General features: G+C 42.4%; 1 protein-coding gene across 2 annotated transcripts; it reads left to right on the plus strand.

The window, feature by feature from the left end:
* The first annotated feature begins 4411 nt into the window (after positions 1 to 4411).
* TPM1 (tropomyosin 1) lies at positions 4412 to 58461 on the plus strand. 2 transcript variants are annotated; one of them, XM_082257075.1, is made up of 10 exons: positions 4412 to 4659; positions 6257 to 6382; positions 31124 to 31257; positions 33125 to 33242; positions 33407 to 33477; positions 35116 to 35191; positions 36163 to 36225; positions 36340 to 36409; positions 37114 to 37192; positions 46753 to 47004. In XM_082257075.1, the coding sequence occupies exons 1-10, from the start codon at positions 4546 to 4548 to the stop codon at positions 46754 to 46756; spliced, it is 855 nt and encodes a 284-aa protein (XP_082113201.1). In that variant the 5' UTR covers positions 4412 to 4545; the 3' UTR covers positions 46757 to 47004. The 2 variants fall into 2 exon arrangements, with proteins under 2 accessions (XP_082113201.1, XP_082113202.1); XM_082257076.1 differs by lacking the exons at positions 37114 to 37192; positions 46753 to 47004 and adding an exon at positions 58364 to 58461.
* The last annotated feature ends 13628 nt before the right edge of the window (positions 58462 to 72089 follow it).

Consider the following 72089-nt stretch of genomic DNA (forward strand, 5'->3'; position numbering starts at 1 on the left):
GGGGAATTGGCAGATCGATCCCCCGCTGAGAAAAACGGAGTCCGTCAGACGGGCTGTGTGAAAGAGCCCTAAGACTTAGGCTGTCGAGATCAGGTTCAGACCGGCATGAAGCCCACTCACACTCCTGTAGCATACTGTTGGACAGGTTAATTTGGTTTAAATCTCTAATAAAGTAAGGCGCTGTTATAACATAACTTACATTTACCAGTGTACATATATAACAAACAGGTGAGTATACATCAACTCCCCATAAATAACATGAAGTGCAAGTGAAAAACTGAATAATAAATGCAAAATGTTAGCACTTGATAACCAAAAATATATTCATAATGGTGACAGTCCACTATAAAATAAAGTGGCAATAATATGTAATGATCTCCAGTCACTGTGACAATAACCAGTAAATAAATGTGCTCTTCTTCCTTAAATAAAGTGCTCTACCTCGTGAAAGACATAATATATGCGCTCACCAGAGTCCCCCGGTCCCAGGGACCACTAAGCTTTATGGGGGTAGGAACACCAAAACATCCAGAAATCCTACCACAACGAACACTCTTAGCCTTGGTGCAAAACCTCCTCTCTACCGCGCTAGGTGCTCGGCGGGACCACATTCTGTCACTGGGAGTGAGGCGGCAGTGGTACACTGGACTGGTGGAATGGGCATAGGCTCAGCTGGGTCCCTCCTAAATGCAAACACTTGACAACAAAGCGTGTAGTGACACGGGATAGCATGTTTCACAGAGGAACTCTGTATATTTAACTACTGCACACTATATAGTATGGTGTTAGGCTGGCAATAGATTCTATGCCATGGCTGGAAAACCTTCTACTGTCAGAATACAATAGGGTAGTAGGAGGGATTTCCCCATCAACACTGACTGTATTGATGGGGGAATTGAGCAATTTTCTTTTCTTCAACCTGTGAGCGAAGGAATGAAAATTGCATAATAATTCCATATCCAGCACGGATCGCATGAAAAAAAAAAAAAAAAAACATACAGGCTGGTTGCACTGCAGTCAATCTGTAGATTAAGTATACAGTTAAATAAATTGAGATAGTACAACCAGCCTGCCTATAGATGGATCGAAATTGCTGAATCAGACACATTTCAATTTGTCTGTGGCAAGCTTTAGTTCACCTTTTCATTTTTTTTCTGACAAGGTGAACTAAAGCTTTAAAATCAAGATGGCCATACACTATTCCCTGTCAGCCCAACATTGAAAAATGTAAGGAGTCAGATGGAAAATTGTCGACTGAGCAGCGAATGCATCTGATTGGTTACCCAGACAATATATTAGCCGAAGCTGGAGATTTTCATCTGCGCTGTATAGCATGGATGGAGGAATCTGTTTGAATTTTTAACTGAATGAAAAAAATCGAACTGTGTATGGCTAGCTTTAAAAGTGATGGCTGGTTCTATAACGATGAAGCCAGACAGACAGCTGACGCAAAGCAACTGTACTGTGACCAGGGGCAGCTGGGTCTTGATATGTGGGCAGGTGTTCTTTTGATTGAATATTCTGTGCTATAAAAAAAAATATGTTTACTTTACCATAAGTTCTCATTCTAGTGCCTGTCAATAAGATGATGTCAGGATCAATAAATGATACAAACATAGAAAGGATCTGATATTCTGGAAGCCCCCCTCTCAGTTCTCATTCTAGTGCCTGTCAATAGGATGATGTCAGGGTCAATAAATGATACAAGCATAGAAAGGATCTGATATTCTGGAAGCCCCCCCCCCCCTCTCAGTTCTCATTCTAGTGCCTGTCAATAAGATGATGTCAGGGTCAGTAAATGATACAAACATAGAAAGGATCTTATATTCTGGAAGCCCCCCCCCCCCTCTCAGTTCTCATTCTAGTGCCTGTCAATAGGATAATGTCAGAATCAATAAATGATACAAGCATAGAAAGGATCTGATATTCTGGAAGACCCCTCTCATTTCTCATTCTAGTGCCTGTCAATAAGATGATGTCAGGATCAATAAATTATACAAGCATAAAAAGGATCTGATATTCTGGAAGCCCCCCCCCCCCTCTCAGTTTCCATTCTAGTGTCTGCCAATAGGATGATGTCAGGGTCAATAAATTATACAAACATAGAAAGGATCTGATATTCTGGAAGCTCCCCTCTCATTTCTTATTCTAGTGCCTGTCAATAGGATGATGTCAGGGTCAATAAATAATACAAACATAGAAAGGATCTGATATTCTGGAAGCCCCCTTCTCAGTTCTCATTCTAGTGCCTGTCAATAAGATGATGTCAGGATCAATAAATGATACAAGCATAGAAAGGATCCGATATTTTGGAAGCCCCCCTCTCAGTTCTCATTCTAGTGTCTGTCAATAGGATGATGTCAGGATCAATAAATGATACCAGCATAGAAAGGATCTGATATTCTGGAAGCCCCCCCCCCCCCCCCTCAGTTCTCATTCTAGTGCCTGTCAATAGGATGATGTCAGAATCAATAAATGATACAAGTATAGAAAGGATCTGATATTCTGGAAGACCCCTCTCAGTTGTCATTCTAGTACCTGTCAATAAGATGATGTCAGGATCAATAAATTATACAAGCATAGAAAGGATCCGATATTCTGGAAGCCCCCCCCCCCCTCTCAGTTCTCATTCTAGTGCATGTCAATAGGATGATGTCAGGATCAATAAATTATACAAGCATAGAAAGGATCTGATATTCTGGAAGCCCCCCTCTCCGTTCTCATTCTAGTGCATGTCAATAGGATGATGTTAGGGTCAATAAATGATACAAGCATAGAAAGGATCTGATATTCTGGAAGCCCCCCCCCCCCCCTCCCAGTTCTCATTCTAGTGCCTGTCAATAGGATGATGTCAGGATCAATAAATGATACAAGCATAGAAAGGATCCGATATTCTGGAAGCCCCCTCTCAGTTCTCATTCTAGTGTCTGTCAATAGGATGATGTCAGGATCAATAAATTATACAAGCATATGAAGGATCTGATATTCTGGAAGCCCCCCCCCCCCCTCTCAGTTCTCATTCTAGTGCCTGTCAATAAGATGATGTCAGGATCAATAAATTATACAAGCATAGAAAGGATCTGATATTCTGGAAGCCCCCCCCCCCCCTCAGTTCTCATTCTAGTGCCTGTCAATAGGATGATGTCAGAATCAATAAATGATACAAGTATAGAAAGGATCTGATATTCTGGAAGACCCCTCTCAGTTGTCATTCTAGTACCTGTCAATAAGATGATGTCAGGATCAATAAATTATACAAGCATAGAAAGGATCCGATATTCTGGAAGCCCCCCCCCCCCCCTCTCAGTTCTCATTCTAGTGCATGTCAATAGGATGATGTCAGGATCAATAAATTATACAAGCATAGAAAGGATCTGATATTCTGGAAGCCCCCCTCTCCGTTCTCATTCTAGTGCATGTCAATAGGATGATGTTAGGGTCAATAAATGATACAAGCATAGAAAGGATCTGATATTCTGGAAGCCCCCCCCCCCCTCCCAGTTCTCATTCTAGTGCCTGTCAATAGGATGATGTCAGGATCAATAAATGATACAAGCATAGAAAGGATCCGATATTCTGGAAGCCCCCTCTCAGTTCTCATTCTAGTGTCTGTCAATAGGATGATGTCAGGATCAATAAATTATACAAGCATATGAAGGATCTGATATTCTGGAAGCCCCCCCCCCCCCTCTCAGTTCTCATTCTAGTGCCTGTCAATAAGATGATGTCAGGATCAATAAATTATACAAGCATAGAAAGGATCTGATATTCTGGAAGCCCCCCCCCCCCCCTCTCAGTTCTCATTCTAGTGTCTGCCAATAGGATGATGTCAGGATCAATAAATGATACAAACATAGAAAGGATCTGATATTCTGGAAGCCCCCCTCTCAGTTCTCATTCTAGTGCCTGTCAATAAGATGATGTCAGGATCAATAAATGATACAAGCATAGAAAGGATCTGATATTCTGGAAGCCCCCCCTCTCAGTCTGTGTGTGATTATGTACAGACATTATACACATATATCATTCTGAGTGATTAGAAAGCAGTAGGAGCTCCATTAATCCTTGCAGGAAGATAATAGTTAGTTAAAGGAGTTATCCTGAGAAGTCCCATGTAGCAGAGAGCTCCTCTTGCAGCCTCATGTCTAGAGGTTTAGAAATAGGAACAGGCTGCTCCCCCCCCCCCCCATCCCATCCCAGCCTCCCCCTCCCATACAGCCATGTATGCCTCTGCCCATCACACCCCTTATATAGTCAAATGCAGTCAAATGGTCGGCTGCAGCGAATAGAAGGAGCCAGCCTTAAAAAAAGCCAGCAGTGGGACACAGAGGCAAGGCTCCCAAAAAAGTATTGGGTGTCCTAAGGAATTTGTGTAACCCCCCCTCACCCATCCCTGGTACATATTTCTGAGGCTGGAACAGCTGAGAGTTTGCACTCCAGCCCAGGGCTCAGTCTAAGAAGGAAGCTCTCTCTGCATCCTCCCAAGGTCCTGTCCTCTTGTCCCGGTTCTCTGTGTGTGACTAGCCCCAAACCCAACCAGCAGCCATGGACGCCATCAAGAAGAAGATGCAGATGCTCAAACTCGACAAGGAAAATGCCTTGGACAGAGCAGAACAGGCTGAAGCCGACAAGAAGGGAGCAGAGGACAAGAGCAAACAGGTCTGCTTGGACTTTCCCTACTCCACAAAAAGCCAAATGCCCCCCTAGAGCAGTGACAATAGGGGACATCAAGTGCCAGTCCTGTTTTTTATCCAAGAGGTTTCCTATGCCGTCCTATTAAGTTTACCTTTTTTTGGAAAAGTTAAAGCTGTATCAAACCCAAAAACAAACATGTAACACATTGCAGTTTACTAATCCTGAATGTGGTGGCTGCATTAGTTTTCTTTTTTTTAGGTCTGTTTTGTTTTATGTTCCCCTGATGATTGGCTAGTAACGTACTTCATGTCTTAGGGTGTCTCTAGTCCGAATGGAGGAGCAAAAGAGACACCTTTGGATAGCAGGGCTGTCAATCTGGGGAGAGGGAAGTGTTAGATGCACTAGCAGCTAGAAATGGACTTGACTAACAAGTTAAAGCAGAACTCCAGCTAATACTTTTTAAACAGTTACAGCAACAGTTTATTTTTTTTTTCCTTTTTTGCTAAATGTTTAACATAAATCAACAAAAGCTGGCTGTTGCAAGCACACCTGTCAGTGTTAAATGGCTTATTTTAACCCTCTAACTGCCATTTTTGCTGGACAGCCATTAAAGGAAGATAAAAAATATCAGACTTACTGTCCAGATAGCAGGTGAAAAGAAAAGGAAAAGCCCCCAAAAAAACGAAAGCCGCCACTCCATCTAAGAATTGGTAATCTGCAATATATTACATTTCTGTTTTGGGATTTAATACCACTTTAAAGCTTCATTCTATAAACTGTCACTGAATGGACTCAGGAATCCTAACAGTACATCTGATTGTTGCAAATTGATAGTCAGTATAAATATGTTGACAAATTTGAGAAATGGAACAAATGTTTTCTAAATGTTGGTTGCTGAAGCTGATTATTACATGTTATCTTTGTATTTGTTGAAATATGTGATGGTCACAGAGAGCTCAGCAATGGGTGCTGCTTATTCAAAGTGCAATAAGAGCCCCTTCCAAAATGTCATATCTTCCTGCTTTAGCGAAACGCTTATTCACCAAACTGACAATGGAAAATAAGTATAGTTCATTCTCTTATTACTTCTCTAAATGGAATATGTTGATTAGATTTCTGAGTTTGTGAATAAGCATTTCCCCATGAGCAGATTTCATGCCTATAGTTCCATTGGCTCCTTCTGTTTATTGCAATAATGTATCTACATATACATTATATCGAACAGATTGATTACTATAGTACATGAATACATTTATATCTCCTATTTTTCTTGTTCCCGATCAATATAACCCCACTTAGTTAGAGGATGAGATTGCCCAAATGGAAAAGCAGTTGCGGCAGACTGAGGATTTAAGGGATAAGATTTTGGATGACCTTCATCTGGCTGAAGAGAGCCTCCTAGCTGCTGAAGAGAAGGCCACTAAGGTATAAGACTGTACCAGTGACAACTGTCTAACTCTTTTCTCTCTTTTCTCTCTCTTCTCTCTCTCTCTCTCCTCATGGTTCCTGTCCTGTCCCCTCTGCACCTCTGTTGCCTGCTGTCACACCTTATTACCCCCTCGTCACTGCCCTCGTCCGTGCACCCACTGCCCCCCATGGCACCGGTCCTACCTGGACACAGCTGGAGGATGAACTTGTAGCGATGCAGAAGAAAATGAAGGGAACTGAGGATGAGTTGGACAAATATTCAGAAGCCCTTAAAGATGCCCAGGAGAAGTTGGAACTTGCTGAGAAGAAGGCCACTGATGTAAGTTAAGGTTCCAAAAGTCCCCAACCATTGCACATCCCCTTCATCTTCTTGCTAAGACACTAGCTTTGCACCTGTTCTATTCAGACATTCCTGGCCATATTGCACTGCATGTGTCACATAGGGGTGTGGACCATTCCTAAAATTTTTATAAATGATATATGCTTCTATTTACTTACATTAACAAATGCAACCCAATGAGGTGGTGAATGTTTTCAATAACTCACCCATTATCGTCTGACGGGCCTATTAAAATATTCTCTGGTGAAGATATCTCAGCACGGTATGGGTTAACTCACAACTGAAAAGTTTAATTGTGATAAAAGACTTTCATTTGACATGATTAACCGATTAATGAATGATTAATGAATGTAATGATATAACTAATAACTACATTACTCATGATTAGGTTTTACTAAAAACAGAACTAAATAATATATATATGCATGTAGACACACACACAATTGGAAAACTGCTTACCGCTGCCCGTCATGTGGTCTGCTGGGCCTTGTGGCTAAATGGACCTGAGTGTGCCTTGATCCGGTTGGGGGGTGTTAGGAAAAATGTTAAAAATTCAAGTTTTTAATTTTTTCAACTCTGCGATGGCCGGTCCCAAGCCCGTGCTGCGAAAAGAGGAGTAATAATGTGCTCATAATCATCATTATTGAGATATCAAGTCAACACAAATTGGGGTTTAGCCATCGCAACCAAGTAAAGAAAAAGGAGTGGTAAATTGGAGTTGTTGCCATTAGCAACTGAGCAGATGTCACCTTTATTTGGCTGCTATGGGCAACAGCTCCAAGTTTGTGTTTTAGTACAGTTATGATGAATCAGCCCTGTTTTCTGAATGCGAGTTATAGGGTTTCAGATAAGGGGAGGGGCTGGTGAATTTGTTTTACTAACTGCTTTGGAAAACCATAATCAATAGAATGGACTTAGAAAGGAAATGTACTGTTAAATGTGATATAATCATGAAACAATGGGGTTTACATACTAAAAAAGTAGGATGTTCCCTATAGCCCAGCAAAGCTCTTTTCACATCAATTACCCAATCAGGTTCAGTTTCTAACTTACCAGTCTATTTGTACATCATTGGGTAATTAAAGTGAACACAACTTTACTGTGCTGTGAACTGTCTATTAGTGAATCACACACATACGTGGTTCTTTTACTATAGGCCCAGGGCTAGTTCCAGTACCTTTTATATTGGTTTAATAGATTTGTAGGCCTTAAGCCTCCATTGTAACCAACTATATTATTAGTATATACTTTAACTATACTAGATTATAAAACTATACATCTGAGCTCTTTCTTAGGCTTGAATATGGCCTTAAAATCTATTTTTGTAATACGTTTTAGAGAACGAACAAAGTTTGCATTTTCAGTCTAGTGGTGCAAGCAACTCATTCATTTCCCCAGATCCTAAAACCCAATTTCGTAAATGTTCTGTAGAAAACGTTTCAGTTTTATAATTGTGAACTTACTTTGAGTGAATTGGAAAATGGCCTCTATTCTAAAGAGAACAATTATTAGAGAACAATTTTTAGTGTAGTTGTACAAGGTGTGTGACAGCATGGAAGAAAAATGGGAATGGGATTAGCAATCTGAAAGGCAAACTCTTTTTGATGCCCAGCCATTGTTAGCTGATGAGGTCAGAGACAAGAGTCTTTGTAGATGACAGGAGACATTTAAATTTTGCAGTGACCTCTTTCTTCCAATCTGTCATACATCTGCCAAGGAGAACTCTAGCCCTTACAGTAAGGGAAGGAGGAAGATGATACTTTGCTGTTCCTGCAGAGTGCAGAGATAGGCACACACTTGGTTTATATATAACTCAGAGCTTTATATGGTATACACTCAAGACTCTCAGCCTCAGCTGTCTGCTCCCTGTCAAAGGTTAAATAACTTGGTTCTGGGTGGACCCTTCAGTATACCATGCATGAGCTTCTCTATACATTATCAATCCCTTTCTAGAAAAATACTAGGAACGTGTTAAACGTTACGTATATACATTTTATTAGTATATCTTTTTAAATATTTTAGAGATAGAAAAATAATGACATGACGCGTATATGATATGTTATAAACTTATAATCACTAGGAATAATCCCAACATTTTTTTTTTTGGGGAGAAAACTGTTTTTTTTTTGGGGGGAGAAAAGTGATTTTGAAGCCTATTGTCAGTTCAGCTTAGTTCTGACGCTCAGTGTACATTATAATAGCAGCACAGGTCTGAAGCTTGCAGTCTATGATACAATGGAACATTCTGTATTGTGGAGTGAAAGCGGCTGCATATGGATTCCAGACAGATATTCCTTATAAGGAAAAGTATGTTGACTATTTAGAAATCGCTCTCCATGCAGAATCCAGACTCCGAGCAGATTTCATCTGGAGGTTTAAACTGAGAACAGTTATTGCTGTTTATTTAATGTTACAAGCGCGCAGAGGCTTGCCTTAATGAATTACTTTATTATAGGAAAGCCCAAGGCTAGGTAATTTAATGCAGTGAATCAAATATTCCATAGACGTAGGTTATTCTCTGGCATCTGCCAACCTATTACCTGAATGGGAAGTTTTGAATAATCTGTGCCTCGGTTTTGGCACTGAGACAACAAACATGATCACATATACTTACACTGTATACACAGATGAAAGATGCAGAATTAGAAATATCAGAGGTTTTATTCGTTTGGATTCAATAATAGATGCCTCAGTATAACTAATTATTGGTCATAATAAACATCTTTTATCATCAGCCTTTTATATACAATCATTACTTGTATAGACATTACTTTTTATATAAATATAGTACCTAAATTATACAAGCCATTGTTAAAAGGATTTTATTGCATTAATAACACATTTTAAATATACTATGTCTATATAAGTGATAGCACACTGTAAAAAAGAAAAAAAAGGAATTAAAAAAAAAAAAAATATATATATATATATATATATATATATATATATATATATATATAAATTAAACATATACACATATGTTATGTGAGTGTGTGTATATATATATATATATATATATATATATATATATATATTTATATATATATATATATATATACTGTATATAAATACATAACACATTTTAAATATACTATGTCTATATAAGTGATAGCACACAAAAAAAATATATATATATGTATATATATATATATATATATATATATATATATATATATATATATATATATGTATATATCTATATATACATATATATATTTTTTTTATTATATTTTTTACAGTGTATATATAGTATACAGTGTATATGTATATGTATGTATATATATATATATATATATATTTATATAATAAATATATACACATATGTTATGTGAGTGTATATATATATATATATATATATATATATATACACACACACATATATATATACATATATACATATATATATATATATATATATATATATATATATACATATATACACATATATATATATATTTATATATATATATATATATATATATATATATATTTATGTATGTATATATATATATATACATATATATATACTGAACAAAGCAAAGAGTAAGATAACCATAAAAAAACAACCGCAGACCCTTCCCAATTGATCTAATTACAGTAAAACTGAACTCATGTTACTATAGGTTATTGTATAAAGGATTACTGCTTGATTCCTTAACTAATCTAATAAGGTTGTACCACCTCTAAACGCATGTGATGCATTATAATGTACTTTGAGCTATTAAAAGCTGTCAGTCTTAAAATAGGTGAGTAAGTGAGGGTATTTAACATGTCTTTTATTAGGCTTATGTGTTTATTTATATACTTTTATATATTGTATCGGTATTAATAAACCTGATTATATAAGGATCAATTATATGAGGATCAATTATCATGGTGGATTACATTTGATCTGCTGGTAATTGCTTCCTGTATGCAGCAAAGAGCACAGCTCCAATCACAATTACACAGGATGGCACATAAGTCCACATAGGACAGTTAATATGACCATTGTACATATGTTCCCCGTGTCCCAATCTAGAAGTTTGCCATTGACTTTAAATACAGATCAATTTAAGCATAAGAAGATGTGTTCAAATTAAGGAAAGAATACAGGATTATACTGTTATTCCTAATATAAAAAAACACTGATTCTCAGGTTTGTGGTATCATACACTACAATATCTGTGTGGCTGATCATACACTATACAATCTCATTGTACAATCTCCTTTAGATCTACCATCAGCTATGTAATGCAGCAAACTGCCTTTATTGTTACTATTTGGATGGATTGTTTAGGTTTGTCCTCATATGACGTAGTTTGGTAAATCTAAAGGAGATTTTACAGAGATTGTATAGTGAATGACCAGCTTAAACATGTGTTGACCCACAATTTTTCCCATATCTTCAGTGATGACAAGCTCATAAACTTTATACATGTATCAGATGTTACCATCAATGTAAAATTGTAAGTATATTTCCCTGTTAGCTGTATAAGGTGAGGTTTCTATTCATGACTTTTTATCTTATACACATATTCTGATTGCTGAATTCCTTTCTCTACAGACCTGGCACTACATATCTAGTTATATTCAGAGTTCTTCCATTCACTGCCCAACTAACTCCTTATGTTTCAGTGAACATTTCATGTGTCACTTGGCCTAGTGAACAAGTGTAAATAGAACAAGGGTGGAGAACGCAGTAATGTACCCAGGCAGGGGTGCATGCTATCCCTGAAATAGGTTGCATTATTTATCCATCAATGAGGTTACTAACAGGTAGATAATTATATGTAGTGTAAAGTAAAGAGTACCTGTACTTACTTCAAATATCCAATCATGTACTGGGGATATTACAGAAACAAAGTCTCTCCCACCCATGAATGAATGTTAACCTAACCTCTTTTCACACTTTAGTAAATCAGGGCTTGCCTTAAACTGACAATACACAGCTCCACTGAAACTCGAGCTTTGGATGGCCCTGACAGCACCACCCGGCTTTTAAAATTGACTGATCCAGGTGGGAAATTACTGGCTGAACAGTAACTGCATCCAATCCAATACAGTCACTGTTCGGGTAATCAGGCGCCCACACCCAGGCCCACTGATAAGTCAGCATTGCTAGCCCTCCTGTTCAGAGCCGGAGTCCCATCAGTTCAAATGGGGGGCCTGGGCACCTGCTGAGCAGGAGAGCCGGCTGTACTGCCCTATTACTGACACTTGTGGATCTGGTGCAGCTGAGGCTGCAGGAAAAGGGACTGATAACTCTCTGTCCTCAGTCCCTTTCTCTCTTTCAAATGTGAGACATCAGGGGTCTGTTTAGACCCCTGATATTTTACCAAAGCCCCCTAAAAAAATGTAAAAAAATTCAAATAAATTAAAAAAAATTCTAAAAACATGTAAAAAAATTTAAAATTCTAACAACTCATTAAAAAAAAAAAAACAAAGGACTTGTTCAAATGTTATATATTGCCTCCTCACCGCCTGCTTTAACCCCAGACTAGCACACCACAACTGCATGCTTTGCACATGATTGTGGGGCACTTGCAGAGCAGTGCTATTCAATTGAATAGGTATTTATCGATGAGGTTATCATTCTGACATGGCTGCAAAGCATAGATTTGCATCGCAGCCATGACATTTTAGAAAAAATATAATTTGATATTTTTGAAAGTGGAGGGGGGGGGGGCATGTCAGGTAGGCTGTATGGGGCCCAGTTATTTCTAACAGAAGCCTTGCCCACAGCTCCTGAATACAACAACCAGCTGTGGAAAATCTTCCCTCTGTGCTGTTAAGCTTGGATGGGGAGTCAAGTGATTTTCTCTAGCTTAGCCCATGGCCTGAGCAAAAGAAATCTAAACGTGTATGGCTAGCCTTAGTCTACATCTACACTGCCTGATTACAGGCAGCAATGACACCACTTCAGACACCTGTAAAAAGGGTAGAAGTAACAGTAAGGGTTAAAAATGGGCACAAAAGCGTGCCTGTGGGTGATGCCAGTTTTCACTGTTGGTTTTCATCATACAGAAAAGGTTCACTGGCCAATTACCAATGATCTCCTATTAAGTGTAAATGACTATTCTATCACTGTGCATGCATTAATAACAACGCATGCTGGGGGGATTATTGTGGTGGCCATGTCTTAGCACCATCTGTTATGAGGAAGATCAGATCCTCTATCTTTGTCCAATTGGATGACAGATCTGCCCATGTATAGTCTGCATTCACATAGTCAGGCTGATAAGTCAGTGATCATTTCATATATGTGCATTTTATTATCAACTCCATTATAATTTACATCTAGTTTATAAAAGAGAAATGTATATATTCGTTTTTGTGAATGTGTAACGATTTGTATTGTTACATTGGGGGGGAATTTACTAAAACTGGAGCTCTCAGAATCTGGTGCAGCTCTACATGGCAACCAATCAGATTTTAGCTTCAACTTGTTCAATTAGCTTTGACAAAATAACACCTGGAAACGGACTGGTTTCTATGCAGAGCTGCGTCAGATTTTGCACTTGCAGTTTTAGTAAATCTCCCGCACTGTGATTTCCTAAACTGATAATATGAATAGTCAGTGATGTTTTCCTACTGTAGAACAGTCAATGGTTATACAGCAGTACCTAGTACCCTCTAATGGCAAGAAGGTATATTGCACCACTTAGTCTTCATTATCCTGCAGGGCATTCCACAAGTGTCACAAAATGACACTAGTACAGAGACATAGGGGTTGAGATACTAAAACTGTAGAGACTGTTTACTTTGAAATGTGAATGTTCACTTAACTCAGTAAAGGTGTGTTAAATTTCAATTCAGCAGTAATGTGCAAGTTAAAGTTATTCTGTTATTTTATTGCCCTTGCACATGATTGGATATTTAAAGTGAACCCAGCTTCACCTTTTTTACTGAATCAAGCGCACACCTATTTTGCTCTACTCCTTTAGCAAATGTATGCTCCTGTGCTGCAGAGCATTGCAAATGCTGCACAAACTATATAAATCCTATATGATGATTATAACAATAGCAATAGTAATATAGTGGCCAGTCTTGTAACTAGCTATGTTAAGCTGGCCACACATGGTACCATCTAAATCATTGATGGCGAACCTTGGCACCCTAGATGTTTTGGAACTACATTTCCCATGATACTCATGCACTCTGCAGTATAGTTGTGCATCATGGGAAATGTAGTTCCAAAAACATCTGGAGTTCCAAGGTTCGCCATCACTGATCTAAATCGTAAAATCTCTAATTAATTCATTCATTATTGCTACAATGATGCAATAATGCTAGATATGTTTTCCTTATTTGGGCAAAATTGGCTAATGATGATAGACATAACCTGAACCTTGCAGCCACTTGATACTTTAATAATACTTTACACATTTTTATTCAATCCATCATATAGTGTATGGCCACCCACATTTGTTTATTGTTGGTTGCTCTGAGTTAAGGCCTGTACACACGTAGCGATTGTCGGCCGTAAATATTCGGCCGCCGAACGATCGGCCGATTGTCGGCTTGTTAGTATGATGCTTCCAACAACCGACTGCGACTTTTCGGCCGAACAGAATCGTGTGTGCAGCCTTTAAAATTTTTGTTGGCCGTCACCAGAACGGCCGATTGTTCGCAAGTCAGTACAGATTTCGGCCGACAAACAGCAGATTAGCAAGACTGGGCATGCTCTGAGAAAAAAAAAAGACACGGAAAGTTAACCATCACATGACATCACTACTGCAGTCGGCTGTTGTTGGCCGACAAAATTTGTGTGCAGTCTTTAGCACTTTTCAGCCGACAGGACAGCACCGGACAAAAGACGGCCGATCGTTCGGCCGACATTCGGTACGTGTGTACGGGGCTTAACTCCCCTAGTAATTAATTTTGCTCTGTAAATAACCTCAGTACTTCTATTCTTCCTTCTAGCTTGTACTACCTATCCAGTTTTTCCTCTTTTCCCACCTGATCTACTTAAATAGACACAACACAGTTTGCCTAGGAGACAAATCCTATGAGATGCAACTGCAAGTGTTCAGTTTTTCAGGTTGCAAAGTGTGGGCTGGCATTGGTAGCCCTGTACATGTCATGTACAGAAGGGAATGAGTATCAGATTAATTCTGTACAGGAGGTCTCCACATTTAGGGTGGCCATACACTACATATTATTTTGATATACCGCTTGTACAGTATACCCATCCATTAGCCAAGGAAGGCGTTAGAGACTGGTCTTTGTAGTGTGCAAGGTGAGACATCAGCAGAACTCATTGTTGAGATCTGTTCCTTCTTGTAAGAATTGGCAAGTGTCTGATACCATTGTCACCTTTTCTCCTAACTTGTGTGATCAATTTGTTATTCAGACCACCCAGAACTGATATTATTGGATATAAGTGGAGTCTAATGAAACGAGTCAGCTCCGACATCTCCTGAGGGCTCTGATTGCAGGATCTCTATCCTGGCCTTCTTCCAACCTACCTAATGATGGATATTTTCATCCACCTCGGGTGTTTCAAATCTCCTTTTGCATTTTTCTTGATATACAACAAATTACAAAACCATACATGGATTGAAATTCGACTGGTCCCAGCTGAACCAGCTAACATTCAGTCCATGTATGGCTGGGTAAGCCTGTCTCAATTATTAACCCAAGATGAGTAGAGATGAAGTGTTTTCCTTCCTCCTTGCCATGTGTTTATAGTGTTTTTTTCAGTTAAAAACAAATATATAATTAGAATTGGAGAGAGAAGTGAAAGTAATGTCTCTTACTTTAATCCAAGGTCTAGGACTGGCAAACATTTAAAAAAAAGTGTTGATTTACTAAAAGCTTAGTGCTTGTGGTGATGCTCTGCTAACTTCTTAAATCCAATTTTTTTCATTTTTCTTTACCTGTAAAGTGAATTTCCCCCACATTCACAGTAAACAAGCTCTAATCCTTTAGTACAGGGGTCTCCAAACTGTGGCCCAAGGGCCAGATGCAGCCCTTTGCTAGCATTTATCCGGCACCCTTGGAACACTATTCTTCCAAATGATATGAGGCACTATTCCTCCCACTGACCAACAACGGGGCTCTATTTCTTCCACTGATCTCAATGATGGGTCACTACTCCTCCTCCTACTGACCACCCTGAGGCCATGTTTACCCTCACTGATGCTGGGCCCAGGACATTTTCTATCCCTAATGGCCACAATCTGGCCCCCCTAAAGTCTGAAGGACAGAAAACTGGCCCTTTATTTAAAACGTTTGGATACCCATGCTTTAGTAAATCAACCACACTGCATGGAAAAAGTTAGGGATATAATTACTAAAACAATTATATATTATATAAGACTGTTCTCACAACTTGAACTGCATGTGCTTCCTTGAAAAAGAGGACTTTGTTCCAAGAAATGCATTGAATGAAAATCAGCTTATGCAAGATTATTTGTTATGTATGCTTTATTACAGGGGTCTCCAAACTTTCTAAGCAAAGGGCAAGTTTACTGTCCTTCAGACTTTAGGGGGGCCGGACTGTGACCAGTGAAAGCAGAAAATGTCCCTGCATCAGTAGGCATAAACAATGCCCCATCATTGATTTAAATTGAAGGAATAGTGCCCCATTGTTGGTATCAATGGGAAGAATAGTGCCCCTTCAATGCGGTCAGTCTGAGGAATGGTGCCCCATTGACGGTTTTATCAGTGGGAGGAATAGGGCCCCATTGATAGTGAAGCTTGGCGGAATAGTGCCCCAAGGGCCAGATCAAGACAAGCCAAGGGCCACATCTGGCCCCCGGGCCGCAGTTTGGGGACCACTGCTTTACAACAATAATATTGTGGGGTCCTCTCATGGTTTTAACAATGACAATCTGCGAATCCAGGGGTTCTTCTTCTTGCTGGCTCCTGTCCTTTTAGAATTTGAATGTGGCTCTGTTTGCACAGAGGCGTCATTTATTCACAAAAGCAAATTAATAAACGACAAGCCCCATCTGCCACCGCGGAACAGGGACTTATAGCTCACAAGGGATCACAAGTGTGGTGACATCACCAGACTTGCCGTTCACTGATACTTCCTCTAGGCTTGAAAATAAAAATCAATACCAAGGTCACAAGGCTGAGTTGGAAGAGGAGCTTACTGGCAAAATTTACACATACATGCTTAAACGCCTATAAAAGCATAGGTGCGTATGCTGGTAAATGAATTCTAGTGGCTACAATAAATGACTATGCTAGGTCCTTGGATGAGTTTATGCACAAATACTTCTAAATGCCATAGAACCATAAATGTGCAAAAACGCATGTAACCAAAATAAGCAATTTTTTTAACCCTGGATTTTACTGCCAGCCTATATGGGAGTATTTTAATTTACCTATGTGCATGCAGCCTTAGAGTTCACATGCACTTTATTCTTCATGCACATTCGCCTATACAGTGTAAACACACTGCGAATCTTGGTGCCTGGGTGTCTTTGTGCTGCATACAGCTGCCCATAGACATAATTGGTGCAGACGGCTGTATGCAGCCATGTGCCACTACTAGTGTAATGTGGTGCATGTGCAGAAATGCAAATCCCAATCACATATGATCTGCAATTGGGACATTACGCCTGTGCGCATGCACCACTTTACACAAGTAGTGGCACGTACCGGTGTACAGCCAGTGGCTCTACACAGCACCAGGACATCCGGGGCACCAAAATACACATTATGTTGTATGAGTGAATGTGCCCAAGTGTATGAGCCCTTAAAGCGATCTTATACCCAAAACCAAAAATGTAATATATTGCAGCTCACCAATCATTAGATGTGGTGCCGGCATTCGTTTTCTTTTTTTCAGACTTTTTCCCTCTGTTCTTACCCGATGGTTTGGCCAGTAACACACCTCCTATATTAGAGTGCCCCCACTCTGGATGAAGGAGCACAGGGTCACCTCTGGACAGCAGCATTGTCAGTCTTAAGGAGGGGAGTGTTTGCTGGACTAGCAGATTTAGATACACTAACAAATTGATGCCAAACTCCAGCTAACACGTTATATTCAGTTGCAGCAAACATTTTGTTCACTTTGGGGATAAATAAAGGTTTTACATAAATAGATAAGCACTCTTCATTATAAGCACCCCTGTCAGTGGTAAATGGTTTGTCTCATCCCTCCAACTGCTACATCTGCATTACAGCTTTTTCTGTTTAAAAACAACAGAATTACTGGCCAGATCATTAGGTGAAAATAAAAAAAAGAAAGTTTAAAAAAGAAAAGAAAGGCAACCATCACATCTAAGAATTGATAAACTGCAATATAATTAAGTTTTATATTAGGGTCCTTTCACGCGGGCTTTCTGCCCAGCGGACTCCGTTTTGCTCAGCGGGGATTGATCCGCCGATCCCCGCTTAGCAGGCGGATGACAGCTCCGTCTCCGCTCACTTTGCAGAGACTGACCTGTCAGAGCCCCGCTCTCCTCTATGGGAGATCGGATGAAAATGGACTGCCTGTCCGTTTTCATCCGATCCAATCCTCCAGACGGATGGAAAATAGGGTTTCCATCCGTCTTAATTTCAGGGACCACATCGGATCAGATAGTAGCGGGAGTCAGCAGACATGTCACCGCTGACATCCGCTACCCCATAGGGATGCATGGAGGATCCGATCAGGTCCACCAAACTGAGAGGCGGACTGGATCGGAAAGCCCGTGTGAAAGGGGCCTTTGTGTTTAGTACCACTATCATAAATATGGGTGCATTTATCTTTTTTTTTTAATAAAAGGCAGACTTAGCCTTTGGGCCTCATTCACACCAGCATGATGTGTATGTGTGTGTGTGTTTTTCTGTGCATTTGTTGTGTGACAACATAGGGGTGTCCATTCCCTTGAACTGGTTGGCCTACCTGCAACAAACACTCCTGCAGATTTTTTCAGCAGTGAGCCCTGTGCATTTTGGCGCATTTTTTTATGCTAACTGTATTTGGGGTGCTATTAAGAAATAATGGCACTGCAAATGCAATGCGGCTTTTCAGGAACATGCATGTGTTCCCTGAACGTGAAGGTGTAAATTGAGCCTTTAAAAATCTCCTTTTATGTGAAAAAATAAAAACTGAAGCATATTTATTTTTTTTTATTAAACTGATACCTCCTCCCACCTTCACAATGCTGAGAAGGAAGGGCCATTACCTGGAAGCTGTATTACCTCCATCCCGCCACCAGATGGCAGCAGTATCCCCCTGTACCTGGATAAGGACGGGTTCTCTCAGTCCTGTAGATAGGTGTGTGTACGGGTAGTGCCCCCTCCCCCCCCCCTCTCCTCTCCCGGGGGTCCTCCAGCCAGTGTCAGGCTCTGCACATAGTACGGGCGGCGGGCACAGTCCTCCAGTAGTCGGGGTCCCGGTTTGGGTAAGAAGAGGGTTAATGGTAGTGGACGGAGCCTATGTAAGGAGGAGACTTCCTGTGTGCGGACTGAGCGAGTCACAGTGAGAGCGGAGAGAGCGGCCCGCCCGGGGAGTCACCACAGTCCGGGGAGCAGGCGGAAGTCCTCCGCACACAGCGCACAGCCATGGCCGGGATGACTTCACTGGAGGCGGTCAGGAGGAAGATTAAGAGTCTGCAGGAACAGGCGGATGGAGCCGAGGACAAGGCAGAGCGGCTCCAGAGGGAGCGGGACACCGAGAGGAAGCTCAGGGAGGCGGTAAGAGGACCGGGAACGGTGTGTGAGCCCCCCTCCCCCCCATAATACCGGGGAGACGGACACGCCCCTCATCTCACCCGACCCCGGGAACTTTCTATCCAGCACTGGTCACGTGTGCCAGGGGGACCTCCACCACCAGGGGGGACCTCCACCACCCCATTAGGGGAGCCTGACTGCTCACCCGAAGCTGTTACCCCGATCGATATCAGACTATCACCCCGAATCTGTCACCCCGATCTATATCAGACTATTACCCCGAATCTCTGTCACCCCGATCTATATCAGACTATCACCCTGACCTCTCACCCCTATTACCTGAGTCTGTAACCTGATCTCTGATCACTATCACCCTGATCAAACCCTGACCTCTCACCTCTATCACCCTGATCTCTATCAGACTATTACCCTGACCTCTCACCCCCTATTACCTTAAACCTGATCTCTATCACCCTGATCAAACCCTGACCTCTCACCTTTATCACCCTGATCATACATTGCTCTCACATCTATCACCCTGATCAAACCCTGACCTCTCACCTTCTATCACCCCGATCTCTATCAGACTACACCCTGACCTCTCACCTGCTATCACTCTAATCATACATTGCTCTCACCTCTATCACTCTGATCACCCTGACCTCTCACCTGCTATCATTCATTGCTCTCACCTCTATCACCCCGATCTATATCAGACTACACCCTGACCTCTCACCCCCTATTACCTGAGTCTGTAACCTGATCTCTCACCTTCTATCACCCTGATCATACATTGCTCTCACCTCTATCACCCTGATTTCCCACCTCCTTCTATCACCCTGACCTCTCACCTTCTATCACCGTAATCATACATTGCTCTCGCCTTCTATCACCCCGATCTATATCAGACTACACCCTGACCTCTCACCCCCTATTACCTAAGTCTGTAACCTGATCTCTGATCACTATCACCCTGATCAAACCCTGACCTCTCACCTTCTATCCCCCTGATCATACATTGATCTCACCTTCTATCACCCTGATTTCCCACCTCTTCGATCACCCTGACCTCTCACCCCCTATTACCTGAATCAGTTACCCTGATCTCTGATCTCTATCAGACCCTGATCAAACATTGCTCTCTCACCTCTATCACCTGATCTGACCATCCTGATCATTGATTTCTCTTTCTATAACCTTTTATCTCTCATCACCGTCACCCCGATCGATCATTGATCTCTATCATTGCCCTATATCACCCCAATCTCTCATTTCTAACACCTTGATTATTGATCAGTCACCCGATGTCTAATCATTGATCTTTATTACCTTGATCATTAATATCCCGATCTCTGATCATTGCTCTCCCCAATGTCTAGACAATCATTGGTCTCTATTAATCTGACCTTTGATCCCTGATCTGCATGAGGGTGGAGGGGTCTGATGGAAGTCCTGTGATTCAGCTTTAATACCTGATTGTAGCATTATAGTACAGGATTATAATGGATTTAGATTGTAAGCTTTATGAGCAGGGCCCTCCTATTCCTACTGTATTGTAATTGTACTGTCCCCTCTCTACATTGTAAATATAGAGAGGGGACAGTACAATTACATTACAGTGAAGTGCACAAACTGTTGGCACTATATAAATCCTGTATAATTATAATTTTTATGTAGTGCCAACAGTATGTGCTGCACAGTACAATGCAAAAGGAGACACAGTAGAGTGAGAATTCAATACAGGAAGGTTCCTCAGGCCGTGCACCATACAATCTCCTATAAGGCCCGGTCACACAGGGAGCTGTATACATAGGTGGGTGTGTTCAGTTTACCCCCAGTTAGAGCCAGTCCGCACCAGAAGGCACACATTACATTTTTATATTGCGCATTCATTTCAGTGGGTTGCCAAACTCTAAAAAAGTAGGGCAGACATGAATTGCAGTACCATGCAATTTGGTGGCCACAAACGCTGCATTTGCTGATGTTTAGAGTTCTAGTAACAATTAATGGTCCCTACACACATCTAGCAAGGGTAGTGCATTCCCAAAATGCACCTTTTCCACACCGTGTTCTGTGAAACAACCATTAAGCCTAGTACCCACGGGCCGAATATCAGACGGCATTGGCTGGTTCATTAGAAACCAGCCGACATTCAACCCGGAGTACTGGAGTCTCTGACAGTAGCCAGCCGTTTGGCTGGCTTCTTTCTATGGGGCGTGACCAAAGATTCTCAGCCAGTGACTGAGAGCGCTGGCTGGAGTGTTCTAGCGGGGGGAGGGGGCTGTCAGAACACAATAGAACAGCTGGGGAGATCGCTGTACTAACATCGGTTAGTTAGTACAGCGGCTCCTCCTGAGCGATCTAGTTTTTTTTTTTTCTGTTCAGCCCTGCTGGATAAAATGAAACAAAACTACTAGTGTGTATGAGGCTTTAGGGTGGGGTGCAGGACCGACACATTCCACACACCTTTCATGCATCACATGTGAGAGCATGCGGGTGACAAAGAATTGTTAATGGCCCCTGAAATGCATCTCACAAATGCAGCGTGTTTTCAGGCACCCAATCACATTTTAGTACAGTACTGTGCGGTTTGGTGCAGTACATTGTGAATAGGTAGCGCTCGTGCTACATTTTTTCTGCTTTCTAATGAATGAGCTGAAAAACCGGAACGCGTCGCACAGGCACCCATATAGTGCAGAATTTCAGAATTACAACAGATCAGGGGCTGCCACAAGTGAACAAACACGTTGGGTCGCCATATACGTTAGAATTTGACCATCCAATATTTGTACCATCAGCTTTCGATTTACTAAATCTATGTAATATTTACTTCTATTTGTCTCCAATCAGGCAGACCCTTGAACTACATACTTGTTAGATGTAAAGGAGATTGTACAATCAGATTGTAATGTGCATGTGGTGAGCCTAAAGGGTTGTGTTAAATGTTAGGCTGGCCATACATTATACAATTTTCTGTACAATTTTCTTGAAACTTACCTTCAACTCTGTAGTACAAAGTCCTGTCTAATTGGATACAAGTGAAAGTGTTGTTTAGCTCTGACCTCATTGTGGTTTGTGGTAAATCTAAAAGAAAATTGTACAAGAATATTGAACATGTATGGCCAGCCTTAGTCTGGTTGTACAATCCACTTTAGATTCCCCAAATCGATGGAATATAAGGAGCTACCTAAACCAGTGGTCCTCAGGGCCCACTAACAGGCCAGATTTTAAGTATTACCTTGGGGAGATGCAGACTAGAGTACTGCAATCACTGAGCAGCAAATATCACCTGTGATGTATTTCAGTTATCTTGAAAATCTGGCCTGTTAGTGGGCCCTGTAGGCCAGGGTTGAGGACCACTGACCTAAACAACTCAATCAGTTCCTCCAATCAGGCAGGCCCTGGCGCTACATTGTTGGTGAATCTAAAGGAGATTGTACAATCGGATTGCAGGTTGTGTGGTGAGACTTTTCATAACTATATAATAAGAGGACACCCATAAACAACCGATTCCATTTCATTCAGCCACACCTGGTTGATGATGGCTCTAAAGAAGATTGTAAACTCCCAGGAGCAATGGCCGCCTAAAGGTGACCATTCACTATACAATCTGATTGTACAATCTACATCTTGTATTCATTTTTATATAAAGCCTGCTCCCTGGAGTCATATTTTTTCCAGAATTCCCTGAACATATTCCTTGCATGAGATTCGGGTTTATCAGGTTAGTACGATGATAATGACAGTTGGTCCCAAGAGCTTAGTGCGTGGTATCTACCCCCCAGGGCAGATTGTTTCCAGGCAGAGAGGGAGGGACGGCGGGGCCTGTGAATGTTCTAGAGAATGTAAGGCATGCAACACGGCTCATCTGGACAGCACAGTTAACTCCTTATCTCTCCATCTACCTGGGGTGTGGTGCCTCCGACACTCACTTCCTTTATTTCTCATCTGTCACTATACTATGGCCGGGGTGTTTACTAGAAGTGTTTAGCATGAAATAGAAACAGAAAAACCTGTATATTCATAAGACCGGGTGCAGGAGCCAGGTAGTTAGGCCTGTTAGTAAATCCCCCCTAATCTACTCTGGAAGGGTGCATGGAGTGTCTATTGTAGCCTTGTGGTTCAGCGGTGGACAAGAAAGCCCAGCAGAACCTTCCTGTACAGGCGTAAGGCTGTGTTCACATCAGCCTCCTGCATTGGGTTTATTTAAACAGGAGTAATCTGGAAAATATAAAGTCTTTACACTTCCCAGATCAAGTTCACCCGCATTTAAATTAAGCCCCTAAAATTGTGATAGAAATTATAGCGGTATACTTTGGTGTAGCTCTCTTCTGCAGTGACTCTATTACTTTGGGGGGTCCTATGGTGCCACCCTTGGAAAGCACAGGCTGTATGGTGCCACCCTTGGAAAGCACAGGCTGTATGGTGCCACCCTTGGAAAGCACAGGCTGTATGCTATTAGATTTTTTTCATTCAGCTGGCTGGCATGGCAAATAAAATCTAATACAGTTCTCATACATACCATACAGTGTGGATGGATGTATCCCACCTGCCCAGCTTATTGTATTAGGACCGCCGCGAGTGGCCGCTGTCAGAATACTTGGAACAGCATCTGACTGGATGTAGCTTGCATTTGGCTGACAATTATCCACCCATCTCCTTTCATTTTTCAGGTCCGGGATGTTGGGTGGGGAATGAGGCTGTGCAGGGTCACCCACCTAGTGAATTTTGGCAGATTCATCAGTGCATGACTGGCTTAGAGGAGCTCCAGGCTTCCCCCCCCCCCCCCCCCCAAAAAAAAGTCAGCAGCTACAAATACTGTAGCTGCTGACTTTTAATATAAGGACGCTCTACCTGTCCATGGATCCAGTAATGTTTGCATCCGAGCTGATTCTTCAGTCTGCTTCAGGTGCAGGGACTGGAATCTCTAGTAAGGGAATGGGGAAGCAAAGCCATGCGGCTTCAGACTGTTTCTTACTGTGCATGTGAGGGCCACGCTGTACCTTGGGAATGGTCCTGTGGTCTTTTGGGACCTGTGATGTTTGGGTGGAGCTCCGCTTTAAGGTGGGGGCTCTTGGACTTATTGGACATATAGTCCTCAGGAGTAGAGTTGAGCTTGTACACAGAGCTTCAAAAATACTGCTTATGCAGGGGGTTTTTTATAATCCTATAAAAGCACCTCTACATGGCAATGCACACCCAGGCATTTACAGGTGTGATTGAACCAGAGCATAAACAGACAGGAGAAAACCCACCAAAGGTGTGGTCTGAGAGGAGCTTTGAGTAGGAAAATGCACATACATGCATAAATGTATTCCACTGGCCACGATAAATTTAATAGAATATAGGCGACAATTTTTTTTTTTTTAAAGTAAAGAAAGGTTATAATATTTCTCTTCACTTCCTGTCCCAGGGCCAAACGAAGCGAAGAAATTCCTGCAAATAACTGAATCCCTTGAGGACCCCCAGATCACTAGAACTAGTGTCCCCATTTGAAGATGTCCTCATTATTTCTCTAGGGGCAGCCCAAAATTTTTTTTTAACTTTCAATGATCATTTTATTAATGGACACAGGCAGTAATAAAAACCTCTCCCCTCCATCCAAAACTAAAAAAAAAAAAAAAAAAAGTTTTGCCTTTAGTTATACTTTAATGTTCTGGCCAGTAGAATGCATTTACACTCTCATGCATAACCACGCATACGTATTGTAACGTTGGAGGCATTCTGTTTTCTGGCAAAAATGCTGCTATTTTTATAGGCTTGTGTGCATGAGGCCTAAAAGTGTGCGGTTTTAATACTACTTTAAATTTTACCTCTGTTTAGAAGCATTTCTGTGCATTTTATGGCGCTTTTCCACTGCAAATGAACGGTTCGGCTCGCTTTTGTGCTTTTCCACTGCTGGTACCCCGTGGTATGGTGTAGGAACGGTTCGGTACGGCGGCGCTTTTCCACTGCATGGAACCGAACGGTACGGCTCTCAAAAACAGTACCACCTCGTTTGTGGTTCCAAGAGGTACCATATCCCACAATCCTTTGCATGCAGTCACTACTAGCCACTGATTGGTCAGAGAATCATTGTTATCCCACCTACTTAACTTTAGTAGTACTTTAGTGGAAAAGCAAACCATACCGAACCATTCCAACACTGTACCATGCAGTACCAGCAGTGGAAAGCAAACCGGGCCGAGTAGAGCTGAGCCGGTACTTGCAGTGGCAAAGTGCCATTAGATGCATTGCACGTATGTAGTCTGCCTCTGGGTGCTCAGATTTCAGTTTCCTCTAAACACAGGTGAGTAATACCATACATTTAGACGCGTCCTATAATGGGATGTATGTCAGTGCCAGTATGAATGAGGCCTTCCACTGAGATCAGTAACTTTTGCCTTGGGTAACCAGCACACCACCTGGCAACCTGAGCCATGTCTTCCAGAGATAATGCCGCACTCCAGATTCCCTTACCTCCTTCACACAGGAGAAAATGGATTTAAATAATGAATATGATTAATGGAGGTAAAACGGACAAGCCTTTTTCTATGTTTATACAATGTTATGACATGTTGCTTTCTCTAGTCTGCTCTCACTTTCAAGTTCCCCTATTCACATTCAGTAAGAAGATGTAAGAGTTTCTAAGCAGAGCCATTTCTGTATGATGTGTGCAGGGAGAGATCGGAGTTGTAGGAGAACTTTCCTTGCCTTATAAGGCCACAAGTCCAGCCTTGTCATGTCACCATTATATAGATGTGTCCTTCCCTCTAGAGGCTGCAAATACTCCAGTGACACAACAGGAAGCACTTGAGCTAACATTTCATTTCATTCTTGTAAGGCGACTTTCTCCCAGGCGTTGTCTAGTTGTAGTCATTGATTAAAGAAAAAAAAGAACACTGTTCTGATATGTTGGTGTATAGCCAAAACCGCTCGGTCTCTTTTCATGTCCTTGTTTATGTTCCGATTGTTGAAGTTGCAGCCTGCTAGTGGATTATTAAATCTCCTTTTGGGAGGAGAGCATTGCAGACTATAAATTTTTTTGTGTAGTTAAATGGTTAATGCAGCCTTTTCAAAAGGATCATAATCAGTCCTTCCAACAGCATGCAAATATTCAGCGACTATCCACCTGACTTTGTAAGAGTATTCTGCTTAACTCTTCAGTGTCTGTTTCCTTTGTAGTTATAACAATAGTTATCATCTTTTGTGTTACCTTGCATATGGGAGTTGGCAGTGCTTTGCTGTTTCCTATGGAAACGGGTTACCCAGTCATTGTCAGCCAGGAATTTATGGAACCCTAGGGTTCCTTAGGGTGTTTCTAGGGGTTCCTTGTGCAATTTCTTCCCATCAGATGAGTAACCAGACATCAATGATATTATCTATCTAAGGGGGGGGGGGCTCTTCTCAATGACTACCAATAGCAGGATCATTCTTCCCACTGGCCACCAATGTAAGTGGGCGCATTTAGGAATTAGGAGGGCTTTCTAGAGATTCTGAAGTGTTTAGTGCAGTGTAGATGCAACATCCATTAGGAAAGGTGGCATTTAAGCTTCCCACTTGTACATTGCAGTTCTTTGTGCATTCTGCCATTCATTTAGAATGGCATCCCAACACATACATACATACAGTAGCTGCCATCACTTCTGCACCAGGGTCATAGAAAATAATGCCGGAGTGGTTTTTCATGCAGTGTCTTTAGTGATTCTGTTGAAGGTGGTGTTGCCAGCAGCAGAATTGCCATTGTGTAGAGCCTGTTTCTTGAGAAACTATTAAAAGAGAAATATGGCCAAGCCTCTTTTGGTTCTACTTCTCCTGTGGGTCACACCAATGCATTAAATTCTGCACTCCTGTGATCCATATTTATCCGACAGGGGGCTTAAGTCTGCAGCCTGCTGACCTCGCTCAGCCTGTCCAAACTCTGGAGGGATCAGGACTTATGTCTGGATCTGCCCTGGTTCCAGACCGGCAGCTGTCTCCGACTGGGCGCACTGCTAAGCGTGCGAGCCAGCTGCTGCCGCCCCTTCCACTGCTCAGCGCGCCAGTGAGCACTGGGGTGGCAGAGCAGAGAGCTGGTGACCGGCAGTCGCCACTCACTGAAGATTGAGAACTGAGCGATTAGCAGTCTTTGACTTTGATTGCTCAGTTATAGGTCTTAAAGCTGGGGGGGGGGGGGGGCAGATGCAGTTTTGGAGTGATGTGCTGCACCCATCTAGGTGAGTATGATTGTTTTATTTGAAATATAAAGCTTCTCTTTTAATGTAAAGGGCAATTTTAGTGAGAAAAATATGCAAAAGTAAGTTTGTGTGCAGTTGTATCCTGTATCAGTTGTCATGTAGTGTTCATTTCCAATTTGTCAAGCGCATATTTCACCTCTCACTCTGCATTCCCTGTTACCTGGTAAAGCTAGCTTGCTTGGAATCGGCCACAATAAGGTTTACACGCGCAATACATTATTGTTAACTTGACAGCTTCCTGCATTGGTTTCATCCAGTTAGCTTTACCATGGCAAGTAAATGGGTTAGTGCTAATATGATCATCCGGACTATATGGCTTGAGGCTGATGGCTCTAGAAAAAGCAAAACAATGCTTTGAATGGCTGTTTTTGTGCAGCTGATCTGATGAGTAAGAGGGGAACACACTATAAGAGAAGTTATGTACGAGGCACGATCGTTCGATTTACATATAGTGTGTACACAACTTTCGACATCTGATTAAGACTTTCCAAATGAACACTTCTGAAGGGACAACCCCCCCCCCCCGCCCCCCCTCCAAACCGTTCTCATACGTCAGGGGTAGGCAACCATGGCTCTCCAGCTGTGCTGAAACTACAAATCCCATCATGCCTCTGCCTTGGGGAGGCATGCCTGTGGTTGTCAGAGTCTTGCAGTGCCTTATGGGACCTGCAGTTCTACAACAGCTGGAGAGCCAAGGTTGCCTACCCCTGTCATACGTGAACAGAATGAACTATTTTCATTTAATGTGTACAGTTTTGGTACGAGAAAAATCAGATGCAAAAGACTGCATGATCAGAAGCCATAAACAAAAAACCGTTGTCGTACGAGAATTTTCTTACAATTCGTACCATCCTCGGTTTTGACTTGCTGTGAATCATTGAGGAAAACTGGATGATCGTTCATCTTATTTTCTTAATCGCCATACTCACGGGCCAAATGCTGGCTGACATTCAATGAAAACCTTCAGCCCATGTATAAGGTAGCCAGCCGTTTGGCTGAGAGCGCTGACCGGATTGTTCTGGTAGGGGGGCCGCCCCCCTGTCAGAACACAATAGCTCAACGGGGGGAGATTGCTGTACTAACGTCGGATCGTTAGTACAGCGGCTCCACCTTTTTTTTTTTTTTTTCTTCAACCCACTGGGTTGAACAGAAATAAACTTGTGTGTACTGGGTCATAGTAAGTTAGAGGATATATATCCAATGTGAGGGATTTCTCACAATGTGACCCTCCTCTCCTGATCTAAATATTGGATTTATCCTCCCATTCATTACTAGTAAATCATTCAAAACCGGGAAAAACATTTTTTGCCTCCAGGTTGTACTTTGTCTGCCCGTAGAAGGCTAAATATTCTTAGGAATGATTAGGTAAGATATTTGACCATCCCTGAACAAGTCCGTGGATGGGTAACTGTGGTTGTTCATGAAGGTCTAATCCTTCCCTGTTTGTACGTGGGGGGCAGTGAGTACGGATTTGTTGTTGGGGTGACCTAAAAATGTTCACCTTCTGGTAGTTGGGTTACTTTAATTCAGACAGGCCATGCCCAGGTTTAGAGAAGGGGTTTCTTTTCTCACACCTAGTTTTACAGGGCGGGTTCTTCATTGCTCAGCAAACACGTCATTGGCCTTGGTGGCCCGAGAAGGAGACTTTATTGTAAAGGCAAAGAATGTGACGTTCCTTTAAAAATACACCTACTCTGTATGTTTGCATATGGACAGATCTGGTAATATAATGCATTCTTTATACATCAGTCAGCAAGACGCTACCATTTTAAACAGATGTGTAAATAGTTTTCTCTGAAAGAGGAAGTTCCTATAAACGTTTGCATTCAGTTTGAGAGGTGTAAAACCACATCCTACACACATACATTAGTATATACACCCTTGCATGTCCTGTGCAACCCTGCAAATGATCTTGTTAAATATCTAAATCTTAACTAATATGATAACACCAGTGTACTCCACCCTGTTGCCACTTTATAACAGCTAAACTGCCTGACATTACAATTCAGTATTAGCCTTTTCAAATATTTTACATGTTCTGCTTTTATAAGGGATTTATGATTGATACATTTCTACAAATATTGCATAATTGCAACATAGATTGTGACATTTTGTTGCATCCCTAGCTAGGAGTCTTAACATGTAGCAAACATTAGCTGTGCAGAGTTCTGTCAGCCATTACCTATATAGATATAGATCTAGCTATAGAGAGAGAGAAAGTAACTGTTTTGCGTGGTTTTACATCAAAGTTGTGCAATTCGTAGATCTATATAGCTTTACAAGTTTCAGCATGAAATGTAATTTCAATAACAGCTGGAACACCACTGCATACATGGCATTACATTCCATTTAGTGATCTCTAGCTTTGAGGGCCTATTCAAACTATGGTGTTGCTGTAACATGTCTTGCCATGTGTTATCATAACACACGAAACCCAAGTGTGTTGTGACGCTATTCATTTTAAATGGCATCTCAACTAGGGATCGACCGATTATCGGCAAAGCCGATATATCAAGGATCGATATGCACTTTTCCTGATATATTGGAATCAGCCCCGGAGGTTACTGATATTGCGGGAAAGTGCTTGTACCCGGGTGATGCCTGCTAGAAGCATCACCCCGGTACCGGCGTCCATAGCTGACGGTCGGCTGTCTTGTAATGACAACTGATGCGGCTGAGAAGCCACTCTGCTACTATTACAAGGAGCTGGAGGGGACGTGGTGGAGAAGAGCAGTAAGGACTAGGCCTCTTGGCATCGTCCTACCATTGTTCTGGGAGTATTCAATGCTAAAAAGATAAATTGTAGCCAGAGGGTGGTACAGTGGTTACAAGTAACAAGTACATCCCAGAAATCTGAGCAAATAGTTTGTGAAAAATTCAACTTTTTAGGCACGTAAACCCCAACGCATTATAATAAAAGTAAGTCCTCTTTATTACAATTCCTTACAATTGTCATTAAAGCGGAGTTCCGGGCACAAAAAAGATTTTTTTTTTTTTTTGTGCCCCTCCGCTAGGTATGCCGCACCTGAAAAGGAATTGGATAGTTATTTTTTTTTTTTTTTTGTTTACTCACCTTTTTATTGACGATCGTAAATACTCACCTATGACAGCTTCCTCCTCCAGCGCCGCGGCTCACCCCGTCACTTCCTGCCTCGCGATGATTCCTGGGAGCTAAACGTCATAGCTCCCAGGAATCAATGCGCCGCACCGGCCCCGCTCGTCATTTCCGGGCGACGAGAGGGGCCGGTGCAGTGCATTCTGGGACACGAAGACGCGGAAGAAGACGGAGAAGAGGACCGCGCCGGCTTCAGCTGCCCACAACCGAGATGGAAACGCTGTGGAAGAAAATTTCTAAGTAAGTATTTCTTCTAAAAGGTAAGTGCGAACCGGGACAGATCAGAGGCTAGCCATTGTGGAATGTGCTAGCCCTGACTGTCCCGGGGGTATGTTCATCCAAAAAACGTTTCTCTGCCCGGAACTCCGCTTTAATAACCAAACTGTCATAAAATGGGCAGAAACACATTGCTTATTGCCTATTTTTTTGACAGTTTGATTATGATGGACAATTTTATGAAATTGTAATAAAGAGGACTTTATTTTATTATGTGTTTGGGGTTTATGTGCCTAAAAAGTCTTTTTAACAAACCACAATTTTGCTCTGGGAGTATTCAAGTCAGGAGGTACGTAATGGCCTACAACTATAGCAAAGGCATTGTTCAACTTTAGTCAGTTTTTTAGCAGTTTTTTTCATCTTCAGATGCCCTTACCTGCATAGGCAGTTTTTTGGTAAAGGTGAACTGACCCTTTAACACCCATGTGGTAACACTGCAGCGGTCTGGATGTGGGCTGACAGTCTGTCATGTTGTTCCTTTTACCTGATGATTCTATTTTACTCTTGGTAATCTAGGCTGAAGCTGATGTAGCCTCATTGAACAGGCGTATCCAGCTGGTTGAGGAGGAGTTGGATCGTGCTCAGGAGCGTCTGGCCACAGCTCTTCAGAAACTGGAGGAGGCTGAGAAGGCTGCAGATGAGAGCGAAAGGTGAGGATGTCTTGGATTCTTCTACAATTTGTACTTATGGTAACAAATCCACTATATAGGTCTAGCTTGATCACATGGTATGCGACTACAATTTATTGATGCATTAAACTGTTATTACTTCTAGATGATTTAATTCATTTTCATATAAAATACACTGCTCAAGAAAATTAAAGGAACACTTTGAAAGCACATCGGATCTCAATGGGGAAAATATAATGCTGGATATCTATACTGATATGGACTGGGTAATGTTTTAGGAATGAAAGGATGCCACATCGTTTGATGGAAATGGAAAATTCTTAACCTACAGAGGGCTGAATTCAGACACCCTGAAAATCAAAGTGAAAAAATGATGCAGCAGGCTAGGTACTCAAATGGTTTGTCTGACCACCACATGCTTGTATGCATGCCTGACAACATCAGGGCATGCTACTAATGAGACGACGACGGATGGTGTCCTGGGGTATTTCCCCCCCCGATCTGGACCAGGGCATTACTGAGCTCCTGAACAGTGGTGCAACCTGGGGGCGTTGGATGGACCAAAACATAATGTCCCAGAGGTGTTCTATTGACTTTAGGTTAGACAAGCATGGGGCCATTCATTGGTGTCGATTCCTTCATCCTCCAGGAACTGGCTGCATACTCTCCCCACATGAGGCCGGGCATTGTCGTGCACCAGGAGGAACCCAGGACCCACTGCACCAGTGTAGGGTCCAACAATGGGTCCAAGGAGTTCATCCCAATACCTAATGGCAGTCAGGGTGCCATTGTCTAGCCTGTAGAGGTCTGTGCATCCCTCCATGGATATGCCTCCCCAGACCATCACTGACCCACTGGTCATGCTGAACGATGTTACAGGCAGTATAATGTTCTCGATGTCTTCTCCAGACCCTTTCACGTCTGTCACATGTGCTCAGGATGAACCTGTTCTCATCTGTGAAAAGCACAGGGTGCCAGTGGTGGACCTGCCAAATCTGATGTTCAATAGCAAATGCCAATCGAGCTTCACAGTGCTGGGCAGCGAGCACAGGGCCCACTAGAGGAGGTTGAAAATCTGATAATGAAATCTGTTTCTGATTGTTTGGACATTCAGAGACATTCACACCAGTGGCCTGCTGAAGGTAATTTTGTAGGGCTCTTGCAGTGCTAATCCTGTTCCCCCTTGCAGAAAGAAGCAGATACTGGACCTGGTGGGTTAAGGACCTTCTACGGCCCTGTCCAGCCCGCCTAGAGTAACTGCCGGTCTTCTGGAATTTCCTCCAGGCTCTTGAGACTGCTGGGAGACACAGCAAACCCTCCAGCGCTGGCACATATTGATGTGCCATTCTGGAGGAGCTGGACTGCCTGTGCAACCTCTATAGGGTCCAGGTATTGCCTCATGTTACTAGTAGTGACACTGACCCTAGGCAAATGCAAAGCTAGCCAAAAACAGAAAAGATGAATAGGTAAAAATGTCAGTGGCCTTCACCTGTAACCATTCCGGTTTTGGTGGTTGTCTCATTGTTGCCCATCTAGTGCACTTGTTAAGTTCATTAACGCTGAAACTGATTACCAAACCCCTCTGCTACTTAAATGACCAGATTAATAGTTTAATTGACTTGATGCTACACTCGTGATTAGAAAGTGTTCCTTTAATTTCTTTGAGCAGTGTATATGTAGCATATGGTGTATGCACAAAGCTATTTTGCAAGGACTAATTCTGGTTTAATATTCACACCATACTTTTAGTAGACTCTGTATCAGTTCAGTTTTGGATATCATCATGCATTCATGCTGTGAGCCATGTAACAAGTCAACATACCATTTCAGTCTTGATGGTGGCAATGGTTTCTCATTTGGTGATGAAATTTTATTTTCAACATTTCAGAGGCATGAAAGTCATTGAGAACAGAGCCCTAAAGGATGAAGAGAAGATGGAGTTGCAGGAGATCCAGCTGAAGGAAGCCAAGCACATTGCTGAGGAGGCTGACCGCAAATATGAAGAGGTGAATTCCATTAATCCTCTATCTCTAGACTGAGCTGCACTAATGGAGGACCAGTCCTTATTCCAGTGGCCGCCACTAAAGGCCAGGCCAGCTTTAAAATGACCACTGATTGTTGTGTATATGCATGTTTGAGTTGCTTTCTAAAGACTTCCTCTGTGTTATAGGTTGCCCGTAAGCTGGTGATCATTGAGGGTGACTTGGAACGTGCAGAGGAACGTGCTGAGCTGTCAGAAAGGTAGGTGCCCACTTGGTTGTAGTGCATGTGACCTATTTGCTCTGCACACTTTAACCTTGCTCCATAGCACTTTGGAGATGTTTGCACCCCCATTTTATGCATGTAACACTGAAGGTCTTCCTAAGCTGGTGTTATCTACTGTGTGAAAAAAAAATGAATCTATCTCCTGGTAGTTTCAGCTAACTTTGACTTGACAAGTAAGATTTCACACTAGGAAATATTCTGATGCATTCCAGAGAATTTTGTTAATGGAATAAAATGTAGTTTACTGGATTAACAATCCTGCATTAAACTATTGCAAAATCCGGTTAATTGCTTGAAATTCAGAAAGTAATCTGGGTCAATTAAGTCCGTGTTCTTGTCTGATAATTTGATTTTTGCTGCCATCAAGATAATTTTGTAAAAACGTATACATTGTATAACTTTCCACTTGGTTGGCTGGCTAGATAATGTCTATATAAAGTCAAATCTAAAAGATTTGTATGTTCAGCAACATAACCCAAATGGGGGGGGGGGGGGGGGGGGGGGGGAGTAGGTCAAGCCGTACTAGGTAACCGGGGAGGCATTTATCAAGTAGGACAAGCCGTACTAGGTAACCGGGGAGGCATTTATCATAATGTACAGTGTAGTCTATTTAGTATGTGATATCAATCATCCAAAGGAGCTTTTTTTAATTTAAAGAGCAAATTAAACCTAGCATTATTCTGGAGTTTATTCTTAAGGTAATTAACATCCTACATTTAAAACCAAATATTTCTGGAAAGACTTATTGCCAAGGTGTCGGTGTTCTATGTAGAGGTTAGGACTGATAACCCAACTTTTGGTAGCCATTGCAATACAATTGCCTTTTAACACGTTTGCCGTTTTGCCCAACAACGTGTAACAATGTGTTTTTCTTTGCATGCTCCACATATTGTGAATGGCTTGTTCGCTCCCACCTTATTTCATGCACTCATTAATAGTCGCTGTCGGCAGCTGGATGAGCAGCTGAGAATAATGGACCAAACGCTGAAAACACTAATAGCTTCAGAGGATAAGGTACTGCTGCCAATCTGGGCCTTGTCTTTATCCTCAGCTACCGGGCTTCAGTTCTCCTCCTAACTCCCGACTCAAGCAGTATTCTTCTGTGCTTTACTCTTGCTACAATGTCTCCTTATGATCCATGTGTTTTTTTTTCTACTGTATTTATCTCTGATGCAGAGAGGAAAAGCTGCATTATAAAAGATGTAAAGGGGGTTATTGTCACATAAAAGTATATAGTGTCTTGGAGAAGGGAAAATTGGCAATAAAATGTTGCACAGGGATACCAATCGCTTTGCTTGTTCAACAACTGTGCTTTGGTTCTCGTTTTCACCAAGTGCCATTTTTTTTTTTTTTGCCCCTTTATAAAATCTACCTTCACTATACAAATGTTTTGGATAGTCTACATCCATACATACCGAAAGATGAATTTTGGGATGTTTTGTCTAGACATTCTGTATCTCTTTTGAACTGTAATGCAGCTCTTTGTCTCGGCCGAGTAAATATTTTCCTTTTTTTTTGGTTTGGTATTTTATTCCTTTCTCTCCTCTTTCAATCTCCCATTTTTTTCTGTTTCTTCCTGCCACCTCTATCTTAAACCCCACCCCATCCAAATAGCAAATGTGCCGAGCTTGAGGAAGAGTTGAAAACTGTCACCAACAACCTGAAATCTCTGGAGGCCCAGGCAGAGAAGGTATGATGGTAAAATCTGCTCTGAACTGTGCAGGGCTGAAGGGGTCTGCCTCTCCGATATGTAGAACTGCATGTTGCCACAAGGACCATCAGCCATGTCAATGTACTTGCACTGTGGAAAGAAAGTGATCTATGAAGTTCCAAACTCCTTTCAGTGCAGAAACCTCTTGCTTCTGCCAACTGATAGCCACAGCAGAGCTTGATGCCCTATAGATATAGCTAGGTTTGTTAGAGGAGCATGGGCGCCTCCTTCCTAGTTCTTGATGCATCCCTTGCCAGTAAAAACATACTATTTAGAGAAACTAGGAATGCAAATTATTAAACAAAACACTTATAGCTGCTGCACAGCCGTGCACTTCTCCTTTCGTAGATTCTCATCTCACTTTAGAAAGCTGACATTTTATTTGAAAATATATACTTTTAATGCAGTAGAATGCAGAATGTATAACAATGTCTCCATGCAGTGTAATGCCATTCCCCTCGATAGATCTGTATACAGATTCTATAGGAATATGTGACAGCAGAGCTTGTGTAAGGTGAAGGTTTGTCTTCACTCTTTGTCCTCAGCTTGTTTGTCTTATTTTTACCATGCAGAAATCCCTACGGTGTCTATGGTATTGATGCTTAACTGTTGCAGTTCCCTTAGGACTGAGATGCTGTTTTCGTAACCTTATTTATCCCTGTAATCTTTCCGTTCCTGATGGATTCCATATTCTAGACAAGGGAGACATTCTGCCTAGTTAGACTTGGCAGATTAATCAGCAGTTAGAATAGCTCATATTATGTAAAAGTAAAAGCACACAATCGCTTCTTTTTATTGTGTAATCTATCACATTTATCTGTTGGCATACACCACTTACACAGGCAGTTTGTGCACAGATGGCAGCATTCATTTGGTTAGATGTCCAGCTAGGGGGATTTTGGTTAAGACATTGCTGGACCTGCTAAGATTGTCTTTATTTCTGATTATAGTACTCCCAGAAGGAGGACAAATATGAAGAGGAAATCAAGGTTCTCACAGACAAACTGAAGGAGGTAAGTTTTTTTTTTTTTTGTTTTTTTTTTTTTTTTTGTTGCTTTTTGGGTTAATCCTTTCCTCCCGAAATGTTTGGAGACTTAAACTTTTTTTATCTTTTTACCTTATCTCAGGCTGAGACACGTGCTGAGTTTGCAGAAAGGACAGTAGCCAAGCTGGAAAAGAGCATTGATGATTTAGAAGGTATGACTTTTCCTTCCTTTTTTCTTTCAGATGACTGCATAGCTTCAGTTCAGTAGTAGTACAGGAAACTTCTTTACAGAAGCCATCAATGAGGTGTTTTTTTTTTTTTTTTTTTTCGAGTAATGGTAGCATTAAATTATAATGATTTGGATGGTGAATCAGAGAAATGTAAAGCTTTTGTATTGTGTTAAGAAGTACCGATTATCGGGTAAAGTCATTTTTGGTTTGTGTTGTGAAGCTTCTATCCCAACATGGTGCATCTCTTCAGCACCCAGATATCTTGCAGTGGTAATGTTAGAAATATCCAAGACTTGGAAAATCATTTTTCCTCGGCATACAGTAGTTTCCTAAATAGGCAATGAATTTGCCTTTTCTACCGCTAATCTGTCTTTTCTTCTTCTTTTTTTTTTTTATTTATATACAATCTGTTATCTCATGCCGGGCCTTCACTGCTTCTCCACGTGCTGTCTGCTTCTTCACCCTGTTCCTGGATGGTGTTGCGAACGCTGGACTTCTTTCCACCCTTTACTGTACCTCCATCTGGTTTCCTGTCCTTACCATATCCTTATTTGTTCTTCTGGTGTCCGCCTCCTTATACGTCCCCCCCCCCCCCCCATTTACAAACATCCCTTCTGTTCCTACCATCCCCATTTTCCTTTTTTTTTGTCTGTCCACCCTTGTTTTCCCACCTTCCCTCCGAGCAGATGAACTGTATGCCCAGAAACTGAAGTACAAAGCCATCAGTGAAGAACTGGATCACGCTCTCAATGACATGACTTCAATGTAAATTTTTTTTCTATCTGTTCGCTTATGTTCGCACCTTTTCTGCTCGCTTAATAAAACTCACGTCCTACCCTTACACCATCAACCTTTTAATTTGTTTGCTCACTTTCTGGCTTAATTATTTTCTCACTGATGATTTACTTCTGTTTAGACAACTGGCAAAATCTCTTTAATTCGGATTTTAAATAACCCTGCAGATTCACTACTTTTTAAATAAAACCATTTACTACATGAGTAAGTCACAGGAGTTGGCCTTTGACTTGTGGGACCACTGAAACTAAAATGTATCTCAAAGTTTGCCAAGCCATTGTTAAACAGAAGTAAGCTCTGCTTTTTCTCATTGCGTTACTTGCTTGTTTTCTTCTGCTTTGTTTGTTTTTTTTACTACATAAGTTTCATCTTTCTCATTGTGCACTAATTTAGAACAAGACAATGCTGTCAGTGAATGCACTATTTCAGGCATCAATGGCTCCTCTCAATGTGCTCTTGGTTACTTCCAATGCAGTGGCAGTGTTTGTAGTGTGGTCTTATGTAAACCAATATGTATAGCTGTCAGTCGAGGTAGGGGGCACAGGTCCGAAGTAGGTTATTCCTGCACTCTTAAATTGTGTACCTATATATTTTACCTGAATATATAGATAACAAAAGGAAGTTTGGTAAACACAACCTGCTCTTTTGGCAGTTGGCTTGCATTTTAACTGGGTGCCCATTGTCACTGATGTCCTAATGCATGACTTGGCTCTTTTGTTCTGGCTTTTAGCTGGATTGTTTCTGGCAAAACTTTTTGTTCTGGAAAAAGTTTTCATAATTGTGCAAAAACACTAGCCATATATAAGATATATGTCCTATATATATAATTTCTCAGATCTTTTAATACAATGCATTAGCATGTTAAGCAACCATGTGGCAGAGCTTTAGCTGTTGTAGTACTGTCCTTTGTACCCTATCTGTTGCGCCTCATTGTGTGAAATATGTTATATCCCTACTTTTTGCTATTTTTGTTCCTTAATTACTTCCTCGAAGATTCCCCCCCCCCCCCCATGACCAGGCTATTTTTTGATATGGCACTGCGTTACGTGTTCGTGCGATGCTGTACTACTCAAAATTTCTTTTTTTTTTTTCCCGCCCCTACAAATAGTTTTCTTTTGGTGGTATTTGATCACCTCTGCGGTTTTTATTTTTTGCGCTTTTTATTTTTTGCGCTATAAACCAAAAAGCCTGACCATTTTGTAGAAGAAAAAATTTTTATTTTATGCTATAAAACATATCCTATAAAAAAAAATCTAATTTCTTCATCAATTTAGGCCAATATGTTTTCGGCTACATATTTTTGGTAAAAAAAATCCCAATAAAGTGTATATTGATCGGTTTGCGCAATAGTTATAGCATCTAGAAACTTGGATATATTTGGAAATTCTTTTTTTTTTTCTACTAGTAATGGCGGCAAAAAGCGACTTGTAGCGTGACTGCGCTAATGCGGGGGACAAATCGGACACTGACACTTTTTTGGACCCATTGACACTAATAGTGATTAGTGCTGAAAATATGCACGGTCACTGGATGGGAAGGGGTTAACATCAGCGGTGATTATAGGGTTAACTGTGTGCCTAGCCTGTGCTTTCTCACTGTGGGGGAGGAGCTTGAGCTATGGGAAGGCATTAATCCGTGTTCCTGCTTTGCAGTTCCCGCTGTGTCTAATCACAGCGGGAGTGAGTCGCCGACTGCATGCTCCCAGACGTGCAGGATCACATACTAGGTACGTGATCCTGCGCAGGAGAGCCGCTTTGCTGCAGTTTATCATACAGTATATGGTCGGCAAGCTGTTCCAAGTAGAAGTTCACCCTAAAACTAAAATCTGTAAATCTACTTGCATTGACTATCTAAGACTAACCTACACTATATTACTAAAGTATTGAGACACCTGTGTGTGTGTGTGTGTGTGTGTGTGTGTGTGTGTATATATATATATATATATATATATATATATATATATATATATATATATATATATATATATATATATATATATATATATATATATATATATATATATATACACACGACATTTAATGTTGTCTTAGTCTGTAGGGGTTCAATATTGAGTTGGCCCACCCTTTGCAGCTTTAACATCTTCAACTCTTCTGGCTGTCCACACGGTTTAGGAGTGTCTGTAGGAAATGTTCTACCATTCTTCCAGAAGCACGTTTGTGAAGTCAGGCACTGATGTTGGAAGAGAAGGCCTGGTTCGCAGTCTGCACTCTAATTCATCCCAAAGGTGTTATATCGGGTTGAGGTCAAGACTCTATGCAGGCCAGTCAAGTTCCTCCACCCCAAACTCACTCATCCATGCCTCTTATGGACCTTGATTTGTGCACTGGTCCAAATTATTTGTTGGGGGGGTTGTTTTCAGGGGCTGGGCTTGGCCTCTTAGTTCCAGTGAAAGAAACTCTTGGGGTGTCAGCATACCAAGACATTTTGGATTATTTCATGCTCCCAACTTTGTGGGAACAGTTTGGGGATGGCCCCCTCCTGTTCAAACCTGACTGCACACCAGTGCACAAAGCAAGGTCCATAAAGACATGGATGAGCGAGTTTGGGGTGGAGGAACTCGACTGACCTCAACCCAATGGAGCACCTTTGGGATGAATCGCCCAGACTGCGAGCTAGTCCTTCTCGTCCAACATCCAGTGCCTGACTGCACAAATGTGCTTCTGGAAGAATGGTTTGGTTAAACATTCCTTTTAGACACACTCCTAAATCTTGTGGACAGCCAGAAGAGTTGAAGAGGTTATAGCTGCAAAGGATGGGCCAACTCCATATTGAATCCTGCGAACGAACACTGGGATGCCATTAAAGTTCATGTGTGTGTATAAAGGCAGGCATGCCAATACTTTTGGTAATATAGTTTTATCTAGCCCTGTAAAGAAGAAATCGCTATGCATACCTTTTTTATGACGCCACTACCAGTCTGGTCTTGCGCTGAGCTGTCAGCGGTGGGTTCTCTGTGGGAGTGTACAGGAGAGGCAGCCGACAACAGAAGCCTCTTAGTAACCCAATGGGTGACACTGCCCAGGCATTTCACAACCATTGTCGGCTGTCTCCTGCACAAAGCTTCCGCCGCTGGAGATTACCGGAGCGGCTTCCTAAATGGTATGTATAGTGATTTCTTTACAGGGATAGATAGGTTCATCTTAGATTGTGGATACCAGTATATTTGCAGATTTTAGTTTTAGGGGGGAAACTTCTACTTTTTTTGTTAGAATATGAATCCTCCAAATCAAAGTGAGATGTTGCTAAGCAACTTCAAACCCTAAAGGTAGGCTATAGATGGTGCAATTTTCTTTCCTTCAACCATGGGTATAACCACATGGCAATAATCGCAAGCTAGAAATCAGACATGCTGGTTGTACCCAAGTCAGTTGATGGATTAGCTAGGGTACAATCAGCCTGTCCATACATTGATCTAATATTGGCTGGTCCCTGCTGAACTAGACTAGATTCAAACCATCTATGCTTGGCTTAACTAGAGTGAGGAAAAGTCAACATTTCTTCAAGTTCTGCTAGGCTTATTTTTGTCTGATCTCACAGATGAGATTTTTGCCTTTGAACCCTGTGCAAGAATGAGGAATGCAGTAGTCATTAGGACAAGAATGTACCGATGGCAATAAAAAGCATTGGTTTTTATCTGTCAGTTGAAGATACCCATCACTTTCTGTCCTGACAAGGAAGTACAGAGACTGGCAATAAAACTCTGGCAGAGGCTTAATAAGTAGAACTATAGGCAAAGCCCTCTTGGTAGGGTAAGGCAGGGTTATAACGGTCAGTTTTTTTTTTTCCCTATCTGTGTCCCATTGGGAAGATTTCCCTTCACTTTCTGTCCCATAGTCAAATCGGAAAGTGAGAATCCCCAGAACTAAAGTACCCATTGGAAGATTTCCTTTCTAGAACTGTTCTGGTGACAAATCAAATCAAATTTAGGAAAAATAGGGAGGGTGTTTCTCCCACAAGCTAGGTTCAAAACCTAGATTTTTGTGGACGTGCATCTTTACTTTTAGCTTTAATGCACAAAGGGCAACCCATTCATTTCAATGGGCTACCCTATGCGCAACAAATACGCCAAAGTAGCCCATGTACCTTTTTGGACATTGAGCTCCGTGCAGTTTTTGACACGTAGTAATAATAATAATAATAATAATAATGAATGGCACTGGAAGCGTGACGTGTGCTTTTTGTATGTTTCGTGAACTTTTGCACCTGTTCACAAAACGCTCATGTGACTCCAGCCTAACAGGGACACAGAAGGCAATAAAAAAAAGACAGGCGTTCTTATTCCTACCCACTCTTCTAAATTTTAGAGAAAAAAAATGGTCTTTAGGTATACTTGAACCCTTCTAGCTGTAGCTAAAATTGTATTTATATAGGTAGATATTCTGTGTGCTTATTTTGTATGTAATAGGTGTCTATATGTCAGTAGGAATTATTTATTCTAGGCTTAAATACCTTTTTCACTTAAAAAAAACACTTTTGAGTACATTGTGTGGAGCCATTGCATGTGAGATAGTCTTTCTTCCAGGCAAACTAATGATTTAACACTAAGATCTATAGATTTTGTTGTTCTACTTCAAAGATCTAGAAATTAGATATTACTTGCCTTTGCTGATACTGTTTTTAAAGGGGGATTTCCCACATCTGCTTTTTACATTATTTTGTCCTCTACGGTTTCCAGCACGGGACAGTCTACTTTTCATCCGCTACGTGGTCACATTGGGCGATATAGGTTTATATATTTCAGCAATCATATTGCTAGGGGTGCAGCAGTAGTCCACCACAGTGCTTTTTTTTTTTTGTTAAATGTATCAAAATACAAATTTTTGTCACTGGATCCTGAAACCAGTTCCACAGATATGACACGCATTCACCGAAAGCTGGCTATAGACGAGAATATTTTGTCTAATATGAGGAGATATATAAAGCTACCCACCCTGTAGAATCCTTAACCGATCTGGGTGCTGGTCATTTGAAAAATGTATAATCCTGAGACGCCTCTTCTGCATCATCTGCTCTGTCCACATCATAAGATTTCCATACCCCATTTTTTTTTTTTTTTTTTAAATCCCCCCCCCCCCACCCCCCCTATACCTTGTAAACACAATACATTACTACTTATTCTGACATGCAGTATAAGGCAATGTGCCCGGTTCCTGACCACTTGAAGAATCAGTGTTGGGCTTAGCTGGTTTTGTACAGTGCTCTCTAGGGCTAATGATCCCTTGATTGACCTAATGTTAGATGATGCTGTTTAAACATACAACACAAACAGGACATATTATTTTAGCATGTCTTGACACACACTGGATTTGAGCCAGCTCCCACAACATTCACCAATACCTTTTTTGGATAGTTTTCCATCATGTATGTATGCAAACACACCTTCAGTCACACTACACTGCCTTTTTATGCTGGAGCATCGGTTGGAAGGCTGCAGCCTTGAATCGAGGCTTCCCACTTTGATTTGACGTCCTGCATTTATGGATAAGGAGGAGCTTTCTGGTTTTCAAGACACTACACACAAATTATATGCAGGGAATTTTATACTTAAACTATATACTTAAAGCATTAGTATAATAAGGGGGGCATTACTTGCAATCAGTGCAAAGTATCCTTTGTGTGCCGGCTCCTGGTTTAGTTGAAATGTTCCTCATCGGAAGTGCCGACTAGGCTTGCCCTTTCTGCCAACCACCTCCCTTTCATAAAATCTGTACTACAGACTCTATGAATGAAAAGCAACATGAATTAAAGAGGTTGTAAACCGAAAAAAAAATTATTTTTCTTTCCATCCTGAAAGAGACCTAATGAGCTAGTATGCATCGCATACTAGCTCATTATCAAATACTTACCTTAGAACGAGCCCCCGCCGTGCCGCTAACTTACCTCTGGCGGGCGACATGTCCAGTCGCCCGTCTTCCGGGATCGTGGCATCCGGCCATCTGATTGGCCGGAGCTGCGGTGACGTCACGGCACGGGGCTCTGAAGGGACGGCACACGCGGCCGTTCCTTCAGAGCGCATGCGCCAGTGACGTCACTGGCTGCATGTAAGGTAAATATCTCCTAAACGGTACATGTTTAGGAGATGCTTTAGGTAAGCCTTATCATAGGCTTACCTATAGGTAAAAGTGTCGGAGGAGGGTTTACTTCCTCTAAGGAGATTTTATTCATGCATGCACCTAATGTCCATTAATTTACAGACCGTATAGTACGGCTTCAATGAATGGAGAAGGGGCTTGCATGGTCTGCACTCTATGGCAGGTCCTTTGTCTCTAATAACCACCGCTATGCTGGAAGATTACAGTATGCAGAGGACTGGGGGAGGAACATTTCAACTAAACTAGGAGCCAGCAGCACAAGAGACACGTCACCTTGATAGTAGTAATGTCCTTTGCTGATTTTCGTTCCTCTTTAAAACATTTAAGCTTTTAGTACAGCTTTGAACATGTCAGCATAGATAGTATATTCTCCATAAAGTCAGAATACACTTTTTATGAAATACAGTATATTCTACTATAGTGCAGCTCTAGTGGTAGTTGTAGAACATGTCCGGTTTGCCTTTACAGCCTGTCAAATTGTCCTGTTTAGCATTTAAAATCAAAGCTTTGGGGACCTGCATTATTTTCAAGAGTATAGCTAATATTTGGCATGATCCAGAAAAATGAAAATGTGTAGTGTAGATTTCTACACACAATTCGTATTACAAGACTTTAATTTAACGTAAGTTAGAAGTTCAGAGATATAACATGCATTTACTAAAACGCCTAACACTTTTTAATATAGCTCATTAATTTTTTTTTTTTGCTTTTAATATTCTAATTCAAAAATCTGTGCATCAGATGGTAAAGAATGGGAAATGTGTTTTTTTTTTTTTTTTTTTTTTCTGTTTATCAATAACCTCTTCTCTGCCAAACCTACAACTACCAGGAATAAATTGGCCTCAAATCCACATACAAGCTTTTGACACTTGAAAAAGCCCACACTTGTATGTTCACCATCTGTGTATAAAGTTTAATCAATCTAGTGGCCTACAAGCTGCATACGTGGCCTCACAAAATAGCTGCTTTGGTCATTTCCAAATTTAATATGGTTTTTCCTGCATACACAAACCTTTTGAGCCCCAGCGCATAGCTCCTGTGTGTCCACCTACTCGAGTGGCTATATTTAGTATTACCTTTAAGCCTAGATCCCAAGCGAGAGGTCCCACCTACATGTACGGTACACTAAAATCCACCAGGTCACTGCAGAGCTAATTGTTAGGATACTTGGAGGGTTTTGAAAAGTTTACTGGAGACCCAGACCCATTTTTTGACAGAATCCTTCAAAGCTATTTGCACTGCCCTTCCATTGAAAATCCTTTAATTAGAGGCAGATGAATCCCTGAATGAGATTTCACTTCTGGGCAAGTAAAGTTTGAACCTATTCAGATTCACCATGAGTGATCTATGTGCTAGGGGCAGGTTTATAATCTGTGGGGAAGATAACGGCTGAATCTATCAGAGGTGTTTGAAGACTGATGATCAGGATCCCTTAAACAATAATTCCAGTCATTGGAATGTTGTACAAAGTTAACATTAGTCCAGCTTGAACTAATATAACTTTATGACCTACCTGGCTGATGCAGCTGGAAATCACTGAAGTAGACACCACTTCAGTGATCTCCACTTCTGGATCCCATCTTGAGTGGCTGACCTGATGCACAAGGTGTGTGGGGGGGTCAATCAGAAAAAGGTGAACACAGGTTTGCCCACTTGGCACAACAGTCATTCAGAGAATGCTTTGTGTATCTGAATGAATGCAAAGCATTCTCTGATTGAACAGTGTGGAGAGCATTATGTCATCTCCCAGCCTTTCCACCTTGTCCAATCGGAGAACGCTCTGGAGTCATTCAGAATATCCAGAGCATTCTCTTTATGGTGCCTGTGCCAAGCAGGCCCACCTCTTGTAAACACAATGCACTTGTGTTCAGGACTTGGTTCAGGACTGGGAAGCAAGGGAAAATTGCTGTAGTAGCTGTGTCTACTTTAGTGATGTCCAGATTCCAGCAACATCAGCCAGGTATGGTGTATACATGGGTACCAATGAAACTTGTATAACAAGCTGATGCCTGGAATTATACCTCTGCCAGGAGAGTTTCAGTAATCTACCAATGTGCTACTAGTTTACTGACTCAGCAGTGCTCCTATAGCTATGTATAGGAAAATATAATTAATTTGGGGTGCCACAGACTTGGCTTCAGACTCTTATTATCCTGTTTATGTATCATCGTTTGACCTTGCTTTCCAGTTTAGGATGTTTTTAGATTACGGATCCAATTACTGATCACTTAGAAGAAATTGTGTTCACTGAAGATAAAGTTAGAATTGATAAATGCTAGAACTACCTCTAATATACAGCTTTAGTCCTTAACCTAGTCTGCAGATAATTATTCAGACTCTAGTGCCAGCACTTTGCACAGCACTTTACATTTTATAACCATTACAGGAGTAGAGAAATTTAAAGTAGAACTCCAGCCACAACAGTCTTAAGTTTTTTGGTTAGCTCGATCAATTCTTATCGGTTTTCCTGGTATACGCCCTTCAATTTCTATTGAGACCTCCAGAGTATAACTGCACTCTGAAATCGGGTTCCTCTCCTCTCTAGAGTGCATTTTCCACATTCTTTGAAGAACTCACAAGGGAGCCAGTTACTGTCACATGGACAGGAAGAGAAGGGTTAAAAAGGGGGGAGGGGGGTCCACAACAGGGACACACATTGCAGTACAGACTTCAGAACGAGTTTTTAATTTGTCTGGCATTTAAACTCCGTTTACAGGACTTTTTAGCTTTCTAAGTTATAAAGAAGCCAAAGGCTAAAAATTCTAGTTATGACAGATAACACCTCTAATAGCAGTCATCTGACCCTTGTATCTTATACCAGCATTCAACAAATCTCTTAAATCCATGTATTGGTTGGTATGTTTTCAGTCCTTACATCAGTGATTGACAACCTTGGAACTCCAGTTGTGTGATGGAAATGCAAATCCCATGAAACATTGCAAGACATTGACAGCCATAGGCATGACTCCTGTAGGCAGTGGCATGATGGGATTTGTAGTTTCATCACAGCTGGAGTGCTGAGGTTGCCTACCCCTGCCTTACATTTTACTTCACTCTGTTACATTAGACTTATCTAAAAGACATCCCTCAGCTCTAATACCATAATACAATTGCACAGTTTGTTCAAATATAGCACTCGTTATGGTAGATTATGTGGTTGGATGCAGAATGAGTTGTCATTTCACCTTCTCTTTAAATTGTCAGTGTAGTAGTTAACTTCCTATTTCAGTCTTAACAGCATTCATTTCAATTGTTCTATGTGTAGTTTAGAGCGATCGTTCATTTTGTAGAATTTGCAGAGAAGGGGTTATTTTTTTTTTTTTTTTTTTTTTGTCTCTGAAAACTCCATTTCCCTGTCCCAAGTTTTTATGTACAGCGAGATCATTGATTTTTAATGTCTGTTTCTTTTCCATGCAGATAAAATGCTTTGCTTCATATGGTCATCTTACTCCTACCTGGGCTGGATATACCTTTCTATGCTGTCCTATTATCCTAGTCTCTTCTGGGAACTCTTAAAACTGTCCTGTATCACTCCTCGAGACACTTTTCTGCTGTACAGACACTCTGTAAAATAAAAGACCCACTGTGTATTTTCTCTCTATTTTCCTGCATTATTTATTGAATGCCTTCATTGAACCTTTAATAAAACTGCAAGTCTCTACTTTTTGACATTTTGTAGGACATCTCTCTCTGTCTAATCTACCTCATACCTAATATATAGTACCATGAACGTATTAAATGGGCATTAGGTGTATGTATACCGAAAATCTTTATTTTGTTGGAAAGAATTGGGCAGAATTAGAATTTCTGTCCAGTTTTTTTTTTTTGTTGCCATCAATGTCATGACAAACTAGAATCGCCCTCTTTACTTGGTCTAGTGACCGTTGTTACTGTCCTGTAAAGTACAGGGAAATCTCCCAATTAGAACAAAGAAAGCTAAAAATAAAGTTGACTGGGTTTCACACTTCCTCTCTATTTACAAAAAAAAGGCTATACATACACTTTAAAGCAACTTCTTCGTATTTTGGTCTGATTTCTCAAACGGACACTCGTTCCCTCAAGCAGTATGAAGATTTCGTGGCTAACAAAAAAGGGTATTCAAGAGGCAGTTTTTTTGCCTCCTGAATGCCAGTCAGCCATGTCTGAATGCTTTTTTGAAAAGCGATTCACAATAGATTCTTTCAGAGATCAACACAGGTGTAAACCAGTCCAGTGAACTGGCGAGGCTTTACAATACAGTCCAGCTCATTCTGGTGCCCAAAGGGTATCTGACAGTCCCATTCATTCCTTATAGCCATATTGTGACAAAATTGTGTTTTAATTTCCTATATTAGGGAACAATTGTGCACGAAGTACAAGTACTTTTACAGGTTTGCTATGGCAGAGTAATCTAATTCAGCTTAGGGAGGGGGGTGGAATTGTATGCAGACTTGCATGGTATGGGCAATGGCTCTGTGAAGTCTTAAGGCCTTATTTAGCCTTATTTAGAAACCACAAGGCTGTCTTGAGCACAGCTGGTTTTAGGATTAGGGGGCAGGCTTTACATGGCTTTCGGCTATCTCCTTAAACTCTTTTAAAACTTGAAAAAAAACCTTTGTAGTGTTGACAGCCTTCTTCTTGGCTTATGACTAACTTTTTAGAGCTTGGTAGCTTTTTCCTTGGTGGAAGTAAATGCAGACCAAAGAATACATTTTGGAAGCACTCTGCAATGTGCGCTATATTGGTAATTGAATAGAGCAGGGGTACTCAAATGTAAACTTGAAAGGTCCACTTACAAATTTTCCATTCAGTCCGAGGTCCGGAAAATTGACTGTCAAATTCCAAATACAGAATGCCAACAACAAAAAAAGGCATTCCCCAAAACTTGCCCCCATCCAATGCAGAGTGACCAGCGTGCGTGCCCCCATTAATGCAGAGCGACCCATGTGCGTGCCCCCATTAATGCAGAGCAACCAGTGTTCTGTCTATCATAGGTAAGAGCCGGCCCAGGAGGCGGGACTTTGTAGGACATCCTCTCCGCCGAGTAAGCAGAAGAACTCGGCTTTTTGTAATCATGCTGCGCTGGCAGTGTAAGACACAGCCACTCCGATCCTCTCCATTCTGCCCCCCCCGCTGATGACAGAAGGAAGGAGACCGCTTCGGCGGTCCAGATTTAAGTCCGTGTGGGTCTAGAGGCGGCCCGGAGTCTGCCTATTGAGGACCCCGGGAATAGAGTGTATAAGGAGATTTTGCTCCCATTCAGCTTAAAGAGGAAGTAAACCCTCCTCTACAACTTGTACCTATAGGTAAGCCTATGATAAGGCTTACCTATAGGTACTGTAAATATCTCCTAAACATGTACCGTTTAGGAGATATTTACCTTAAATGCCGCCAGTGACGTCACTGGCGCATGCGCTCTGAAGGAACGGCAGATCGTGCCGTTCCTTCAGAGCCCCGTGCCGTGACTGTCGGCTCCCGCGCGCGTGCGCGGGAGGGACGTCACCGCAGCTCAGGCCAATCAGATGGCCGGATGCCGCGATCCCGGAAGACGGGCGACTGGACATGTCGCCCGTCATAGAGGTGAGTGAGCGGCACGGCGGGGGCTCGTTCTAAGGTAAGTATTGCATAATGAGCTAGTATGCGATGCATACTAGCTCATTATGTCTTTCTCTTGCAGGGTGTTGGAAAAAAAAAAAAAACAAACGAGTTTACAACCTCTAAGAAAATCCTCAAATCAATTTATTTCTTTTGATCACGTGTTTTAATACTTAAATGTGGTGATGCTGCCAACCAGTGACTGCATTTGATAGGATGCAGTCACTGTTCAGCTGATGATTTTCCACCCAGCTTAGTCTTTTTTTTTTTTTTTTTTTTTTTTTTTATGCGGAAGTAAAGCTTCCTCTGTAACTTGTACCTAATAGGTAAGCCTATGTTGAGGCTTACCTATAGGTACTGTAATTATCTCCTAAACCTGCACCGTTTAGGAGATATTTACTTTGCATGCAGCCAGTGACATCACTGGTGCATGTGCTCTGGAGGAACCGCCGCCTGTGCCGTTCCTTCAGAGCCCTGTGCCGTGAACAGGGGCTCGCATGCGCAGGAGTGACGTCATCACGGCTTCGGCCAGTCAGATGACCGAAAGATTCGAACCCAGAACGAAGATGGGTGAACGTGTCAGTGGTAAGTTTCTGCCGCTGCGGGGGCTTCGTTCTGGGGAAGTATTTCATTATGCCTTTTGTCTTTCAGGTTTTTATTTTTTGACGGGTGCTTTTTGCTGGGCAGAATTTTGGCAGATTCCTGTCCAGCTGTCTATAGCCAGCCTTGGGGTCAAAAACACGGTTTGCTGGCAGTCTATAGCTGATTGTTTTATTGATGGAATGTTCACTTCCTCTGTCTACCCGTTCATAACACTACGCATTGTGGGCTGTGCTGCCAAAAACCCTAAATGCACAGCTTCTGGTCTGTTGTGGTGCGTTAGTAGCCCATTCAAATGAATGGTCTGTGCGAATGCAACCTAATGTGTAATACAACATGCTCTTAACCCATCACAGCAGGCCAGACTGGTGTAAATGGGTCCTATGTATGATTCCTAATATCTCTGTCCCAGCTAAAGAGATGCATTCCCTCTATTAACCCTTGTGACCCCTGTCATTTTAAAGCAACATTCAAACTTTGGAGTTGCCACCAGAACAAGAAAAGGAGGAAAGTCTTTCAATAGGTGACACTCGTCCCAGTGACAACTGTCAACAGGGAATTTCCTGAACTTTTGAGGGTTTTGCTCTCACTACTTGTGTCTACACATAGTAAGTGTGGGTTAATCTTCGCAGTTGGGCAGATATGACCTGAAAAACAAGCATGTTTAAATTGGGTTGTGGGTTTGTATATAGCTTGTCCAGATCAGTGGCCAAATACTTCAGCAGAAAGACGGTGACTGCTCCAAAGCATGTGCCTTTGAACTCAGCAATGGCAGTTCTGATGTTTGTCCTGACAGCCGCCTTAAACCATTTCCTGTGTGGTTTTGGGGCTCAGAAGTTAAATGGCAGCTTTCTTAAATAGATTTTATGGGCACTTTTCAGTAAGGCAGCCAATAGATGATGCTTTTTTTTTTCTGTCCTGCAACCACGGGTTGCAAGAAAGCAAATCTCCTGATTACCTAATCAACACAGTCGGGGTTGATGGGGGAAATCCCTTCCACTGAGCTATTTTCTCCTGGTGGGGGGATAATGGGACCTGTCACTGCTGGGAGAACAAAATTATTGCTAGCTGCTCTAGACACTGCCAATAATCTCATGCCGAACATCGGACATGCTGGTTGTACCCAAGTTGTTCGCTGTATCAACGTGGGTACAGTCAGCCTGCCTAAAGATGGCTGGAATCTCAGCCGGGCCCTGCTGAACCAGCCGAGATCTGAACCATCTATGGCCAGCTTAAGATGACGCTTTTAGGTCTAAATACATAGTTTTATGCCCAGAATGATGGCTGGTATATAACTATTCAAAGAATTCATGTTCTTGTATTAGGGCAACATGTTCATGGTTAATAGTTATTCTGACAGTGAGTCATTGCTTCTGTTCAGGAAGCAGATGCTACATCTTAAGCCCCGTTATCTGTACTCGCAGCTCCGCCCATCTTTTTCTAACCATCCTCTGAGCAAAAAAGAATACCATGCACGCCATAGCTGTAATTTCACATTTTTTTTTTTTTTAAACGGGCCAAATTTATAGTTAATACAGTCTGTTGGTGTGCCTTATTACAACATTTAAACTAGTTTTTCATATGAGCTTCAACATATACAGTATATGTACACAGTACTGTGCAAAACTTTTAGGCAGATTTGAAAAAAATGCTGTTATGCTTTCAGAAAAAGTGTTAATTGTATAATCATATAAAGTGTTATATAAAATGTCAAATCAATATTTAGTGTGGACCACCCTTTGCCTTCAAAACAGCATCAATTCCTCTAGGCACACCGATTTTGAAGGAACTTGATAGGTAGGTTGTTCCAAACATCTTGGAGAAAAAAAAAACACAGCTTTTGTGGATGTAGGCTGCCTTAAATCCTTCTGTTTCTTGATGTAATCCCAGACGGACTAGATATTGAGATTAGGGCACTGTGGGGGTCAAACTATCACTTCCAGGACTCCTTGTTCTTTACACTGACAATGGTTCTTAATGACATTGACTGTATGTTTGGGGTTATTCTGCTGCAGACTATATTTGGGGCCAACCACAAGCCTCCCTGATAGTATGGCACGGTGGATAAGTATCTGTATTTCTCTGCATTGAGGACACTATTGATTCTAACCAAATCTCCAACTCCATATGCAAAAATGCAGCCCCAGACTTGCACGGAACCTCCATGCTTCACTGCTGCCTGCAAACACTTATCGTACTCCTCAGTCCAGGGCACCTGCTGCCATTTTTCGTTCATTGACGGACACAGCTCCTTGTCTTGAACGTTGGGTTATACTGCCCCCTACAGGAGTAGGACACTAGGCAGGAAAAACCTTGACTATGGGGCAGTCCCAGGGGGTATACCACGCTGTGAGCTGGCTTTTGCCAGGGGGGGGTTTGTTGGAGTTGCTGCTGGGCAGGTTTTTCCTGGTGCGCAACGGGGTTGAGCAGGGTTCCTCGCCACCCTGGGGGTTAGTAACTAGGGCCGGGATGTCCTCTGGGCTCCCTGCTGCAATTGTTGGGCTGCCTGAGTGGATGGTTTAGCATCCGCTGGTCTGAGCCTTACGTGGCCGGATCTGGCCAAACATTTACGCCGCGGCTCTGCAGCTTACTGGTCGGGAGCTATGTGGGGCGGCCCTACTGAGGGTGGCTGAAGCCACTACCCTCCGTTTGGGCATTTGCCCTCCCCTCCGCTCTCCCTGGGTGGTCTGCACCACTGGGGTTCATGCCCAAGTGGCTGGGTGTCTACAAAAATGTAGGCCGCGGCCTACTAAGCCATGCAGCTGAGTCGGGCGCCTCTGTTGGAGGGCGGCCTCAGTGAGGTTAGCTGAAGCCCCCGCTTTTTTTGGGGGGGTGGGATCTTTGCACTAGCGGCTGGGCCTCCACAGAGATTTGGGCTGCGTCTTGTGGCCTTCTAAGCCATTCAGGCAGCTTGGTGCCTCCCTTGGGAGGGGTGGCGCAGTGGGGGCTGTTTATTTAGTGATGGCAGCCATGCCGCCATTGTGTAGGGCACCTTTTTAGTTCTGCGGGACCATCAAGATGCCTTGTCTGCATCACAGCGGGCGGCCCCCTTTTAAGGGGCTATTTCCTATTATGGAGGGGCTCAGAGGGCGCCCCCCTCTTGTTTTTTTTTTGCAGGGTCCAGAAGGTCCATTCGTGGGCCCTTGGTCGGCTTCCCCTTTGTGGGATTGCAGTTGGCGGCCCTCTCCTGAATGATAGGTTAGGTTATCTGCTGGACAGTTGTCACCAGGGATGCCAACCGTGTCTGGGTGGGGAGGCATCCTTGGCACAGATTGTACTCAGGGATCTGGACTCTGGAAGGACAATTAATGTACTGGAACTCGAAGAGATCAGACTTTGTCTGGATCATTGGACAATTCAGCTTCAGAGGTGTCCGGTACTAATTTAATCAGACAATGCCATGGTCTGTCAATCGCCAAGGGGGCACAAGAAGTGCCCTGGCGGCTTGGGATGTAGCCAGCATTCTAAGGTGGGCAGAGCGATTCGTTCCAGGAAGGAACAGAGGTTTGTGGCAGTCTCAGGATCCTCTGGCCGACGCCAGACTCATTCTAGTGGCTCCAGACTGGCCTCGCCGGTCTTGGTACGCCGATCTGGTACGGCTGGTTTCCGATACTCCTTGGAGACTTCCTCTCCGTTAAGGTCTGCCTGCCCAAGGGCCAATTTCCATCCTGCTTTACAGTTGCTGGCTTTAACAGCTTGGCTGTTGAAAGCCAGGTGCTGCAGGATAGAGGTTTGTCTGAATTGGTGATTCCTACGCTGTTCAAGGCTAGGAAGATCTACCATTGTACTTGGAAGACGTACATCGCCTGGTGTGAGTCTCTTGGGGTTCCCCCTTTTCCTCCCAATCTGGGGTTGAGCAGCGCCTGACCTTGTGTACCATTTAAAGGCCAGGTTTCGGCCTTGGCGTTTTTTTCTTTTAAAGTCCATTGGCCACACTTTCCTTGGTGCGTACCTTTTTTTTTTTATCCAGGGAGTTCGTCATTTGGCTCCTCCAAGTGCGGTCTCCATTGCCACCGTGGGGACCTCAATTTGGTTGTCATTTCTCCAGAAACCACCATCGAAAATATTGGGAGGTTCCCCTGCTTACAATGTCCCAGAAGGTGGTCTTTTTGGTGGCGATTACTGCTGCGCACAGGGTGTTGGAGCTGGTGGCGTTGTCATGTCGTTCACCTTATCTGGTGGTTCTTAGTCGCTGTACGTTGTCCTTTCCAAAGGTTGTCTCTGCTTTCCATTTGAATGAAAGTATTGTGTTGCCTTTATGTCCCAGACCCAAACATCCTCAGACCCAAACATCCTAAGGAAATTGCCTTGCATTCCCTGGATGTGGTTCGGACAATCAGGGTGTACCTGGCAGCTATGGAGTCTTAGGAAGTCAGACTCACTATTTGTATTTACGGATGGACCTTGGAAAGGGTTGCCTGCTTTTGCTGTGACCATTTCCAGAGGCGTCAGACTGTGATTCAGGCCTATTCCATTAGGGGTCAGGTTCCTCCTTTCCCTGTTTAGCTGCACTCTCCTTGGGCGCTTAGTGCCTCCTGGGCCTTCCATCAGGCGTCAGTGCTGCAGGTTTGCAAGGCGGCCACCTGGACGTCGGTGCACACTTTCGCATAGTTTTCTAAAGTGGATGTGTTGGCATCTGCGGATGATTCTTTTGGCCACAAGGTTTTGCAGGCTGCTGTTGAGAGGACCTGATCCTCTTTGAGGGTGTATTTTTCAGGTGAGCTCCAGTTGTGTATGGTTAACGCTCCATGGTACCTGGTTGGCTACGGTTTTGCCTTGGGAATTTTTTCTTGCTGTTCCCCCCCCCTCATGTTTGACACTGCTTTTGGGACATCCCAATGATTAAGATAAGGAGCTGTGTCCGTCAATGAACGTAGGAGAAAATTAGATTTTTGACTTACCGTAAAATACATTTCTCTGATGTTCATTGACTGACAGCACCCACCCCTCTGTGGAGTTGGCTTTCTTCTGACACTGCTTGTAACAATGGAATGCCTATAGCTGGGAGTGGGAGTATAAGCCCTGGGACTGCCCCAAAGGCATAGTCTAGCTTTTTCCTGCCTAGTGTCCTACTCCTGTAGGGGGCAGTATAACCCAATGGTCAAAAAGATGAGCGGTGTCCGTCAACGAGCATCAGAGAAATGGATTTTGCGGAAAGTCAAAAATCCCATTTTTTTTTTTTTTTTTTTTTTTTTCTTCACCTCAGTTCCTAGGTTTTTGTGAATAGTTGTGCTGCTTAGCCTTGTTTTCACGTCAGAGGTATGGCTTTTTGGCTGAAATTCCATGAAGACCGCTTCTGGCGAAACATCTCTGGTCAGTAGATAAGTGTACCTTGGTCCCACTGTTTTTTTTTATATTTCTGTGCTGATGGCACTGCTGGGCCTCTCCTGAGGTCGAAGGAAGTAAGCATTGAGGTCTCATCTGCTGCATTAGGTTTCATTGGTGGACCACTGCGTCTACGGTCCTCAACTAATCAGTGGTGTTCTTAATGCTAAGAAATACAGGCAGATACTTGTACTTCATGCCATGACATCAGGAAGGCGTGTAATTGGCCCCAAATTTATTCTGCAGAAGGACAACAACCCCAAACATACAGCCAATGTCATTTAAGAACCATCTTCAGTGTAAAGTACAAGGAGTCCTGGAAGTGACAGTTTAGCCCCCAGAGAGCCCTGATCTTGACATCGAGACTGTCTGTCTGGGAATACATGAAGAGACAGAAGGATTTGAGGCAGCCTACATGTACAGAAGATCTGTGGTTAGTTCTCAAAGTTCCTTCAAAAATTGTGTACAAGTGAACCTAGAAGAATTGATGCTGTTTTGAAGAGTAGTCACCCCAAATATAGCTTGGTTTTAGACTTCTGTTCACTCCCTTTGCTTGTTAAAGCGTGAAACGTGGGGAGAACTGTTATTACTGTCTGAGCTTCTCTCGCCATTATTTGTTCTGATGACCATTGTGACTAGGACTGAAATGTGAGAAAGTCCAAAGTTTTAAGCTACTCAATAGCACAGGGGGAAAGGAGCTCTTTCAATGGGGACATATGTTCCAGAGACAACTGTCTAAGAAGACTTGCCTGACTTCAGAGAAATCTACTGGTATGTCTCGAAAGGAAGAGAGGGTTACAGTGGGTAGACTGCTATTCCTATCTTGGTCAACAGCCTGTGAATTTGGTGTCTGTTCATGGTAAGTGGATAGGAGAAGTTTCCTCAAAGCATGGAAAACCTATGGTTTGCATTTAGAGAAGGTACTGTAGGTTTCCCCGTTGTGATGTGCTTTAATCCTAACCAAAACCTTGTCTGAATGACCGTTTGCTACCTAAAGATGGTGTGAAAATAACATGGCATGTTTTTTGCATTTGATGCTACTGGGTGACATTCATTTAAAGTACAGCATATGTTATCTCAATGAACCCACATTTTTGAAAGACCGCTTTTTGAAATTAGTTGAATTGGTAAACTGCGGATGAATTTCACCTATGTGTTTTATCTTGTTAACTAACTTTGAAATTATTCAGTATAACTAATTTCTGGTTTCATTCATTGTTTTGAAATGTATCTAGACTTTATTAATCGCATTTTTCTTGTGTGACAAAGTTTACAACATTAATTATATAACATAGCAACTTGGCATGAATACATGTTCTTATTAAATGCAAATACGGGTGAGTTAAAGTTAATCCATCAGGAAAGAATATAGGAGTTTTGATTACTGGTGTTTTTTGAAGAAGCATGCACTAGCACTGTTATGCTTATCCTTGGTTTATTACGTGGGGACTTCCTGACCAGGAACAAGTTAGGCAAGATGCACTGACATTTTGACACCTGGTGGTTCTAAGCCAGTCACATGCCAATTCGGAGAAAAGATAGATTATGCACCTTCAAAAATTAGTCGGTATTAAATGATCCCAATATTGTATCTTGACATGCTCTGTTTAACCACTTCCGGTCCGCCCACCATGCATTTACGTCGTTACTTTGACGTTAAGTACCGGAGTTATGGCAGCAGATAACTGCCATATTACCGGTATTTTTCTACGCGGCCGGCGGTCCTCTTTCACATAAGCGGTCCCAGCAGCATACTCTCTATGGGATCACTTTGATGGGCGGCAGGAGAGGTGCCCGTCAGCAGCCGGAAAAAACAGTCCGTTCCAGTCCCAGGTAGGAAGTCTAGTGAGGGCATTCGCTTTGAGCTTGCGCGCAGAAGCAAACGCATACGCAAGTTGCTCCCACATATGTAAACTATGTTCAAACCACACGTGGGGGATCGCCACTATCGTTGAGCGAGAGCAGTAATTCTAGCCCTAGACCTCCTCTGTAACTCTAAACTTGTAACCTGTAGAAAGTTTTAAAGCTTCGCCTATGAAGATTTTTTTTTTTTTTTTAAGTACCAAGGTTTGTCGACATTTCACAAGCAATTTTGAAGCATGACATGTTGGGTATCAATTTACTTGGTGTAACATTCTCTTTCACATTCTAGAAAAAAATTGCGCTAACTTTCCGGTTTTCTTATTCTTTAATTCGAAAAGGGTATTTTTTCTAAGAAAAAAGTCCGCTGCGCAAAAAGTGTGACATAGTATTGCAACGATCTCCATTTTATTCTCTATGCTCTCTGCTAAAAAAAAATATATAGGTTTGGGGGTTCTAAGTAATTTTCAAGCAAAAAATACTGATTTTTAATTTGTAAACAACAAGTGTCAGAAATAGACCTGTCCTTTAGCTGGTTAAGGTCCTTGCAAATCATCTAGTTTCTATAGTATTGCCTCTTGAAAGTGGCTTAAATTAGGGTATTACTCAATTTTTGCATAATTAAACATTTTCAAGCTGAACTCCAGCAGAGAACACTGCTTACAACACATGCCTTAATTTTGCCAAAGTTGTGCAAAGCAGCATGGGATCGGCAGTTCCTGGTTGAGCTGGAAACACCACTGCATATACCTGCAATATAGCTAGGATGCAGGTGCACTAATCATACCAGCTAGACTGAATAATTTAGAAATCTTTTTAAAAATTGATTTTAGGAAGATAGACAATTCAGTTGTTTTAATTAGTCTCTGCCTAATCAAGTGTGTGTTTTTTTTTTTTTTTTTTTTTTTTTTTTTGAAGATTGTTCTACTTTAAAACGTATATAAATAAAGGGCTTTGCTACATTCATGACTTAATTGTCAGTTAATTAGATTTGCCTCTACACAGTTGTGACTAGTAGTGGACTTTGTAATGAACTACAGCAACTGTATTTCATCACAGATTTTGCAGTGACCTTGACATATACTAGAGAACTGTGAATGCAATAAGGAAGTGCTTCAACACCTCAGAATTTTTATGTAGAGAATTTTTTCTATTCCATATATAGAATGGTTTAATGATGGCCATATACATAATAATCCGATTGAACTATTCATAACAGAATCTAATAATGTGATAGGATCCATGAAACCCTTAAAAAAAAAAAAAAAACTGTCATAGATCGATTTCAACCAAGTCCATTTAATCCACATAATTCTTATTGGTCTGGGAAGGTAAAACTGATCATAGGAAAGTAGGTAATTAAGTTTTGGGACATTGAACAATCTCTTCCATCTTCTGTTCATATTTCAGATTGGGCAGTTAATCTATTGAGGTTATGATTGTATTTATAATCCTTTGTATGGCCACCATAAAAAGCAACATTTTCAATACCTAGATATGGGAAATTTCTGTATGTCTGTTATGAGCATGTGTATGTTTAAAAATTAACCTGAGTTCTAACATAACCTCTTGGTTACTAAATGCCTGATTTGGTGTGCCATTAAGGAAAAGCAATGACTGTCGCATCCAAAGCAACTGGATAACTCAAGATTTTGTTTTTTAATTACAGAAAAAGTGACGCGTGCAAAAGAAGACAACTTAAATATGCATCAGATGTTGGACCAAACGCTTTTGGAATTAAACAACATGTAAAAAGATCTGCTGGTGTTTACCTTTTGACATCTGGTTTTCTGAAGACACTGCTTGTCAAGAAGTCCCTTTTTTTTAATGCAGTTTTTGAGGAAACCATGGGGCTGGGATAGGGGCAGGTATTTGTGGATTTTCCCCTTTTTTATTCCCCTTTTTTCCAGTTTTGAAAAGACTAAAAGGAGTCTAAGTCCACAGATACAAACTGGGAAGGGTTATTTGAAATGCAGTTAGCCATTGTGCCAATCGTGGATGGCCTGTTGGTGGCCAAGATGTTAAGACGTGTCTATTTTTTTAACGGTTTGTCTGGGTAGCTTCTTACGTGGTAATTTTATTACAACAAAAATAAAGTCGGTTAATTCTGTTTGTGTTTTACTTGTAATATCCTCACTTAAACTCTGGTCCATTTCCATGACCTTTTTTTTACTCTGTTCTAGAAGGTTATTGGGTATGAAACGGGACAAAAAACGAACTCAGGGTTAAGTAGGGTTTACACATTTGACAACCAGTTGAATTATGGCTAAGTGGGATTATATATGGTATTTGGACATTTCCTATGGTCGATGTTACTAATGCTTTTTATACCCGATTTGTATAAGAAGTGGTAATGAAAGGCTTACCATTGTAACAACTGTCCATAAAGTACCCACTAGTTACTGAAGAATGTTGAAATTTACATTGTCCGTTGTACTGTACAATGGTTGTTTATAGAACGTAGATTATTTAATTCCTGTATAATTTAAACTATGATACTCCAGATATTGGTTACTAGCATAGCTGTTAATATCTAAATGTTTAAAGATCATTAGGGAAAAAATTGAAAGTAACAAAAAAACTTACACAAATTCTGTTCTGTTTCATGGTCTAACTGCATTCATCTTCCCCCTTTTTTTTGTTCTTTTTAAATCAAGTCCTATGTAACAAATATTCCAGAATAATTTAAATTTGAGAGATTAATATGTATCAATGCGGACATTTTTTGCAATGCTTCACTTCTATTTTTTTTTTTTTTTTTTTTTTTACACTAGTTTTAGATTTGAACCAAAAATGTAAAACCTTGTAATATGAAATAAAAAGCACACTTGAAATTTTCTATATTATGGTCTCTTCATAAACTGTATTCTGCCTTGTAATGTGGATAATGATTTTGTATTCAATGTCTTGTAAGGAAACAATCATACTGTCATAAGCAAAATACAAAAACGACCATTAATAACAACCTGGAAAAGCTGTTTGTCTGACTGTGGTGCATATTCACTTCAAAGCTTTAAATCCCTTGTTCTATTTTAATCATAGTAAGTGATTAAAAAAGATTGATCAAGATGTAAGTGCCTTTTCTCAAAGTAGATTCTTTGTCACAATGTTAAGCTGCAGGCATCACTTTTTCTGCTGGCGATTCCCTGCAATGTTTTTTCCCTGCAATGCAAAAACAATCGTAGTAGCTGTTCAGCCACTTGATTGTTTTTACAGGTGGTAGGAGGGGATGTGCCCCCACCCTCCCCTCCCACTTCCGGTGCTTTTACCGGCTCACCCATGCGATCGGTGAGCCGGGAAATGAATCAGCCGGTGGCAGTTTACCATAGAGTTGACCAAGTACCAGATGGTTCCCACCCAGCCATATCTTATGACCTTCAGTGGCTGGGCAAAACATTGACATGTTTATACACTGCCTTTTTTTTTTTTTTTTTTTTTAATCTCTCACTTTCTGGCCTAGAGGAGATCTGGGGCCTTGTAGACCCCAGATCTCTCTAAAGACCTTTCATGCCCTATTCCTATTACAAGGGATGTTTGGAATTACTTCCAAGTAATTCAGAAGCAATGTTGTACTGCTGCCTACAGGAGTTTTAGGATACTGCAAACAAAATAAAACCTCCACTACCCAGCACGTCTGTTTTTTGCCAGTGTCCTAGAGGTTGGATGAGATGAAGGGGCATATTTCTCTGTTGAATGACGGACAAAGCTCCTGATCTTCTTAACTATTAAATTATACTGCCCCCTACAGAAGTAGAGACACTAGGCAGAAAAGTCTGGCTATGCCTATGGGCAGTCCCGGGGAGTACACTCCCTCTCTAAATATAGATACTCAGTTTTTTTTTTTTTTATCTGCCTAGTCAGGCGTAAGGACCTAGTTCCTTGCTGGGATCTCTGGTCCTGGCAATTTTTTATTTTTAGTTAGAAATTCTTCTCCAGGTTTTTTTTTTCTTGCGAGATTTACAATCAACTGCCGGATTTGGCGACGGGCTGGATAATCTAGATCCAATGGTCACCCCAGTCTGGCCAGCCAGCGCGTGCAGATCTCTGCTCCACGCTAGGTCGGCTTCCACATAGCCCCATCGAATGGGGGCTGGCCTGTGAGTTAAAAGCCTTGTGAGGTCATACGATTGGGTCTCGGCCTGAGTCGCAGCGTTCCTCCTGGCCGCCAGCACCCATGCTGGTGATGGGGGAGGTGTTTGCCGCCGGGGACCAGATGATCGGCTGTGCGGGGGGGGGGGGGTTGTGCGTGGTGGGGGCTCCTGCCAGGGCCCCTTGTCCTGCCTTGGCCTGTCTGGGCCTGTCTTTGTCTTTGAGGCCTAGAAATCCCTCCTGGGAGCCTTGCTGTGCAGCCATTTTGTTGTAGCCTGTGTGCTCAATGCAGGGCAGCCATGTTGTGTAGTCTGGTGGCCATTTTGCATTGGTTTGCCATTGAAAATCGCTGCAGCCATGACTGGAGCCCTGTTGGTGATTTTTGGTGGTGGGAACCCCTTCTCATCCCCTGCTGCTGACTCGTGGATCTTTCAACTTCCTGATCACCGCACGTGTAGTGCAGATTATCCTGGTGGCTGCAGGTGCCTGTTTCTGCTGGGTGATAAGTCTGGTGGGGTCCTCTCCCTCTCTGCTGAGGATTGCTTTGTGCCTGACAGGGTGGTGCTGCCAGCGCGGTGGGGGGTTTTCCCTTTTGCAGTGTTTTTGTGGGGTCCCACTGGTGACTCAGGGAGTCTTTTGAGCACCTCTCCCCAACTGATCCCCTCTGAGGCTCCGGTTCCCAACCATCCATCGATGCACTGGCGGCGGTCTTGAAGTCCTTTGTGTTCCGGGCAGAGGTGGTTTTAGGTCAACGGGCTGGCAAAAGCGACACCCCCGCCTTCCCTTGCCTCATCTATCTCTTTATCTTCTGAATCTGATTCGGCTGCCGCAGACATGGGTCACCCTGCTGCATCTGTGACCACGTCCCTGGAATTCTCATAGTTAGGATGATTCCTCCATCTGAAACCACGCATGAAAAGGTGCTGATGGGAAACCTTAAAAAGGAGAAGCCAGCTGGTCCAGGGGCTGCAGTTCATCTGTGATGCCTTTTGAATGCGGCTCTCCTAGTGGCTCAGCTCTTTCGGCAGTAGTCCGGTGTGTCTTTTGCTCAAATTCTGGTCTACGCACCAGACTTCTAAAAAGGCCTTGACTGCTCTTCCCTTTCAAGGAGATCGCCTGTTGAGCTATCCTGGATGACCTCATTGAAGATCTCACAGGGGGAAAGAGTACCTTCCGCAGGCTACTAAGAGGACCCTCGTCGTAGACGTGGGCCTTCCTTCTCGGCTCATAATTTATTTTTTATTTTTTTTGTCCCTCAGGGTCGATTGACAAGGCCTCAAAGCTTTTCAGGGCCTCCTCTGGAGGATCCAAACTAACCTGGTCTGGCAAGCCGAGAGTGGGCTTCTTCAGACCCTTCGGACAAGGCTCCTTCAGCATGAAGGTGAACCCTCACCCGTAGTGTGGGTGGGGGGATATCTTTGCTGGTTTCTGGACCCGTGGACTTCCCTGGTAAAAGACAAGTGGGTCCACAAAGTATTCGGTCTGGCTACAAGATCAAGTTTCACTCTTGTCCCCTGGCAAGGTTCTTTCCTTTCAACTTGCGCCTGTCCCTGGACCGCTTACTGGGTCTGTTTGGTGGGCAGTACAAGATCTATTACTTCAAGGGGGTGATTGTCCCGGTTCCGACTTCAGAACGTTTTCAGGGTTTTTACGCAAACCTGTTTACAGTTCCCAGGAAGGAAGACAAGGTGCGTCCTATCCTGGACCTCAACCTGCTAACTTCCTTGTGCAGGTGCAGAAGTTGAGGGGGATTTTCTTGCCTCTATCCACATCAAGGATGCTTACCTTCACATTCCAATATGCGCCAGTCACCAGCGCTTCCTCTGCTTTGCCGTGGGAGAGGAACATTATCCGTTTGTAGCATTACTCGTTGGTCTTGCCTCGGCTCTTCAGGTCTTAACAAAAGTGTTAGCCCCCATGCTAGTGTTCCCCCAACTGGGGATAGTGGTACTTACCTACCTACTTGTGAGTTTTTAATTACTTGTGCGACAATAAATTGTCTGTATTACTACACTTGGGTGGCTTTCCTGTTTTTCTCCGTCTGTATTACCAGATAGAGTGTGCTAGACTTAGGACAGCTGACGTCTCTACATGGAGCTATATACTTGTATACTTTTTGTTTTTTTGACTTCTTCATCTTGCCAACTGATGGGACTACCTATACATGGACTTATTTATATGGATATAATTTCCTGCTGTCTAGCAAATAGCCTTTGCACCAGATATATTTTTTGTTTTTATCATCGGATTTATGCCTTCCCCTCTCAAGCTTCTGCCAAGACTTCTGCGCAGGATCAAGGCAGAAGAGATTCCGGCCATCTTGGTGGCTCTGGACTGGCCTTTCCGGGCTTGGTATGTCGATCTGGTGTGGCTGGTTGCTGACATTCCTTGGAGGCGTCCTCTCAGGGAGTATTTACTGTCCCAAGGACCAATCTTCCATCCTGCTTTACTGTTGCTGGCTTTGACAGCTTGGCTGTTGCACGCCAGATGCTGATGGATAGAAGTTGGTCTACGTTGGTGCTGTACTTTTCTTCAGGGAGTTGGGCACTTGGTCCCTCCAGTGCGGTCTCTGTTGCTGACTTGGGACCGCAATTTGGTGCGTAGTCCTTCAGAAGCCTCTTTGAGAATCTTCGGGAGTTTCCCCTGCTTACTGTCCCAGAAGGTTGCCTTTGTGGTGACGATCACCTCTGTGCAGGGTGTCTGCATTGGCTGTTATCCTGTCCACCTTACTTGGTGGTTCACAGAGATAAGGCGGTTCTTTACTCCCCCCCATCGTTCCTTCCAAAGGTTGTCTGGTTTTTATTTGAATAAAGACATTGTATTTCCTTCCCTGTGTCAACACACCCGACGGAAATTGCTTTGCATGCCTTGGATGTGGACCAGCCAACTAGGGTGTACCTGGCCGCTATGAAGTCTTTTAAGGAGTCAGATTCACTATTTGTGCTCACGGATGGACCTCAAAGGGTTGGCTGCTTCCTCTGTGTCCATTTCCAGATGGATCAGACAGACTGTGATTCAGGCCTATTCCATCAGGAGTCAGGTTCCGCCTTTCTCTGTCAAGGCGCACTCCACTCAGGTACTCAGTACTTCCTGGGCCTTCCGTCATCAGGCGCCAGTGACGTAGGTTTGCAAGTCGGCCACCTGGTCGCCGGTGCACACTCACAAAGTTCTATAAAGTGGATGTGTTGGTATCTGCGGATTTTTCCTTTGGCTGCAAGGTTTTGCAGGCTGCTATATAGAAGATCTGGTCCTCTAAGGGTGTAGTATTTTTTTGTTTGTTTTATTTTTTTCCAGATGAGCTCCAGTTGTTTTGGTTGAGCTCCTGTTTACCTGGTTGGCTATAGTTAGCCTTGAGAATTTTTTTTATTTCGGGTGTTCCCACCCCCTCCTGTTAACACTGGTTTTCAGACATCGCAATGTTTAAGAAGATCAGGAGATTTTTTTTTTTTCCCCACTTGCCATAAAATCAATTTCTCTGATGTTCATTGACGGATGCATCACTTATCCCTCTGGAGTTGTAGTTCTTCTGAAACTGCTTTTAACAAAACTGAGTACCTATAACAGAGTGGGAGTATACTTTGCTTTCTAGACTTCCTTGCATAATAGTAAATTTTCCCCTGTGACTTTATACTTGGTTCTTCATTGGCACTGCTGCTTAACCTGGTCTTTATATAGTGGCTGTCCTTCGCCATGTTTCTTTAGCCTTACTTTGGAGGCTGAACTTGGGACACCCTTTGCCTGCAATGTGACCTTCAAGTGAACTGGACTCTGTATTGTGGCACTTTTCAAACCAGAATGTATGGTTTAGCCCAAGAGAACTTTAGGTCCAGAGCCATGGCACAGCCCTAGGAGAGTTTCCTTGTCTCTGAAGACCATCCTTGTGAGCTGTTCAGGCTGAACCATCAGGAGCTACCTTACAGTTTGCACTGGTTTGCCTTTTTAGAACTTTCTGCCGCAACTGGATTTACTGGCAGGGGTTAAAGCGGAGTGCTGCTGACGTCACACTTGTCATCAAAAAACACAGAACTGAAAGGGGAGAGTTTCAAATTGACTCTATGTAAACACCGTGCACAATATACTTCCATAGCCAAGAAGTTTAAATGGCTAAAAGTAAAAGCTATGTGCTCATATCCAACGTCCTTTTTTTTTTTTATAAAAAGGAGATTAAAGCCTCTTCATTTGAAAGTTGCAAAGAATATAACAATATATGTGAATTAAGGCTGCAATAATTTAAAAGCAAACAGCAGCTTGCAAAAGAGTGGGGAGAAACACCAAAAAAAAATCTTCAAGAAAATTAATGGTGAAAAGGTCAGGTCTAAGCATGATGCACACCTTTTACAGGATGTTAAAATTTATGGAAATGGGATATTTTGTTTTTTGGGGTTGTATTTGAGATGGTTCAAAGAGATCACAGATACCTAATAAGTATAACATTTAATTACGTAATGACAGATTTAGATAACAAATGTAATAAAAAAAAAAAAGAAATATAACAAGAATACTTAAAGCGAAACTCCACTTTTGTTGAGAGAAGAAAAACAAAAACATTCACCTCTGGGAAATCTCTGCACATTACAAGGATTTTAACAACTTTATTGCAGATATACTTTAAGCCCGTTAAATTAATGGGCGCTAGAACATATGGCTGACTGAGCGGCTCTCGCTTATCTTTTTTTTTTTTTTTTCCTAACAACGCGAGAGCCGGATGACATAGCCAGCTCTGCACATGGCGTCCCTGTTGCCCTAGCAACAGAGACACGCGCAGAGCTGACCGAGCGGCTCTTGCGTGCGAGCGCGTGCCCGCGCACACCCGCCGCTTCAAGAGTTTTGGCCGGCCGCCCGCCCGACTGGGGTTTATGTAGGACATGGTACACGGGGCTGCGGGCATGGTACAGGGGAATGCGGGGCTGTGGGCATACTACAGGAGATGTAGTGCTGCGGGCATGGTACAGGAGTACCATGCCTGCAGCACTGCATCCCTTTTATTATGCCTGCTGCCCCCCGCATAATGGCAGGCAGTGGAGGAGTCTCACTTACCTGTTCCTGAGGGCCCCAGAAGTAAGTCTGACGTGTAGTGTAGGATGGGGGAGCTCCTCGGTGTCGGAGGCCGGGTGTTGGGGGGTCACCCCCGATAATGGTGCGGTGTGAGGGCCGAATTCGTATGTGCTGGGGAGGCGGAGTTCCGATCAGTTGCCTTAGATTTAAAAATGGCGCCACCCAGTGCCAACACGTCATTGCGCATTCGCCGCCGCTTGGGAAAGCTCTAATACGTTTGGCTATTCCCGGAAATAGTCGAACGTGTATGGCTTTTACTGAGCAGCGGCGCGTGTGCAGTGACATGTTGGTTCCGGGTGGCGCCATTTTTAAATCTAAAGCAACTGATCGGAACTCCGCCTCCCCAGCACATACGAATTCGGCCCTCACACCGCACCATTATCGAGAGTGACCCCCAACACCCGGGACCCGGCCTCCGACACCGAGGAGCTCCCCCATCCTCCACTACACAGGTCATTTCCCTCTGGGGCCCCTGACATGGTGGCCGCCCCCAGTTCCAACGGCTGTCCGTGCGGCACATGCGCAGTAGCGCATTTCCACAGACACAGAGAATCTGGAATCTCTGGACGCAGGGACACTTGGCTTTTATTAATATAGATTCTACCTTTTTTGTTCTGAAGAAATCCCTGTGTTTCTCTGTGCTAAGTGAGTCAAATGCGAGTGGTTTCATAATTATCTATCGGCTGTGGCAGTTGCAGGGTTCTGAGGAATTGTGCTGGGTCTGCATCCCTTTAGATGTGTTCCTATTGGGAGTATCTCATCAATAATGACATTTTTGCTGCAGGGGATGCCTGAAATCTGATTTGTATCTTAGTGCAGACTTCTGGGAAAATTTAGCCAATCACACAAGCAGGAAATTAGGTTTCTGGGCTGTGGCCAGTACAAATTCTGTGTACAGAACCACTCCAGGTAGCCATATTGCATTGCGTTGCATTTTCAGAAACTTTCAACAGCTGCAGATTGAAAAGGAAAGGTCATTTTTAAAAACATTCAATTACAATGATTTGTGTCACAATTGTATACGCAATATTGTTTTTCTTTATTTACAATTTTCCCTCCCCCCCATGAAAGTGAAATTACCCTTTAACTAAAGATGCCTTTTCAACCATGGGTCCTTCCATTGTATATGCCATGGTATAGAGCAGCCGTCACTAAATGGCGGCCCGCGATCCAGGAGCGGCCCGCACGAGGCTTCCGCCCGGACCCGTCAGGCCGCCACCGTAAGTAATCATTGGTTTGCTGGGACCGCGGGTGTCCCAGCAACCAGTGACATTCCGTGTGTGCGCCCCGCCCCCTGCTTCTTTCTTCGGCTCCCTCCCAGCCAGCCGCGAGTTGGGACGTGACGTCACGTGCGTGCCCCGCCCCCCTGCTCCTAACTGCGGCTCCTGACTCTCACACTCAGCCTAGCCGCGGGACATCACATGCACGCCCTGCCCCCCTGATGTTCGCTGCTCCTGGCTCCCACATTTTTCGCTCCCAAAGGTATGTGGGGCACAGTTTTATAAAATACAGACTGATGGGCATATTTTGTTAAGGGGCACACATTTGTGTCCATTAGAGTGCCCCATAAAATAAAATATGCCTATTAGAGTGCCCCCTAAGATAAAATGTACCCATCAGCTTGCGCCTTATTTTATGTTAAGGGGCACTCTAATGGGCATATTTTATGTTAAAGGGCACTCTAATGGGCATATTTTATGTTAAAGGGCACTCTAATGGGCATATTTTATGTTAAGGGACACTCTAATGGGCATATTTAATGTTAAGAGCAACACTGATAGACACGTTTTGTTTTGCCCATCAGCGTGCCCCTTAACATAAAATGGTCCCATTAGAATGCCCCCTAACATAAAATGTGCCCATCAAAGTGCCCCCTAACATAAAATGTGCCCATCAAAGTGCCCCCTAACATAAAATGTGCCCATCAGAATGCCCCCTAACATAAAATGTGGCCATCAAAGTGCCCCCTAACATAAAATGTGTCAATCAGCGTTCCCCTTATTTTATGTTAAGGGTCACGCTGATGGGCATATTTTATGTTAAGGGTCACGCTGATGGGCAAATTTTATGCTAAGGGTCACGCCGATGGGCACATTTTATGCTGGGGGCATGCTGATGGGCAAATTTTATGCTAAGGGTCACGCCGATGGGCACATTTTATGCTAGGGGGCACGCTGATGGGCAAATTTTATGCTAAGGGTCACGCCGATGGGCAAATTTTATGCTAGGGGGCACTCTGATGGCCACATTTTATGTTAAGGGGCACTCTAATGGGCATATTTTATGTTAAGAGCAACACTAATGGACACGTTTTGTTTTGCCCATCAGTGTGCCCCCTTACAAAATGTGCCCATCAGCGTGCCCCCTAACATAAAATGTGCCCATCAGAGTGCCCCCTAACATAAAATGTGCCCATCAGCGTGCCCCTTATTTTATGTTAAGGGTCACGCTGATGGGCAAATTTTATGCTAAGGGTCACGCTGATGGACACATTTTATGTTAAGGGGCACTCAAATGGGCATATTTTATGTTAAGAGCAACGCTGATGGACACGTTTTGTTTTGCCCATCTTTCTGAGTCATAGCACAGACTTCAGATTCGGACCTCGGCCCAAAGAAAATTTTAGCGACCGGACCTCCTTGAATTCTAATTAATTACCCCTGGTATAGAGGATCAGAATCCGACGCATGCATGATGGAAGCTCTGAGGCAAGTTTTAGCTGCGGTGTATATAGGACTTATGTGTAAGGATATGGCTAACTTCCCCTTGCAAGCAATATGACCTTTTTACGAACAGTTTTCAGTGACATTTCTTTGGTATAAAGTCAGCTAAAATAACCACAATATTGAAGGCTTTATTGGATATATTGAGACAACTTTAATAAGGAAATATGCAATTTCCCTATCACAAGATAACCAGAGTTTGTGAATGAGGACACTTGACTATTGCAAAGCCAAAGTGGCGTCCATTTTTAAAAATGAATTAAAGTCTTTAACCAGGAACTAAAGACCAGTTTAACTTGGATAAAAGACCACATAGAAAACAAGTATTCAAACAAATCTCCTATATTTTTATGAGTAAGCAAGCAAAAACTTAGACAAAGGAGTGGCTATTGATATAGTATACTTGGACTTTGCATATACGTTTTGAGACAGTTCCTCACACATGGCTAATGTACAAGTTAAAGACTATAGGCTTAGGAAATGGAATCTGTAAATAGAAAACTGACAAAGTTTGTGCGTGATGATTCATACTATGACTGGTTTTAGGTTATAAGCGGTGTACCCCAAGATACAGTGTTGGGACCCTTACTTTTTACCCTATTTATAAACTATTTAGAGTTTGAGATTAAAATTCCATTTTTCTTTGCAGATGATACCAAACCGTGTATTGGATTGATGTCCTTACAGGATGTCTCCAACTTACAAACGGACCATTGTGTTGTTTGGGCAGCTATGTGGCTTAAGGTTTATAAATGTAAGTTATGAATTTAGGGGCTAAAAACATGCATGCATCATATATTCTGGAAGGAGAACAACTAGGGATGTGAGTGGTCGAGAGGTGTCTGTGTTTTGGTAGATCATAGACTTAACTGGAGAAAAGGGCAACCAAACCAATGTAAGTATGGAGGAGCTCAGCTATGAGGAAAGATTAGCTGAACTGACATTTATTTCCTCTTGAGACAAGGCAATTAGGGGGAATATGATCACTATGTATAAATCCATAAGTGGTCCACATAGTGAACTTGGTGCAAAGTTATTCACTTTAAAGGAGAAGTATGGCCAAAGCCATACTTTTAATGCGGGCCACAGTGTACTTAGTTCTGCACTTATGTGACCCAGTTTCAGCCGAAAGCAGGGTAAAGCCTGCAGTCTGTTGATGTCACTGTGCCGGTCCAGGCTCTGCAGGGACCCTGACAATGTTGGGATCTGCCCAGATGCCTGAGCGGCAGCTGGCAGTCTCTCCACAAACCACTGAGAGGTGGTGATAATTGCTCTTGCCCCCTCCACAGCCAGGTGCTCCAGTGAGTGCTGGAGGGGCAGAGCAGAGAGCATCTGATCATTCAGTTTCCGGTGGGGGATAGCTGCACCATCAAACCAATGCTACAGCCATCTGGGTGAATATGAATGCTTTCTTTTTTGTAAACCTGCTCTTCTCTTTTAAGGTCATTACAAAGGACAAGGGGGCACTCTATGGAGGAAAATAGATTAACCTTCAGATACTGAAAGGCTTCTTCACAGTAAGAGCTGTGAAAATGTGGAGTAGACGCCCACAAATTTATTTCTGGCCAGCTCAGTAAAAAACAAAAAAAAAAGCTGCATTTTTAGGCAATAACAGAGAATGCTGATCTGAGAATATCTGATTGTCTTTAGGGGATCAGGAAGTAAATTTTTATTCCCCCCCCACTGAAACAAAATGAATCAGGCTTTATGACAGGGGTCTCCAAACTAAGGCGCTCCAGTTGTTCAGGAACTACATTTCCCGTCATGTCTGAATGTCAGAGTTTTACAGTGCCTCATGGGACATGTAGTTCCGCAACAGCTGGAGGGCTGTAATTTGGAGATCCCTGCAGAAGTTTTTTTTTTTTTTTTTTTAATCCTTCCTTTGGATCAACCTTGGGTATAGGGTTTTGTATATTGAAGGTTTTCTATTTATTTATTTATTTTTTACTGTTGGTTCAACTAGATGGACTTTTTTTTTTTTTTTTTATCAATTTTTATTTAAAAAATAGCATAACAGCAAATATGCCCACGCAGGGGCAGGTAAACATTTCAGAAATTGTTCACCCCAGTTTAAGTGAAAACACATATGAATGGTAGACTGTGAATCTACAGAGGAATCAGTTCACACTCTGTTGACACCAAAGGGGCAGAATATCCTGGTTCCACTGGGGACCAGGAATAAGGACCGTATGGTAGGGTGAGAGTAGCAGAGTATACCCGGAAAGGAGAGTAAAAGTAATATCCTGGTTCCACTGGGGACCAGGAATAAGGACCGTATGGTAGGGTGAGAGTAGCAGAGTATAGCCGGAAAGGAGAGCAAAAGTAAGGAAGATGGGCAATCCTATACGAACGTAGGGACAGGTCAGGTGGCGTGTTAAAGTCTGCCTAGGCTAAATTGATGTGAAGTAGGGAATGCATAATCAAGCCAGGGTTCCCAAGTCTTAAGACATTTTGGATGAGAGTCTTTAACCATTTGATGACCTCCCACCGCAGATTTACTGTGGCAATCCGGCCGCTCCTGGGCAAACCGACGTAGTACTACGTCGCTCACTCAGGAGACTTTAGGGGGCGAGCATGCGTGCCAGTGCGTGTGACAGGCGGCTCCGATGGCCGCTGGCCACTCACGATCTCCCACCACTGACAGAGAAGGACGGACGGCTGATGTAAACACAGCCGTCTGTCATTCTCCCTGAAGTGATCACAGAGGCTATGTGATCCTGTTATATAGGATCGCATGTCTCTATGATGATCTCACAAGCCACGCCCCTCCACAGTTAGAATCACTCCACTAGGCTTACATTTAACTCCACATCACTAATAGTATTAACCCCTTCCCTGCCAGTGTCATTATTACAGTAACAGTGCATATTTTTAGCACTGATTACTGTAGTAAGGTCACTGGTCCCCCCAAAAGTGTCAACAATTTCAGGGGTCCGATCTGTCCGCCAAAAAAAACAAAAATGACATAAATCTTTCCCGTAGTTAATAGACACAATAACTTTTGCGCAAACCAATCAAAATACCCTTATTGCGTTTTTTTTTTTTATTATTATTTATTTATTTTACCAAAAATATGTAGCAGAAAACAAATTAGCCTAAAATGTTAAAGAATTTAGATTTTTACATTTTTTTTTTGGGGGGGGGAATGTTATATAGCAGAATGTGAAAAATATTGTTTTATTTTCAAAATTGTTGCTCTTTTTTGTTTATAGCGCAAAAAATAAAAATCGCACAGGTGATCAAATACCACCAAAAGAAAGCTCTATTTGTGGTGGAAAAAGGATGACCACGCAATTGTCCGTTAAAATAAAGCAGTGCTGAATCGCAAAATAGGGCCTAGTCATTGAGCAGCCAAATCCTCCTGGGTTAAAGTGGTTAAAATGCTAGACATTTTTTCGTGGAGCATTGGTCCTGCAGTCTTTCTTCCTGGAAAGAGGGTTTTTCTCTAGGCCTTGGCTATAGTCTGCTTGACACGCAGGATGCCAGCTTTAGTTGATGTTGGAAAAGAACCGGAATTGGAAAGTGTAA

Source organism: Pelophylax lessonae, assembly GCF_965119305.1.
Source record: "Pelophylax lessonae genome assembly, chromosome: 4".
NCBI classification, from domain to species: domain Eukaryota; kingdom Metazoa; phylum Chordata; class Amphibia; order Anura; family Ranidae; genus Pelophylax; species Pelophylax lessonae.

What these genes read in the sequence shown, in the direction of transcription:
- TPM1 (XM_082257076.1), top strand. Translation starts at nt 4,546, where the DNA reads ATGGACGCCATCAAGAAGAAGATGCAGATGCTCAAACTCGACAAGGAA. An exon ending in CTGACCGCAAATATGAAGAG is followed by an intron (nt 33,243 to 33,406) that starts GTGAATTCCATT and finishes TCTGTGTTATAG; the next exon opens with GTTGCCCGTAAGCTGGTGAT. An exon ending in GAGCATTGATGATTTAGAAG is followed by an intron (nt 36,410 to 58,363) that starts GTATGACTTTTC and finishes TTTTAATTACAG; the next exon opens with AAAAAGTGACGCGTGCAAAA.